Here is a 72,089-nt window from a genome sequence, read left to right on the forward strand (position 1 = left end):
TTGATTTTTCTCCACTTTATTCAGGGAATGAGGTATAGCTACAAGTAGAAGAATATATGTAGTCTCATGTTGCAAGCTAATTCCACTTTTTCATTATTTTCAGGTAAATCTTTGTATTCGTAGTGTCATCCTGACATCTGTCTCCCCTGACCAGTCCTGCATCCTGACTGTGTGACTCCTGACCACATAATCTGTTTTAGAAGTATGCTCAAAATTATCCAGTTCCTGAGTTGCTCTGATATTCTGTATGTGCTTTCTGGCAGTATTTCATGATCTAGAAAATCCTTTGTTTTATTCAGTCTTTTATCTTTTCTAAGGTGTCATCCAACCAAGTTAATTTAGATGTCAGTACTTTGACAAATGACCTCTGAATAATCCAGCAGCAGCTTCAAATACAGTCTCTGGCCCCCTGTGGATGGCTAAGACTTCCATAGAAGATCTTACATGAGGAGCAGAGCAAGTGGCAGAAGACAGTAGCTTCTTAAAATATTGCAGCTTCATGGATTAAATTATATTTTTAGAACCTCCAGGAACACTCAAGAAGATCAAGAAGATAACTTGGGGTCTATGAATTCTTATTATCTATGTGCATAATTCTGTTTTTGTCTACTGTAAATAGGGAATACTCATCGACATATCTGAACAATCTATCATGTATTGTGCTAATGGAGTTGTTCATATTTTGCAGTACATTGTAACATTCCTGCCAAAAAACTTGATTTTTTTTTTAACAGTTTTGGGGAGCCTGGTGCTAATGCCTCAGCTTGCTCAGGCACCATTTTAAAGTTTTTTTTGGTGCTAATAATACATAAGTCTGCCAAATCGTGGTGACCCACTTCATCCTGAAACCTCTTAGTAGGACAATAAACAGAGGAAATGTAGTCTAATACCTGAGGGTCATTCAGCCTGCTACAAGTAGTTACCCAATTGTACAGTATTTATTAGAGGGTGGTTCTGACCTCATGCTTCACAAAAAACTATTCTATTATTCTTGTGACATACAGCATTGGGGAAATAGCTATTATATTGATTTATATTATGGGTGAAATGTTGCTTGTGGGTCCAAGGTCACACTCGCGCTCCCTTGACTGACTTTGGGAAGAAAACATTTTCAGTCATCGTCCTTTTTCTCTATCCAGCCATTGTGTAGTGAGAGGCTGACCTTTCTACTTGAAAATATTTTACAAAATAGTAAATACACATAGGAAACAATCTCTGAAATGGAAGGAGAAATTAGAAGGCCTGTATTTGGGCAAGTCATCAAATCACACTGTAGAGGCACAAAATAACAATGCTTCAATACCTGGAGGACACCAATGGAAAGAAATATTAAATCTGTAAGACAGTATTTCTGCAAGAAAATTTCAGCAAAAAATAGTAATTTCTCCCAGTAGCTAAAGAAAACCTGGCTACATGAATATAGGTCTTCGCTCTTTAACAGGATTCTTATTTTTAAACATAAAAATACATCACAATGAGAGTTCCAAAAGATAAACTGTGCCTGGATACAGCAGAAGATTTAGTATTCCAGTATCCCAGACTAAATCAATAACAGGCATCTTATCTGGTCCATTTATTGAGAGAACATGATTTGCTTTTTCTTTGTGTCATGTTAATGGATTTCTCTTCGTATTGAATAATACCTCTGTATGAATACTGTTTTAAAGCTTATTTGGGTGAAAATTTCCTTTGTACAGATTATATACTTATCTAGGATCATATACAATGGCGTGCTGCTTACAGAAGTGCTGTTACTTGAGTCTGTTATTTTCTAGTAACCAAAGTAATAAAAAATAATATATTTCACTGTTAGCTTCAAAAAGTTCGGGTAACTATGCAGCCTCCAACTTACTTGGAAAAATGGAAATTCTGAATCTACCCATCTTTATTCAGAGTAGTAGAAAAAACTTAATACAACAGAAGGTAAAACAATACCCTTCATTAATGTGATTTTTAAAATAATTATATTCCTTAAAGTACTAGTGGCTACATTGATAAGGAATTGTCATAGAAGTTATGGCTCACAGAACCAGAATTACAGCAGATTGGTTTGCACACATGTTACTAATTTGCTCCTTTTCTTGCCGTATCTAACTTGCTGTTTCTTGTACTGGAACAGTAGTTGTCTGCCGCTGTCTTTAATCCCAGTAGGCATAATGCCTTTGCCTGGAAGCAAAACCTCTTAAGGAAACCAGAGAGTACTTTTCTCTAATCTTGGGCCTGTATCTAGACAATATTAAGTATAAGTTGCTGCTCTACTGACTAGGAGGCCGACTACTTTCTTTCTCACTCTTTTTCTTTGTATGGCTAACAAAACTTCAGCTATGTATTTCTATTTACTGCAAAATTTTTATTATTATACTTATTGCAAAATTTTATTTAGAACCTTGTCAATTGTCACATTATACCTGTTGATACCTCTTTTGCTAATCAGTGCACTTCATTCTGAGCAATGGAACCTAAATAGTGTCTGTTTACTTTTAAAATCCCTCAGAAGTTTGTGTTATGTGTCTGCGTGTCTGTGATGACTAAGAGACATCAGACCACAAGAGAAAAGTCACACCATCCTTTACTGCCTTCATTCTGGCATATTCAGACCTACTCCTTGACCATTCTTATCTCTAATATTTCCTTTAATTTCCAGAAAAATGTGTGTAGTTTTACACATTAGAAACTTTCTGTTTATAAACCTGACTTTTCTTATTACTATCTTTTGCTCATTTCTCTGTTTTGATCATCAGTGCAGGAAACATGTCCCTGTTTTTCTTCTCTTTCAGTCAGGTCCTTCTTGCAACTTATGCCTGTGGTTATGTTGCTTAGTAGGCCATTCTTCTTATTCAGAGTTGTCCCTCCATGTTCTGGTTTTCAGTAGTATTGACAAATTCTTAGGTAAGCTAGCAGCTTCCTGTATTCCATCCTCCTCCAGTTCTAACCTATGCTGTAGACTACTGTAATCTCCATCTTCTCTGTTCTTCAGGCTGTCTTCCATAAAGTCTGTCAGTGTCTGCACAGCGTCACCTTTGTTTGTCAATCACTGTGTGGCCTTGACAATCATCTTACCACCTTTTGCCTGTTCTTTGGAAAAATTAAAATACTTTTTCATCCAGTGTACATCAATGGGTTTCTTCTGCTCAGTTGGATGAGCCATCACATCTCTCTGCAATTATACAGTCTCAGAATTTTTGTTCCTTTCTGATGTCTTGGAGTTAAAATAGAAGTTGGCTACTAATGAAGTGCAGTATTGTGGGAAGTACTGAAATTTTGTCCTTTCTTATCCAACCAGTTTCTTGCATCACAAAGTCCCTTTACCTGAGGCAATTACGTAGACAGCATAAATCATTTATTCGAGGCTTTAGAGGGCACATGCTGTCTGTGCAAAGGGTTTCATACACAGTATTTCTCATACATTTAATTTCATTAAATGACACTAAATACCACTATCCTAATATAGAGGAGACAAGACCTTCCCATCTGTGCTGGTTTTGGCTGGAGTAGAGTTCATTTTCTTCCCAATGGCTGATATAGGGCTGTGTTTTGAATTTGTGCTGAATACAAGAGTTGATAATAAAGATGTTTTTGTTATTGCTGAGCAGGGCTTACACACAGCCAAGGCTTTTTCTGCTTTTTGTGCTGCCATGCTGGGGAGAAAGTTGGGCATGCTTGGGAAGCTGGGAGGAGACAGAGGACAGGTGACCCCAACTGACCAAAGGGAAATTTCAGACCACATGGCATCATGCTTAGGATATAAAATGGGGGAAAGAAGAGTAGAGGGACTATGTTGAGAGCGATGGCCTTTGTCTTCCCAAGCCATCATTACTTGTGATGGGGCCCTGCTATCCTGGAAATCCTGAACACCTGCCTGCCCATGGGAAGCAGTGAATTAATTCATTGTGTTGCTTGACTTATCTGCACAGCTTTTGCTTTACCTATTAAACTGACTTTATCTCAATCCATGCATTTTCTAGCTTTTACCCTTCTGATTCTCTCCCAGATCCCACTGGTGGAGAAATGAGTGGGTGGCTGTGTGGGACTTGGTTGTCAGCTGGGGTTAAACCATTATGCCATCCAGGAGCACTCACTCAGACATACTCTGTAGTATATGCTGGCAGTAGGTCCTGCCTACTGCTTCTTGACCTATGCCTCTTCTTTTTCAGCAGTCACATGGGGATATGGTGCCTGCTTCCCTCCCAGCAGTCTTTCTGTGGGTTTCACTAAGACCTGGGCAGAACACACAGACCTAAGAATCTTCTGCTCAACACAACAGGAAGACGAGTGGTGTCTTCTAGGAAGAAGGGGAACACAGGAGAAGTAGCACCTGATTCAAACAAAATGCCCAGCAAGTACAGGTTACCAGAAAGACAGTGAAACTGTCTCCTTCACTACTACCATGTTGGCCAGTTTTTTGTCCATCGTATTGCAATGATAATGACCTGGCTGATAGATGACTGTGGTGCAGATACAGTTCTAAGAATTAAATTTTCCTTCACATCCAGATGGCAGAAAAGTGTAACCAACTTCATACTGGCTGGGAGCCCATGCTGAAGGCTACTGCGAAGTCCCAACAAAAAGCCTGTGCAGCAGTGCAGAACCTGAAAGCAGCTCTCCTCTGCTGCGGGGGGAGGGCTGCCCCAGAACCGGAACACGCAGGATGGTCATTCCATGGCCACGAGCTGTGGGGCTGGTCAGACGCGGTCCTTGTAGAAGCGTTGCAGGTTTAGAAAGGCAGCTGTTCGGTTCCTGGTCTTCATGGTGGTTTTATTGTGGAAAACAGGGGAGGAGTGGGGAGACTGAGGAGGGGGAAGGGAAGGCGAGGGAGGGTACAGGTTCCATACGAGTCCAGAACCAAAGAGGCCCGTTCCGGATGTGGCTGGGGTTTTTATCTCTAGGGATGGGAGGCGGTCCTGACTCACATCCAGTCAGAAGGGGTTAGGGGGGCGGGGTCAGGGACAGGAAGGACACACGTTACAACAAGCCTGGATGTTATATTAATGAGGTTAACAGGGCTTGTCTTAGCATATTCAGTAATGTTGGCTCAATAAGAATAAAATTAAAACTTCCATGCATTTCTCATATAAATTTAAAGACTTACAGAAAGGAACCAGAGACTGCCAGTGTGAGATAGTCAACCTGATCAAAAGAGAACAGGAAAGAGACCAAAGGAGATCAATTACAAATTTTTCTTTTGGTTTTTTTGGTTGTTGGTTTGGGACTTTGTTGGGGAATGGGAAGGGGGACAAAGCTTTATTTCATGATATTCAGATTGTATTCCAAAGTAGCTCTACTATTTGGATTCCCAATGTTTTGAAAGAAATTGTTAAGGAGTGTCCTTGACATTTTCACTTATTGGCAAGAAAAATTCTAACAGTTTTCAACAGAAAAAGCCTGTTGAAGAACATGGATCTGAATCAGATATTTTACTGTTTTGTGTGGCAATGCAGGCTCTTTATTATGTAAATCTATTTTTACACCTTTTGTTGTTTTACATCTTGTAATACAGGCAATTCTTTTTGATACTGCAGTTCTTCCACCATGATTTCACCACTGTCCAATTTTTAAAGAATGTACTGCCAGACTTTACTGAGGGACCTTGGTTTAGTACTTGTCCTTACAGTGCTGTATGTGCACAGTACATCCAGGTGGTCAAATACAAACCCACGCATACTACATTGCATTCCAAGTAGCACAAACCTTACACACACTGTAAAGTTGGTCTGAACATGATTGTATGACATGTATAAATGCTTATACCAATATTAAATCGACAGTAAATGTGAAGTATTAAGCATCAAGGCCACAGTGTAATTCTCAGGGTCTTCTTCAAACTGGTCCAAGGTCTCTAGACAGCATTAATAGGCAGCGTAGCACAACATAAACAAATAGGTTATTCTGCAGTCTCTCATGTAACAGGATTATCATTCCTATTCAAGGAAAAATATAGAAAATAACAGATCTTATTCAAGATCATTATCACTGCATCATCAGGATATCTACATTTTTCACAGAAACACTACTGTATTTTTTCTCTGAAGTAAGTACACTGACAATATAACTGAAAGACAGTGATCCAATAGTGTAAAACAAAGAGACACGTAGTAATGTAGTGGATGTAAGATGTCAATTTAGTTAATATAATTTTATAAGTTTTCCAAACACTACAAAAAGAATAAAGAGACAAAGGCAGTACTGGGCATTCCAAATAGAAATCTTGAACACAACGTGCTATTAAACGATTAATGCATCACTACCGACAGTAAAGCTAAGAATAATTTGAGCCCGTTACTAAAAGGAATAGGGACCTTGGTAACAGAGGACACAGAGAAAGCTGAGTCACTGAACACTCTCTTTGCATCGGACTTCACTGACAAGACCAGCCCTCAGGAATCTCTGAACCAGGAGAAATAAAGAAATGTTAGAAGGAAGATTTTCCCTTAGTTTGGGTTGGGTTGGAGAACACTAGGAAAATCTGACACCCACGAGTCCTGACAGGATGCATGCACAAGAGCTGAGAGAGCTGGTGGACACCATAGCTGGACCACAGCCGAAAGGTCATGTAGATCAGGAGAGGTGCCTAAGGAATGGAAAAAAGCAAGTGTCAACCTAGTCTTCAGAAAGGGCAAGAGGGAAGACCCAAGGAAATACCAGGCAGTCAGCCTCACCTCAATCCCTGGAAAGGTGACAGAGCACCTCATTCTGGAGGCCATCTCTATCCACATGGACGACAAGAAGGGGATCAGGAGTAGTCAGCATGGATTCAGCAAAGAGAAATCATGGGTGACCAATCTGACTGCTTTCCACAGTGAAACAGCTACTTGGATAGATGGATGAGGGGAGAGCAGTGGGTGTTGTTCTACCTGGGCTTCAGTGAGGCTTTCAACACTGTCTCCCTCAACAACCTCACAGGCAAACTCAGGAAGTGTGGCCTGGATGAGGGGAGAGTGAGGTGGATTGAGAACTGTCTGCATGGCAGATCCCAGAGGATTGCTGTCAGTGGCATTGGGCCTGGCTGGAGTTTGTCACGATGGTGTCCCGCAGGGTTCAGTACTGGGCCCAGTATTGTTTAAGTTCTCCCTCAGTGACTTGGATAAAGAGGCAGATGCCTCCTCAGCAAGGTCATTGATGGCACAGAGCTGGGAGCAGTGGCCAATAGCCCAGAGGGCTGTGCAGCCCTTCAGAAGGGCCTCAGCAGGACGGAGAGATGGGCAGAGAAGAACTGTCTGAAATTCAACAAGGGCAAAAGCAGGGTCATGCACTGGGGAGGAATAGCCCCAGGAACCAGCACAGGCTGGGGCTGATCTGCTGGGAAGCAGCTCTGTGGAGAAGGAGCTGGGGGTCCTGGTGGACCAAAAGCTGTCCATGAGCCAGCAGTGTGCCCTGGTGGCCAAGAAGGCCAGGGGTGTCCTGGGGTGCATTAGGAAGAGTGTTGCTGTATGTTGTGGGAGATGATCCTGCTCTTCTACTCAGCCCTGGTGAGGCACATCTGGAGTGCTGTGTCCAGTTCTGGACTCCTCAGTACAAGAGAGACATGGAGCTGCTGGAGTGGGTCCAGCAGAGGGTGACATAGGTGATTAAGGGAATGGAGCATCTCTCTTGGGAGGAAAGGCTAAGGAAGCTGGATCTGCTCAGCCTCAAAATAGATGACTGAGAGGGAACCTCATCAGTGTCTATAAACATCTGAAGGGACAGTGGCAAGAGGATGGATCCAGGCTCTACCCACAGAGGTTATGGAGTCTCCCTCACTGGAGATATTCAAGAACCATTTGGATCCAATTCTGTGCAATGTGCTCTGAGATGGCACTGCTGGAGCAGGCACGTTGGACCAGATGACCTTTTTGGTAGTACCTTTCAACCTGACCATTCTGTGATTGTTTGAACTAAAGGTTAATTAAAATTTAGATTGCTGTTGCATAAATATCTATAAAACTGTCACCACCAAAGCTGATCCACTGTTACCCAATGTGTTTAAAGGTAACAATGGGCTTTTGGCTATTAATAGATTCTTTTTGGTTTATTAGTGGATTCCAAAAATACTCTGATTTCCAAAAAGGATTAACACAGAAAAAGTAACTCTCTTAACACATGAGTTTGATAATAACATTAAGGCTCCTTGCACAGTTTCTTTATTATGCTGTCCCTAAAATAAGCTGTATTTATCAACAGAATTTAGTATCTATAGATAATTTAGTACAGATAATTAAGATAATGTGAAGGACAGAGCTACATGAATGATCTGTAAACTGACAAAGCATTCAGTTCAGTTGAGGGGGGTATAGCCTGGGATACACCACAAATGCTCAAAAATTACCATTTAAGGCCAAACATAATTAGCCAAATGCAGTTTTGACTTACAAATTTTAAAGTAGGTGTGTATAACATACCAATAATTTTACTACTGTACTTATCTCTATCAATAGTAGTAGAGTATCAATATTATTACCTCCTTGAAATTGGTGGGTGGGAATAAATACATGGTTTTGTGTTACTTTATATAACAAACACATTCAAGAGCATAGAAAACTATTAAAACCAAAAAAAGGTTTACACACTTCTAGTTTCAGCTGCTGTTTTGTTTGGTTTTTTTCAGGAACTTGTTCAGTATTGTTTCTTGGTTTTGCCTAGAGTAAATCATGAGTCACAACATAATTGGACTATGATTAATGTTCAAATGACAGACACTTTCCAGATGAGAATGATATCCCAACCAAAGATTGGATGCTTCCTTAGAGTTGTATTTTAGGTCAGTATTTAGACCTGACCACAACTATAAAGTGCTAAAACCTCAAAATCATAATGGGTTATAATAATTCTTTCTTGAATTATTACATATCTACATGCTATAGAACATTTGGAAAATCATGCTCGAATCCTGAAAATTCACAAACCTCTTGTGAGGATCAATTTCTTCTCAGAAATAAAACTAACACTGATAATATCACTCCTTCTTTTGTATCCAAATTACTTCATAATTTCTGTCTCAGTGTTTTCATAACCATTTTAATACTAAGGGTGAGGTCAGGAAGGAATTTTTCAGCTTTTATTTTTCTCTTGTTTTAATGTCTACTTTTATACATCCATATTTTTGTTTTGGTCATGTAGATGACAGCATTTATAATCATACAGGTTTTTGAGAACTCAGTTGTATAAATTATCCAAACAACTTAATACACTGATGTCTAAGAAGGAAAAATAAAAGCAATTTACAGCTTTTTCTTCTTTCTTCTATTATTAATTATTATGATAACAGAGGAACTAACTCACAAGTCCACTTTATTAGGCAGAAAGAAACTTTTACATAGAACTAAAACTACTTTAAAATTTAATTAATAATGTAGCTAAATATTCAAACACAATCTGTATTCATACAATATCTCAGATACTCATGTTAAAACAGCACAGAGATTTATTGTGATAACAGCTGCAAGTTCCCCACACCCCTTTCTTAACGACTGTACTTGTCACCTATTGTCCTGCCTTCCCTACTCCACACAGTCCTAGCCACGCCCCCAGTTTTCCCTATTGGTTCCTGTACCCTAACCCCACGTGGCCCTGGCCACTCCCTCGGGTTTCCCCTATTGGTTCCTGTACTCCTAACTCCGCCCCTGTACCTCCCCTGTACCCAGAGGTCACTGGGCCTGTGTGCTGTCCCTGCCCTCTCTGTTTCCCTATAAAACCCCTTACCCTCCGCCATCTTGCTGTCTATGCTCCACGTGTGTCTATGCTCCACGTGTGTCTATGCTCCACATGTGGCTGTGCATGTGAGGCCTTCGCCCTCGAGGCATCTCTGCCTCGGGGAGGTCGTTGGCCTCTGCTGCACCATGCGAATAAACATCTTCCATGGACACAACGCATAGACCCTCCTCGCCTCCTTTATCATCGCCGGTTGTGGAAGCAGACGAACCAGAGTTAGTGTCCAGCCCTGGGACAGAGGGTTTGGAGCACTGAGGCGCTGAACCGGGCTGGGTAGAGAAGCTCTAGCGTAAAGTCTGCTGCAACATCCTTTAAACCGCAACAGAGATTATTCTCAGAGTAGACTTGGTTTTGTATTTCTCTATACATACTATTGCTACAACAGTTTGGAATGGTTGTACTCAATCAGGTATCAGGTAAGTATCAGAAGTGCAAGTCACTTGTGCCATTTTCTACAGCCTATGAAGGTAACAGAAAGATTCCTTTGTCTCTTTTGCTGTTCCCTTGTACAAGTTGGACAACTACAGATTCACAGGTTGTCCCCCCACCCCCCCAAGAAAACAACAGGTGATGGGGATGTCCCAACTGCTGTTTTAAAGATACTGTTAGCACATCAGTTGCTCCAGTTAAGTTTTAAGTTAACAATAGTAGTTGAATATAGCAAAGGGAAGTTGTTGGTTTGTTTTTGGGTTTTTTGCATCCAGATCATTAGACAAATCTTATTAAGTGGACTGTTTCTGACTGCATTTCTGTTTACAGTGAATTAGCAGGGTCTGTATTCCTCATGAGAATTTTAACACAAGGATTGCTTGAGAGAGCATCTCAGTGTAATATAGGAAGTTCTTATTCTGGTAAATTCTGCTTTACTGTTTGTTGTTGTTGTTTAATTAGTTGGATGCTATTTTCAGTTCCTACTGTGCATTGGCTTAGTCATGGGAATTGAATCTGTGTCTCTTCTCTATTTTTATGTGTCAAACAAGTAAAAGGAGCTGGAATAAGATGAACATACCTTAGTAAAAGCCACAAAGCTATAACAGCTAAGCTAAAGTAGCACTTGATTGAAAGGAGATTGAAGTGTCCAAGGAGAGATTAGGAAAAAAAAAGAACTATCTGCTTACTGCATTGGAGAGAGTAACCGGCAAACCTTCTGCCTTTCCCAGACATCAGTAACATATTTGGTTCACTTTTCTGTTTCATATCTGGGCTTAAGAACATGCAGTACCAACTGCACCTACTTGTAATTCCTTCAGAAATGAAACCAAGAGTTTTTCTTGTCCAGTTCACTGCGCGACAGTGTGGTAGTTAACCCTTCTTTCAGTTAACTCCATCAGCCACACAATCCTACCTGGACTACAAGAAGAATCTTTTACATATCCATACCTACTATTTTCTACACCACACAAGGCCTCAGCTGGTGAAACAATCATTTCCAAATGTCTATGAATAAGAGTTTCCTCTTCTGAAAGCTGAATATAGACATTTGTTCTTTTTCCATGTTTGATTATCTCAAGACTGAAAAGATAGATACAGGTAAAGGATTCCTAGCCAAATAGTGGGGACCATGAAAATGGTCAGAAGTGTATTTCCTAATGATATCCACCAGGAATACCATATTCTAAAAAATTAAAATGAAAAAACAAGCTCTTCAATATTACAGATCTTTTTTGGTAATCAAGCCATGCTATAATTCTGTCAGTTCAACTCAAACTTCATGTTTTCCTCTGGACTGTGGAGAATGGAATTTTTCCTTCATTTTGAGAGGCCAGTGGGAAGTTTCTCTTTTCATAATCTTTCTCTCAACCAGCAAAAAGACCTGAATGGGAGAAACTAATCCTGTTAACAGAACTGGGAGGTATTAGAGATGAGAAGTAAGAGCCTAGAGTAAAAAAGGAGGCTGGATGAAGCTTGAGAAGGGATAGGGCATATAACCAAAATAAGAATAGGCCAATAAGTGCAGTGGCAGCTAGCCCCTGTCAGTTACAAGTACTCAGCTAGAATCCCTTACAGCATGATTTTTCTATGTTTTAAGATTTCTATGCTTCTAGCCATAAGCTATGTTGATACATTTTTTGCACTTTCCTAAATCTGGGTAGACTCTCAGTTCACCAGCACATTTTGTACACACAGTACCTCATTGTGAAGACTTTCTAGATTTGAGAATCCACATGTCAGCTGTGGATTCGACAGCAGTGCTCCATACCTCATAAAGCATCTCAGCAGCTTAAACAGTGTTCTTCTTAGAACTCCTCTCTCTGATTTATACTTCACAGCTTCAGGGTCATCTGATCAATAGAACAAGAAGATAAAGGTTTTTAAAATATTTGATAAGAACAAGCCCTCTTTACTTTAGAAACCAAAGAGAATCAGATCTAAGAAAAAACCCAAATACTCATATTACTAGCCTTCACTTTATGCATGTAAAATAAGGTGAGCTGTGTTTCAGGAATGTTGAGTAATCATAGCTCTACATAGAATTTTTCAGAGCAAAAGCTGCTCACTGGAGGCTTTATAAAGATGTGACTTCCAAACCTTACTTGTTTAAATGTAGGCATGCATAGGCAGTGTTTTTAAGATTAGAAGATATTTCCTTCCTTCAGTTGTTTAACTTGTCAAGTTGTGGTTCTATTGATGTAGTAATTTCTTTATTCTTTTAACTGAAACTCATGGGTTTCAAAGACCCAAAAGAATTAGAATGTCTTTGGAAACAAGCTGAAAACAAAACAAGATCTGAAATATTTTTCTTTCTGTATCATAAAACAGAGAACAAATACTCATTGTTCTTTTTTTGCCTCTGTTACTGATCACTGTTTACCAAAACATAAATTTCCATTGACAATCAGCTGCAGCAGTAAAAGAACTTATCTTATCCTATCCCATTCTGAAGAGTGTTGTGGCATTCAAAACCAAATACAGAACATCTTCCTTTTCATGTTTCTTTAAAGATTAAAAATGAAATTAACAAATTCTTGATACTAAATTACTCTAATTAATTTAAATCACAATAACGACCATCATTTACTTGCTCTATATTACACTTCCTTTTTCTATGAGACTGTGAAGGTTGTTTTTTTTGTTCAGATACCTTCTGCATTCAGTATCTGTCCACTTCTGTATTAGGTATTCTTCCTTTCTTGCCTGACTTAGAGAGATGAACATGTAGGCATATACACATACATTGTTCTAAACTGTATAGAATCATGTATGCATATGTACCTATGTCTTATAACCAACTAAACAAAGCTGCTAAACCTTAACCTATTGTCTTTTTCTCTGTGGGCACATGCTTATGCATGATTTCTAAGCATACAGTAGTAGTACATAATTATGAAATTATGTCAGCCATGTAGAGACATTGGTATACCCTCACCCTCCAAGTGGAAAAGGCCACTAGCAGGTGGGCTTCCACTTAAAATATTTTATAATGTAGTCTTTTTAAAGTGAAACATTAGCACTATGGACCTGCACTCAAAAACACAGTTAATCAATGATCTAAATAATTAGTCTTTTCATGAAAAGCATCTGATATAGCAACAAATACCACAGTGTAAATGTAATAGGAATTAGATTGTCAATTTATCATGATGACCCTCTGAACTAAATCTGAAATAGAATTTGTACACTGAATCCATGTAAGTCAAAATGTCTGCAGAGCAAGAGACAGAGGCTTGTCCAAGGCTTTTCCAATTCCTGTACAAAATATATTTTGTAGTTTTCATATAAAGAATATTGTTCTGTTTAGTTTATTCATTTTGTTTGGTATTTCCTATGACATCAAGTCTGTGATGTGATCTCCAACTCTTAATTTCCTCGGACAGGTGTGCCACATGTGGCCATTACAGAAGAGCCTTGAATCATAGAGCTCTTAAGGGTTAGCATTCATGAACCAGATCTAGATAAGCATGCACCTTTATACTTCTTCATGATATGTAAAACACGTTTAAAAATGTAAATTCATATAGTTACACTTATTTCAAATGTGAAGACTTCAGAACAACAGAATAAAATTTATTTTAATTAACAATATGAAAACATGCTTTAAGACATTTCCACATTTACTAGTGCTTTTGTATTCTCTCATCTTAAGGTGAAGAAGAAAAATGTCCACACTGAAAATCATATTTAATGTATAACTACACTAAAGAAAAATATTAAGGGCCTTTTTCTGAATACGTATTAGAAAGAGGTTGACTACCAGAATAATTTTAGGGGGTTTCTTTAATTAAGAGATTTGGACTCTAGCACAGTAATGGTTAATTCAAATTAACTCAATAAATGCACACAGAGTACTCATTAGGGATTCAGCTAGCTGGAGAACACTGGGAAAGTTAGGTGTGAGAAGCTGGACATAATAAAAACCTAAAAAACCCCTCTTCACATACATACAAAAAGATAAGTAATCTGTATATGGTAGTGATATTTTGCATACATATAATATTTTTCTGTGCTATAGCAGCAATAACAAAACTTTGAGACTCCTCTAATGGAGTAAGTGTTCCCATATTGCAGATGAGAATTTTTAGAGGGAAAACTATTTAGTGACTTTCCCAAAATACTGGTATATAATTTCGAAACCTACAACTTAAATTCCAAGTCCGATATTTTTTTCGTACTGTCCGACTGAATTTTCTCTTGTTTAATAAATAGATACATTCTGTGCGGCCAACCTAACTATAATTCACACTCCTCTCTGGAGGAGCTTACAACTAAGATGGCATTTTAAGTCTCTGTAGCATGTGCCTATATGTCGAGATTTGCATTTGTTTGCAGTACTGAGACACCAAACTGTTGAATGCCATCTTAATTCTCAAACTCTTACCAAGGGCTTAGAGATGCTTCATGGTTAACAGCATTGCCATAGATATAAAAATCACATTTTACTGTGATTTCTAACTGTTTGGGTTTTTTTCCTTAAATATCCTAACATATTTAGGTGGATCCCATTTGAGTAGAATTTATTTTGGGCTCATAAATTCCTATTCACTGTTACGTGATCACATATACAAAAACAGAAACAGCAAAGCAGCTAAACCCCAACCCAGTATTTGAAACAAACATTGCAGATATTCACTTTGCTATTTTCTGTATTGCTAAGACTCTACAAATTTGATAACAATTATTATCTAATGACCATACCAAATACCTGGCCAGGTCTATGGTAAATCAAGAGATAGAAAAACTCTGCAGGATCCAATACAATCTCTTTGGCAAATAATACAAAGTTAACAGTAATTAATAAGTATTTTAAGCATTCTGATTGTTTATTAGAGAAACTAAAACAGTTCCAAAGGAACCATTCCATCCTTATACAAAAAAAATATTCCTTTTAAAATTTTCCAAAAGGCATATTTTTGCCTTAAAAAATAGGAACAAAATGAATAAATTACATTTTAGAACTTTATTTAAAGACACTTATGGAGAGACTTAGACTAACAGAACTCGGAAAATTCAAATATGGAAGTAGAAACATAAATGTAAGAGGGGTGTAATTCATGCCATTATACCTGTTTGAAACAATTTGTATGAGTTAAGGATAGAGTGCCAGCATAAACTTTGAATTTATTGGCTTTTGTTGCTTTAAATCAGACCCTTCACATTATTTAAACATAGTTTTTGTATTTAATATTCAGAGTGATAGAACACATACATTTGGCTGCAGATAGATACATAATTCATGTTGGTAGAAAGCATACCTTATAACACTTAAGTGGTTTATTAAACTTGTTTCATCTGATACAGGATAAATTCTGTAATTGACAGCAAGTCATACGCAGATCATACATTTATCATATTTAAGATTACCTTATGTCCTTATGTTATAGAAACTATTCTGCTTTGGCCTCTCAAGGGTTTGGGTTTTATTCTTCTCCTGAAGAGAAAATACATGAAATATGTTAATGTTGTTTAAAAATGACTTAAACCTGAGCTCCAACATGAAATTAGTTTAGTGGCCTCAGATCAGTCCCTGGCAGACAGTTGAGTCTATCAGGGAAACCATCACATATACTTTGGCACCAGTCAGTAGGACCAGCAGCCTCTGATCGGAAGACACCTAAGCAATGAGCCTGGGGAGGTTGAATGACATCTTATTTTAGGAAACATGAAATCTTGATGTTAGAAGGGGACTCATCTTGTGTAGGGAGATTATTTCTGAACTCCTTGCTCCCTTCTCAAGCTTATAGCTCATAGGGGAATTATTTGAAATTTCTCCACCTATTTGATGAGGAGGGATAGGAAAAAAATAGAGAGATTGCTCTCTCAGACAGTGGATTCCACTCAAATATGCTGACACTGGAATTTTCTTTCAAGGCATTTCTGTTATCTGTATAGTTTTAACAATATGGACTGAGAAGAGCCTTAGTATGAGTAGGCTAGATCATAGTTTTACAAGCATTATGACATTTAACATTTCATTTGTCTGCATCAAAATGGACTGAAATGTTAATAGCCAGGAATAATTTGTTTGACTCTTTGATCCTGCTCTTGGCTGTTGATAACTACAGAGTGATGTTTTGGTGTGGAAGTTCTAATGCTAGCAAGGCATGTCTAAATTACGTAGATGGGTCAGGGTGACTAAGATACTGTAATGATTATGACACAATAGGGACTAACTCCTATGTTTTTTTTTAAAAATTAATGAAGGTAGACTACTAAGTAAGTTAATTCCAACTAGCATGTTTTGCTTCCACCACTATTGTTTGTTTGTTTGTTTGGGAGTTATGTTGCACCAGCCTGGAATAATGTACATTTAAAAGATGTTTTTCATCAAACAAAGATACAAGCTGCATAAAATGGTGAAAGAACATCACAGTTGGGCTATACAAGTAATATTTCTCTTGATTGTAGTGTTTACATCATGTGCCTTTTTCATAATTTTTCCTAGAAAAAAATGAAATATTTAGGAAAAGGTCCCAAAAGGTTTTTAAAAAGGTTGTTAGAAGCTACAAATAAAGAAGGCTTTGGGGATCATTAAATGAGCAAACCATCATAACTAATCCTGTCTGGATATGAATTATCATATAGATGTCTGGCTACCTGAATGTTTTCCTTTGAGTTTATGCTAAATTTCCGTGCTATGAGTTCTTTATTTGACTATTCATCATGGCATCTCTGCAAAATCAGGTTGCTCTGGTTATAAATATGATGAATTTAGTGACTTTCTTGACTCCATGCTTTTTAAGGTACAGCAATTTTCAGAGATAGGGGTTCAGATTGCAGGAGAGTAATTGAGTTTCTGTTTGGTTTTGCCTTTCTGTTCATGTATCAGACTCTGAATGGATACAGGGGCAGAAGGACCTGTTATACAGCATCAAACCGGATGACACTGTAACCTTATCTTGTAAGGAAATAACAATATTAATGGTAAAGTTGTTAGTGGAGCTCGTTACAGCAGGAATCTTTTTTTCATGTTAATAACTTTACAGACAAAATAGATGACTCAGGAATCAAAATTTTGTAAAAGTAGGCTCAGACTTCAGGTGAACATCCATCTTCTCTGTTAAATATTTTTTTAATTGCAAGAGAATAATATTTTCATATTTTTGAGACATTTTATAATGATCTGAAGTTTTCTCTCATAGATACTGAATTTATCAGAGCAACAGAATAAGATTTTAGCCACTTTTCTCTTGATCCGTGAAAACGTTATCCAAAGGGAGCTTGACACTCAAAGAAATCAAGTTTCTTAGGAAAAAGTCAGGCTGAAAGCCTACGGAAACACTTGTTTCTTTTCACCCTGTATCAAATATAGATGATGTTCATAATCTGGGATGTGAGGGAGAAGGGGATTGACCATCAAATAAGAAATGGCACATTTGCATTAGGCTGTTTCAGTAGGGCCATTCAGGATTTGAGTAAGGACATTACTTGAGACAAAGCTCGTGAATAAGGAACCTGGCTGGCCTTGAGATGTGACTGGCTGAGTGACAAGTGGAAAGAAGCTTGTAACTGACAGTAGAAGGGAATATTCCAGTTGAAGTAAAGAAATGACTGTTACTGCCCTAGAATCCTCAGTAAAGAATTTACAGCCCTCAGAAAATGTGTCCAGCTGTGATGGTGCTTCAGAGTACTAAAAAGGGAAAATTTACTTCTATTAGACAGATGAAAATTGTCAAATTTGTTATCCTCCTAAAGCAGACAATCTTTTTTGGCTTTAAAATAAGAACTGATGTAAAGATTAAGATAATAGTAATTTCTTTTGCAGAGATTGCATAAATATTTTGTTAATAAAGTACTTTTAGAATTTTTTTACCATTGTAACAGCAGTTCACATAGTTGATTCTTTTTGATTCTTTTCCAGTGGGATGCAGAAAACAAGCTTCTTTCATACACTGTCTTGTTGTTTATCCAAGAGAGCTCCAAAGTTAATGTTAAAGAAACAGACACAAATCATCTCATGCAGAGCAAATTTCACTGGCACCATGTTTCATATTGATGTGTCTTGGACTTAATTTAATGATGGTAGGATCAGTTTGATGTTATTGGCTGTTGGCCCTGGTCTTGAGAGTGAGGAAAGATCTACTTTTCTCCTCTTATTTTGATTACAAAATGCTCAGCAAACTCTAGACTTCCACTGACCTCACCAGAAAAGCAGAAATTCAGGACTTTACAAGATTGGGCACAGAGGAGTATGGCTATCAGTTAAATTTGCTGCAGCTGTGAAATAGAAACCATGATACACCTTTTTTAACTGGCTGGCCAATTATATTGTAACTTAAGTTCCAGCACTCAACTTTCCACAGAATGCATTTTACTTTGGGACCTGAGAGGTAGTCTGAATAATTGTTTGATACACCATCACCATAGTCATAAATGCTAAAGTATTGGGAAGGGGGGGATGTTGCTTTAGGACAAATTAATTTTTTAGTAACATTCATTTTACTTTGTATTTAACATAGGATTTTTATTGCCTCGCGTGTACGAAAACAAAATCAGAAATTATAAGAATTTTAACATCCTTTTTGTAGTGTAATCATGCATTTTGTGCATTCTTACTTTTCTCAGTCAGACTATAAATCCTGAAGGTTTTTCCCTTGTGAGCCAAATTCTTCTATCTCTACTAATCTTGATGTGTTGCTACATCGGCTTACAAAGTAATCTCAGTGGAACAAATTCCTGTCTCCAACACTCCCATATAAATTGAAAACAATCCTATAATTATGATTACACCAAAACCAGAATTTGACCTAGTGGTATGAAAGAGCCAGGCAGGCATTATTTACCTTCGAACACTTAGCTTTCTTCTTGCATTCAGAACCACAGTTCGCTGTGTCTTAATGTGGCCTGTCGAATTGTATGAACAGAAAAAACTGTGATGAGTAAAGGTTTCAACTTCCATTCTTAGCAAAGTTGTTGCCCTTCATTTTCCCCTGAAGTCAATGGAAGTTGAATGTGTTGGAAGGAAAGGTGGTGCTGGGTCTCCACTAAATTATGTTCCAAAGCATTACAAAGCACAGATGGAAAGGGATTATTGCAGTTAAGGCTAGTCAGCTAGTTAGAGCTGAAGAAGATCATGTCTAATTTATGTTTAGTAACAATGATCTAGGAACTGCTTTTGAAGACCTCCAGCTCTGTCAGATATGAGGAATTGCAGCCCCTTTTTAAAGATCAATATACCATAACACCTATCCAAATTGCTTGTAATACTGGAATTATTTCTTACACTAATGAAATAATCTGCCACTAATGAAATAATCTGTGCAACCTGCTTCCACAACATGGTGTTGCAGTGTAGAATGGTACTTACAAGCAACAAGACCAAGTGTAGACTACTCTAATAAGTGATTTTCAGCTTTTTCTTTTCAATGCCTCTGGTTTTGCTATCTCACTTTGTGGGTGCATAGGATCTAAAAATGCAACCTCAAGCAGTTAGAAAACATCAGGTATGGCCAGTTAGGAATTTTGCATTAAACACAGTTACTTAGCAAAATTCAAATTAATTCACTGATCTCCTTCTGATCTTATAAAGGACTGACTTGATTGAAGATAATAAAAGTTTTGAATGAAGAAGAGATTAGCTACTGCCTTAAGTGTGCAGTAGGCAATTTTTGAAATAAGGGAATTAACATTTACCTACTTTTAACATTTTTATATTATAACATATATCACTTCTGTGTAGGTTGTTTTCATTTTCATGAAAATTAAAAGATTGAGTACATTACAGGCTGTCTTCTACATAGCCACAAAACTACTATGGGATAAGAGGCAGGGAGTGAATGCTCCTTGTAGCAACAGAAACATCCAGAAGACACTGACATAGCAATACAAGCACAATACTCTCGTAACACTTATTTAACATCAAGTTCCTTGGTAAACTCATTCATATGTTGAATTTTTCATGCATGAACAGTAACTTTGAAGACAATGACCTATCCATATTCACTAATACAGCAAACAGATAAGCATTGAAGGATGATTTAATCTTTGTCAAAGCATAAACATTTTTCCTTATTTTATCAGAAAAATGGACAGTTTCATTACAAGACTTTCTACATAAAATACACTATTAAGGATAAATTACTGCATTTATGTGTTGTAACCAATGTTGTGCATAAGCATATAAGGAGTACAGTGGCTTATCACCTAAATATTAAAATATTGGGGAAATTCTGAAGTTTTTTTCCAAAGATCCAATTTTTGCTGCATAAATCTGAGCAAGAACTTCAAACTCTGACTTCATTATTAACTGTGTTTATTTATTTCTAACATGTGTGTTACTGACATTTTCAGATTTACCTGAAAAAACCTGTCTGAAGAAAACTGTTTACAGGCACAGAATCTCACTGGTATGGAGAGATCATTGTGAAAGAAGCCTTAACAGTTTTGTGGCTCTTAAAATGTCAGGTTTCTTTTTCTGTCTTTTTCATAAAAGAAGAACTCTGCAAAGATCCCTGGCAGAGATTTCCTCTAGCCATTGTATGACAAGGAGCAAGACACAAGACCACTGCTAGCCCACAAAGGAGGAATTTTGAGGTTCTGACTCCTCTGAGATTAGCAAAAGGTGAAGCATATTAAAAATCAGTTTGCAGTACTTGCACCACAAAGTCTTTAGTGTATTTTAAAACTGCTCTGACTGTTTTCATAAGACCATTGGAGCTGTGCTGCCACCAGCATGTAAAAGCCCTCTGGATTTTGAAAAGCACCAGCACAAAGCCTTTGCTTCTGTGTTTCACTGGAAATGGGTTTTTTACCTTTCTCCTAATTTATATCAATTCCCAAAGGCAGCAAGCTGATTTTCTACGAAATTTATTTTTAAATGTTTCATTTATTGTGTATACACCAAAATGTCTCCTAATTCCATTGTATCAAAGCAAAACTTTGGGTGAAATATTTCATTATAATTATCAGTACGTCATCTCGTGAACATGGAAAATTTTACATAGCCACAGATTGTACCAGGATAATTATATAAGCATTGTACCAAGAAGTATCCAATGCTTTTGCCTCCATAGGTCCCAAAAGAACCAGCACACGTGTTCAGTGCAGCAGCTTGACTGCACTAGAAATAATAATAGAAAGCTCCTGACACACAGAACTGCAAGATCTGCCAAGATGTAACTATTTTAATTTGAAGAACCAGGCTTCAAACTGCAAATTTGGGTGCTAGTTTCTCTGTTGGGCACAGACAATTGTCAAAGGAGGCTTGTGGTAGCAGCTGCAGCCAGCGTTAAAGGAAGAAGGAGGAGTCTTTTCTCAGGTGATTGGGGTATCAATCCCTTTCTGCCTTCAGAGAGCAGCAGTTCCCTTAAGGGACTGAATAATGAATCCATAATTGCTAAATCAAGGCAAAGGAACTCGTTAGACAGAACAAACAAATTGAGGTTTTCTGCTGTTAACGTTACCTCTCCATAGTGAAAAGGAGTGCTTAGTCTGCAACACAACCTGAGTGGAGCTCCCCATTCCTACTTCCTTGGTCAGGGCTTTTGAGAGTTTTATTTTCAGTGGCCACTTGCTTCAAAAGGCAGCCACAATGCCGCATGGAATTAAAGATTTCTAAATGGAAGCAAAGAGCTCAGCAGAGCCTGAGGGAAACAGTACAGCTATTACCAGTGGATCAGAGGGTCACGGTGTGTGACTCAGGTAGGAATTCCAACTGCTTGCCTTGCTCTTTCAAATCACTGGGTCAAATTCTGTTTTATGTAATCGTAATTATAGGATTGCTTTGTTCAGCTGCTGTTGGCCAGCACCCCCAGGTCCTTTTCTGACAAGTAGTTTTCCAGTCACTCTGCTCCCAGCTTGTAGTGCTGCTTGAGGTTATTGTGACTCAAGGGCAGGAGCTGGCATTTGGCCTTTTTGAACCTCATATCATTGTCCTTGGCCCACAGATCCAGCCTGTCCAGATCCCTGTGCAGAGCCTTCCTATCTTCCTTTTCTGCCAAACTTGGTGTGATCTGCAAACTGACTGAGTGTGCACTCAATCTCCTTATCAATGAATGTATTAAACAGGACTGGCCCCAGTTCTGAGCCCTGGGGTGTCCAATGGTGACCAACTCACAGGTGGATGTAACTCCATTCACCACCACTCTCTGGGCCTAGCCATGCAGACAGTTTTTAACCCAGAGAAAGATGCACCTGTCCAAGCCATGGGCTGCCAGCTTTTTCAGGAGAGTGCTGTGAGAGATGGTGTTAAAGGCTCTGCTGAAGTCCATGTATACAGCATCCAGCCTTTCCCTCATCCATTAGATGGGTCACACTGTTATAGAAGGAGATGAGGTTGGTCAAACAGGACCTGCCTTTGACAAACCCAGGCTGCCGGGGCAGTGGCTTCCATCTTCTCTGGCTGTCCTGCACATGCCATGTGAGACACTCAGGGTCATCTGCCCCATAACCATCCCTGGCACCGAGGTCAGACTGACAGGCCTGTCCTTTTCAGGATCCTCATTACAGCAGTTTTTGTAGATGAGAGTGTTACATTTCCAAACTTCCAGTCACCTGGTACCTGTCCACTTAGTCATGACTGCTGGTTAATGATGGAAACTGGCTTGTGAGGATGTCCATCCCTTAGTACCCCTGAGTAGATCCCATCCAGCTTCAGAATGTTCTGTGTGTCTAAGTGGTGTAGCAGGTCACCTTTGATTATGGGGGCTTCATTCTACTCCCCAACCCTGTCTTCAAGCCCAGGGGCCTGGGTACCTGGAGGACAACTGGTCTTGCTCTTAAAGACTCAGACCCCCGAAACCTTCCAACCAATGGCAGGTGAAGATCCTTCTGGGCCCCATTTTGTAGTGAATATATTTGTAGAAAAAAATTTTGGTTGTCTTTTATGGCAGCTCTAGTTGGGCTTTGACCCTTCTAATTTTCTCCCTGCATAACCTCATGACATACTTCTAGTCCTCCTGAGTAGCCTGTCCCTTCTTCCAAAGGTTATAAACTCTCATTTTTCTCCTGCGTTCAGCCAAAGCTGTCCAGCCAGGCCAGTCTTCTTCCCAGACAGCCCTTCTTTCAGCACATGGGGACAGCCTGCTCCTGCACCTTTAAGATTTCTTTCCTGAAGAACAGTCAGCCTTCCTGCACTCCCTTGTGCCCATGGCACCACCTCCCAAGGAACTCTGTCAACCAGTCCTGTAAACAGGCCAAAGTCTGCCCTCTGGAAGTCCAAGGCAGCAGTTCTGGCAGTTCTGCTGGCCGCCCTCCTTACGGCTCTGAGAATAGAAAGCTCTCATTTCATGGTCTCTGTGCCCAAGACGGCCTCTGACCACTACATCTCCCACTAATCCTTCTCTGTTCACAAGCAGCAGGTCCAGCTGGGCACCTTCCCTGGCTGGCTCCCTCACCCATTGTGTCAGGAGTATCGGCATATTCCACACAACTCAGAAACCTTCTGGACTGGTTTTTTTCTGCTGTGTTTTATTTCCAGCAGACATCTGGTATGTTGGAGTCCCCTAAGAGAACAAGGGTCAGTGACTGTAAGGCTTTTCCCAGCTGCTTATAGAATATTTCATCTGCCTCTCCATCCTAGTTGGGTGGTCTATAACATACTCCCACCAGCATATCTGTCTTGTTGGCCTTCCCTCCGATCCTTACCCATGAGCACTTGACCCTATCATCACCCTATCACCGAGCTCTAGACATTTGAAACACTCCCTACCATACAGGGCTACCTCACCTCTTTTTCCTTGTCTGTCCTTTCTGAAGAGTTTAAAGTAATCCACTGCAGAACTCCAGCTGGGCAAGTCATCCCACCATGTTTCCGTGATGGCAGCTATGTCATAACTTTCTTGCTTCACAGTGGCTTCCATCTTCTCTTTATTGCCCATGCTGCATGTATTGGTAAAGATTCACTAGGACTATTGATCTCACCCCCCATCTTTTTGGGGACAAAAGCCATAATTTCTATGTGATTCTTCTCATGAATCTCATGAGTCACAAGAATCTGTGGTTTCTAACACATTGAAAGCACTTGTGTCTTTGCTTCTATATGGATCTCAATCCTCTACCTCCACTGAGACAACAGACTGAAGGACCTCACTACCACACCATCCCTCAAACACTGGCTTGCCATCCCCAGGTCTCTAGTGTGCTGGGGTTTATTCATTTTCTCTTTCAAACATAGCTTAAAGTTCTTTCAATGAGCCCAGCTAACTCCTGTGAAAATGTCTTTATCCTCACTTTGAGAGAGGTGTACCCTCAGCTGTCACCAACTAGCCTGCTGTCATGTAAACCAAACCATGATCAAAACCACCAAAATTCTGCCAGTGACACCAGTCTTGAAGCCAGGTGTCAGTCTGGTGGCCCTTCCTTCTTCTTCCATTGTTTTCTGCAACTGGAAGGATAGAGGAGAACATACTGGTGCTTCTGGTCTCTTAATCTAACATCTCAAGGCCCTGAAATCTCTTTTGATTGCTGTGGGGCTTCTTGTTCCCAAATTCATCACTGCTTACTGAAAAATTAATAATGGAGTGCCATACCATGGTAGGAAGCTTTCTCTTTAGATCTGTAACCTCTTCCCCAGAGGAGGAAGGAAGTCATGAAGTGGGCCCACTCTACACTTTGGGTCCTCTGTTGCTATTGGAGTCTTCTCCAATAGGAGAAGATGTGCCAATGATCCATCTGTTTGTCTTCATGGAAGCAGTTTTAATGCCGGGTGTAGGCTGACTAAACTTCAACAGCACTTCCATGCCAGACAAACCATCATAATTATTATTCTTCAGATCCACCTGCAGAGCCTCATACCTCATGCCAGGGCACCTGGGAAGGTGGCATAGGCAATTTTAGTTATTAGACTAAGTTAATGATCACTTCAGCTTCCAAAAGGGGATATTGTGCACCTTCAAAGCCATTCTCTTGTGCTTTTGGAGAAGGGGTTGCTGAGCCCTTCTTCCTGGTTTTCAGTGAAAGGACACATGGAAATGACTCAAAGCTGTCAGGGGAGGTTCAGACCAGATATGAGAAAAATTTCTTAACTGAGAGGGTAATCAAACAGTGTAATAGGCTTCCTGGAGAGGTGGCTGATACCCCAAGCCTGTCAATGTTTAAGAGGCATTTGGACAATGCCCTTAATAACAATGCCCTTATGCTCAGCTGTTAAATCATCACAGAATTGGACTAGGTAATTGTACATCCCTTCCAACGGAGCTATTCTATCCCTCATAACCCTATGACTTTATAATGCTTTGAAGTAAGAAAAATGGATTTTAAGTTTTTCTACATTCAGAGATGTTTATAGTCCAGACAAAAAAACATGACTGAAGTCAAGTTCTGCTTAGATGACACCTGTCATTGGATTGTGGTTATATTCTACACTGAGAGTGGCTTGATAATGGAAATGGAAGTTCAATCTGAAGGCAAAAAAGAATTTGGGATAAGGAGCTGAAAGTGTGGGATGACTGAAGACTGAATAAATTAATCAGAATATGCTATGATACAACAATTAAAAAGAATATAGTTTCTCAGATTATCAAAGCAGAAGTTGATTATCTACAGTATTCATGGAAGTATTTTGCTAGAACCAGCTAGAACCAGCATTTTCCACAGAACGTCTGTTGTTCTGGTGGGGGGAGTGTTTGTTTGTGGATTTTTGCATGATGATCTATTTATATATTTGCTGAATTATTTAATAAATTATATTTTTCTTGCAGAATTAAAAACTCAGCATGGACATCTGCTGAGAAGAAAAGATCAATGATCTATGCCAAAAATCTTTTAAAACTGTAAGCTGTAAATACTGGGCTATGTTTTTTGGGACCAGGAAATGAAAACAGATTGGTCAAATATTAACTGCATTTGCAGCTGCTAGAGGTAACAGGAGCAGAGGTGGTTTGAACCCTAATAATTCTTAAGTTCAAGTGTATGAAAGACACTATAATCTTTATGACACAAATATTGGAGTTTTTCTTTTTAATCATGATGGCTGGTGTACAGTTTAACATTTTCTTCTCTGAATTTGGATGCCATAAGTTTCACTGTTTTTTCTCTTAGTTCAAAGTATTAAAGATCTTGAGATTATTCTAAAGATTTTTTTTGCCTCCATCATATTTGACCATAAAATGATAGGAATACAGCAGACTTCAGTAATAACACCTCACAACAGAATCATGTTTTAATAGTAAGAAATTGCTGAAGTTTAAAATGTAACTTATTGTCATGGAAGTAAATTAACTCTATTGAAGGCATCCCACAGGAATCTGTGCATGCCATATGCAATATAGCTCCCAGAACGATTTTCTATGTATCTGTCTGACATGCTTTCTACTTGTAAAACATGTATCACAGAAGTAATAAAAATGTATTAGTCTAAGTGATTTCTAAGCAATAATTTCTAATATTGTATGTACAATGCTACCAATACAGCAAATTCTCCTGGTTTTGACATCTGTCTTTGGAATTTATTTGAGAACAAAGAATTTTAAGAACTCTATCTACCTAATCTGTTGCTTATTTTCTATATAAAAAACCCTGTTAAATAATTTTCTTTTCCCAATAGATGACTCTCTGTAGCAAGACCCTAGACTGGCAATCAAGACCCCCATTTACAATTTCTAGTTACATTGCCAAGCATTGATACACATAATTTTACAACAGCAGATTTCAGCCCTGATGTCTGTATTTTATTCATGTGCATATAGATAAGTTCTACACCCAATATTATTTTTATTGGCATGTAGCTGGCAAATAGCTTATTTCTTCCACGTTGCTTTGAGTGTATTATGTTTGTCCATTGCTGTAATGAGTGAGCCAGAACTTGAGCATAGACATGTATCTATTTGAGAACATTAAATCTGCTCCACAGGCTCTCAGCACTTGGTGACAGACACAAGTTAATCTGCATTTCTTATTCCCTGACCTAATTCAGCAAAGCACTTAACTAAAGTGCTTGATCTTAAACAAACACTTAAGTATTTTCCTTTCTGATATTTTTCTTTTTTAAATTAGCATTCCATTTCATCAAAATAATGATAATTTCTAAACCCCAACAAATAAGCTAGAAGTCTTTCAGTCTAGATTTTCTGCTGGAACTCAGCAAGTGACTCTGTATATAAAATGAATGTCTTCTGTGAAGCTTTAGGGAAACAGTGCAAAGCAGCCATCAACAAGCCATACCAGCTACGACTTCACCACTACCACTAAAAAGAAAATAATCACCTACCTCAGTTTAAAATGAAAGACAGTGTGGCCCAAATAATAAAAGAAATAAATGTCTCATTTTGCTGGGTGGGGCTATAATAATCTTGGGCTAATGTAAAGATGTGCAGGGCATAATTTAGTAATCAGTTTCTGAGTGTTTATAACCCCTTCTCGATTAAGGACATTTTTTACTATCAAATATTTTTTCTCTTGTATGCAGCAAGTAAAAACTGTTTCACCATGACAAATAGAGAAGAAATTCTGTCTTGGAATTTAACAGCACAGAATTTAGTTTTATTGTAGATATGCTTGTGTATCAAGCTAATAATCACTAAGCATGACTGTCCATTTTTCTGTGATTATACTCCCTATGACACAGAATGGTGATGAATTTTGTATGCTTTGGTGATTGTCACTTAAAAGACAGCTACAAAGAGGGCAGAGGCTCTCACTTCTCATGAGCCACATGGAGAAAACAAGGGTCAGTTGATACAAGTTGCACTGAGGGAGGCTTCATCTTGACAAAAGAAAGGTTCTTTTTTGGTAGTGATTATATTTTTCACTGGAACAGCCTCCTCAGGGACATGGAGAATTCTCCACCACTGGAGGGTTTTTTCAATATATGATTGGATAGGATGCTGTATAATCCAGGCTCTCTTTACCATGAAGACCAGGAAATCTTTAGAGGGCACCCCCAGCCTGGGCTGTTCTGTGATTGTATAGTTAGAAAGAATTAAGACAAACTTGTCAATTTCTAGAGAGTAGGTATCTCATTCTTTGTATAAAGACTAAGGATTTGTAAATGTAGAACTTGCACAAGTCCTTATTTCAAGGCTCTCTTTGAAAGAATACACTGAAGGTTTCTAGACACCATTGTATAATTTGATGTATGCCTGCCACTTGCATAGAAATTTTCCACAACTGCAGTATACCACTGATTGTGAACTGTGACCCATAGTAGAGAAAGACTAATCTATAATTTAAAAACTTGGTACATAATTGAATTTGACATAGTGCTTATTGTAGTATTGTCTGATCTCTTCATATATGTTCCTATTTATGCACTCCTAATTTAAGGTTAAGATGACTCTCTAAATGAGTAAAATAATTCTGTGAATACTGATTCTATATGGCTTTTGAAATGCTTAGTTTCATTGCTGAAATGCAGTAGTTACAAGAAAGGTAGTTTAAAAATATTGTCTCTTTGGACTTTTTTCCCCCTCCTAAAAACTTTATTATTCATTTATTTTTATTTAGAATACTAAAGAAAGCCCATTCTATATTCTCTAAGGGGCCTCACAGCACTGGCAGACCTTACCAGCACTGCCCAGCCTCCCCCTGTACCTCTCCCCAGCCTGCACAATGTCCAGGATCTTGTGTCAGCCCTCAGGGCCACCAGCTCCTGTCCCAGTGATGCTGCAGCAGGGCTAGTCACCAGCCTCCCTCAGCCCTCCCTTGCTCAGCCTCTGAGCTGATGTCCCAGCCTTGCCCTGCCCATCCTGGTCCACTGCCTCTGTTTGCTTCCACATGGCTGCCTCTGCGTGCCCAGGGACCATCTCTCCCTGGCTGCACCCTGATATATTCTCCCTGTTTGGTATACTTTCCAGTTTGTCCCTGTTAAATAAATACAAAATGTCTACCATCATTCAGCTTATACAAATTAATTTTCCATGAAAAAGAGAGAGAATTTGAGTCAGAGTAATTTAAATGTTCCAAGAGAAGTCTTAGCACAGACTGCCCACAGGTGCTCTGTGCATGGAGTGCCTTTCTGCTGGGGTTACAGCTGCCTGCGGTCACTACAGTTAAGCTGTTATGTTGTTTTGGTTTGAGTTTATTTTTTGTTCCTGCATAGACTCCCATCACAAACAATATTACAGCCTCAAGAAGACAAAGTTCAGTTGCAAAGTTGAGAATGTAACAGCTCTCAGAACAATTTTTAAGAGTGTTTGTTTACACAGTACTCAACAAACTCAAGCAAAGGGAAATGAACACTCCAGACCACACAGCAAAAAAAAGGGCAAGAGTTCATTATAAGGCCACAAGCACACACGTGCACATACTACAACCTTGTTTTTTAAAAGGCTATTTGTAAGCCAAAAGATAAATTATTATAACAAAAATACATTCTTTATTCCTGTCTTTAAATACCATTTTATCTTGTGCATAAATTTGCACTCTAATCCCTGCCACCCATCCAGGATGATATTCACTATCAGATTTACTTTTTAGGAAGACATAGTTTCTGTCTGCCATTAGCTTTAGTCATATAGGTTTTAGAGAAGGAATCTATCATTTTCTTTTCAACCAGTGGCAATTTATAAGCTTTCAGAAGCAGCCATGATTGGCATATGCTTGGTGGACACTGAAAGAAAACTGTTAGGCCTGGCTAACTAACTAGCTAATTACCTTTTCAGACCTAGTAAGTATCTCAATAAAGAGTATATTCAAATCTTGGGCCAAGCAACGCATCTCCATTTGCTTTTCTAGAGCCAGTGTCTGAAGCTGAATGCTGGAGATCTGTCCAGCATTGTCAGACGGTTCTATCTGCATAAGCCAGGAAAAGGTAAGTGGTCCAAACAGAACCCCCTGCAAGGATGATAAAACATCACAGAAGCCAAACAGAAAGCAAGTTGAAGAGAAAGAGATTTGGAAGGAATATGCAGACTTTGGAAGAAGGCATTGCTCAGAGATGCAGAAGAGTTTTTTCTCAGTTTGTAATTTAGGCATCAGCAGCGGAGGGAAAGTCTACAGATGAAGAGATAGACAGCTGATTAGAGGCATGCATAATAGAGGAATGAATAAAACTCCAACCAGAAATAGTAGGATTAAATGAAGGCAAAAGTATGTGTCTGGACAAAAAAGGAACTTGATATTTTTCTGCCCTTTGTATTTGTATTTTTCTAGCCCCTGTAAATAACATGAAACCTGTCAACAAAAAGTATATTATAGGCCTTTAAAATGCTGTTCCTTGTGCAGAATAACATGATAATTCCAGGATAATTTAACCTGATAATTATAGTTTCAGATATGTGGCCTGCACCTACTGAGCCAAAGATTGCTGATGGTGCAACTCATGTTTCACCTGATAGATTTTTGTTTTGCATGGGGTTTTGATTCATTCACTAAACAGGTGGTCAGGTTGTTAAATAGAGTTGTGCTCTTAAGCAGATTATTGTTGATGCCTTTTCTCTTTCCCATAACACGTAAATGGAAACAGGGTAAAAAAGCAATATGGAGGAGTCCTTCTCCAGTCTTGGCCTCAAGACCAGTTATCCAATCCCAGTCACTGTTCTAACTTCTTCTTTCTTTCCTCTTTCCAGTTCTGCTCTCCATCAGCATCCAATTCCTTCTTCATAAATTTCATTAAGTAATGACAGAGCCCTTCTTGAGTCTCTCAAGGGCTTCCCCCCAAGATGATAAAGGATAATTCCAAAACAAAGGCCAGTTTTCTATTGATTACTAATATTTTTCTATTGGTTACTAATATGCAGTGTTGATGACAAAAAGAATTATCAGAATTTTTTTAGTGTCCAGTGCAACATTTTTTGGTCTTATTCACAAAACCAAGACAATTTTGTCAATAATAATAATAATAATAATAATAGTAATAAAGAAAATACTGCATCTGAGGTAACAGAAAATGTCTTAATGGAGTAGTAGGTAATAGAAAAGTTATCAAGATACTCTCAAGTTAACTCTCTGACATACCTAGTTTTATGTATTCCTGAAAATAATGGAATTTTTCTTTTTTGTTTTACTTACTATATTAATGTGATGATACTGTCATGTTCCCTATTCTGCATGCGATTTAGTGACACTAAATTCTCAGTACTCATAAGCATGATTCTTAGTATCAAAAAAAGATATATTCCTTATTCATATGTTTATTAAAGAATTTAATACTATTACAAGAAATTTAAGTCTCAAATTTTCTATTCTACAGAATTAATCAGTTCATACTTCCTGAAATCATGGCATAGTAAGACTAAAAATCATAGAATAGACAAGACCAGCCCTCAGGAATCTCTGAACCAGGAGACCAGCGTAAAGGAATGCTGGAAGGAAGACTTTCCCTAGATCAAAGGGTATTAATTTGGAGAACCCCTAGGCAAACCTGATATCAACCAGTCCATGAGTCCTGACAGGATGCATCCATGAATGCTGAGAGAGCTGGCAGACACCATAGCTGGGCTGCTCACAGTCATCTTTGAAAGGTCATGTAGATCAGGAGAGGTGCCTAAGGAATGGAAAAAAGCAAGTGTCAACCCAGTCTTCAGAAAGGGCAAGAGGGAAGACCCAAGGAAATACCAGGCAGTCAGCCTCACCTCAATCCCTGGAAATCCCAGAGCACCTCATTCTGGAGGCCATCTCTATCCACATGGACGACAAGAAGGGGATCAGGAGTAGTCAGCATGGATTCAGCAAAGAGAAATCATGGGTGACCAATCTGACTGCTTTCCACAGTGAAACAGCTACTTGGACAGGTAGATGAGGGGAGAGCAGTGGGTGTTGTTCTACCTGGGCTTCAGTGAGGCTTTCAACACTGTCTCCCTCAACAACCTCACAGGCAAACTCAGGAAGTGTGGCCTGGATGAGGGGAGAGTGAGGTGGATTGAGAACTGTCTGCATGGCAGATCCCAGAGGATTGCTGTCAGTGGCACTGGGCCTGGCTGGAGTTTGTCACTATGGTGTCCCACAGGGTTCAGTACTGGGCCCAGTATTGTTTAAGTTCTCCCTCAGTGACTTGGATAAAGAGGCAGATGCCTCCTCAGCAAGGTCATTGATGGCACAGAGCTGGGAGCAGTGGCCAATAGCCCAGAGGGCTGTGCAGCCCTTCAGAAGGGCCTCAGCAGGGTGGAGAGATGGGCAAAGAAGAACTGTCTGAGATTGAACAAAGGCAAATCCAGGGTCCTGCACTGGGGAGGAATAGCCGCAGGAACCAGCACAGGCTGGGGCTGATCTGCTGGGAAGCAGCTCTGTGGAGAAGGAGCTGGGGGTCCTGGTGGACCAAAAGCTGTCCATGAACCAGCAGTGTGCCCTGGTGGCCAAGAAGGCCAGGGGTGTCCTGGGGTGCATTAGGAAGAGTGTTGCTATATGTTGTGGGAGATGATCCTGCTCTTCTACTCAGCCCTGGTGAGGCACATCTGGAGTGCTGTGTCCAGTTCTGGACTCCTCAGTACAAGAGAGACATGGAGCTGCTGGAGTGGGTCCAGTGGAGAGTGACAAAGATGATGAGGGGCAGGGGCATCTCTCATACAAGGAAATGCTATAAAAATCCAAAGAGAGAGTGTCAGAGGATGGATCCAAGCTCTTCTTGGTGGTGCCAAGAAATAGGACCAGAGGCAATGGGCACAAACTGATGCACAGGATGTTCCACATTAACGTGAGGAGCAACTTTACTATGCAGTGACTGAGAACTGGAACAGAGAGGTTGTGGAGTCTCCCTCACTGGAGATATTCAAGAACCATCAGGACATGATCCTGTGCTGTGTTCTCTGAAATTACCCTGCTTGAGCAGGGAGGTTGGACCACTCTGGTCCCTTCTAACCTGATGAACTCTGTGATTCTGTGATTCTGAGGCTTTCCTTCTCCTAGATGACAAGATCAAGTCTTCTGTCTTCCCTTGTAAGAGAGTTGCTCTAGTTCCCTCATGATCTTAGTGGCCTTTCACTGGACCCTCTCCTGTATTTGTATGAGTGTCTTTTACTGTGGAGCCCAGAACTGGACACAACACTCGAGGTGTGATCTCACCAGTAGTAGAGGGGAAGTAGAGGGGAAGGATCACCTCCCTCAAACTGCTGACAACAGTCCTCCTAAGGCAGCTGAGGACACTATTTGTCCTCTTTCACACAGGGGCAAACTGTGTGAATACCAATGAATTAATTGTCTTGAATAAGAACATTCAAAGTATTTAAAGTCCTAAAGAAAATGACTGTCATTATTTTGAGAGAACGTCAGTCTGTTTAATCACTACAAATCTCCTTTTTGGTAAACCTGAACATCATATGGGCTAATGTCCATATTAATATTGTAAGGTACTAGTACATTCATATAACATATAATGTCTTGACACACCTATTAGGGCAGGATGTTTATAGAATGTAAGCTAAAGACATCACACAGTAAGGACTAACGTTTTGAAGCATTTTGGTCCTGGACAGTTTTTGAAATCCTTGGAAAACATACGCCAGAAGACCTTTAGAAACTAAGCTGTAAATCAGCTGCTTTAAAGTCACTTAAAGTCACCAGTAAAATGGAATATAGATTTCAAACCTTTTAAAACTCTGTTTGGCAACAGAACAACAGGCTTACCCTCATTCTCATAGGAGATAAAACACCTCTTCTTCTGTTACCCATCTCCTGACAATTGCTCACAATAATCTTCCAACATGTCATACCATTGGGAAACCAGAAACTGACCTAAAATCATTAGATAAGCAAGTAGAAATTCCTAATGGTTTTAAAAAGGTTTGAGAAACAGTTAAGGAAATATTGCAGGTAGAAGTGCAAGGTGTTCTTCATAAAAACACTCAAGAAGATGAATAAACTGCAAATACAATAAATTGCTAATCTGCTGTCTCTAATAATTAGTTTTAAGACATTTGCTGACCAAGGTTCTTTTTTTCACACTTCCAGTTTTATGATGGAATCATAATTAATGCAGTATTATCATCTTTGTTATACTCTATACTGTATGTCAGTCCTTCATAGGCTTCCCCAGGGCAAAAATTCTTCTTAACTAAAGCATGCTTTGAAATAATTAAAAATACACAGCTGGTTTCTTTTTTGGCTTGCTGTTCTACTCCAAGAAAACTTTTACCCCTGCAAAATTGCAACTGCCTTAATTCTACTGTAGTTCAACAGCAGCTGTTAAACATTTGTAATTGAAAACTTCAGAGAGACATTGGTTGATATTGCAGCCATTTATTCTCCAGATTAAATCTAATCTTACTTTCAAAACCAGAGTTTATTTGGGACAAGATGGATAAATTCAGTAAAATGCAAAAGTATTCAGAAAAAAAGAAGTTAACTTCTTACCCATTAGTATAGCAACTCCAATGCAAATTCCTTTTTTGTAGTGGTTGAAAACTGCACCAATTAAACAGTAGATTTAAAAAGCAAAACTGCTCTGCATAATCTGAGAAGTCATGACAAAAATCTAGAGAAGGGTCACAAAGATGATGTTTATGATATTTTTCTGTCCTTTGTTAAGATTTCACACAGGAAAATCAAACAAGGATTAGTTAATATTTGGATAGAGATAATAGAAATGAAAATAATAAAAACATTGAGAACACAAAAATGGAAACTAGTGATTTAATATTATTTAGATTTGACATAGTAATATAGAATTAAAAAGTATAAAATATATTGAAATTATCTGAATTTTCAGATATACAGAGGAGAAATGCTGAAAATCAATAAGTTTTTCTATTCCAAGATACATTTCTATGTCACTTCAGCATCTATCATAATGGCTGCCATTCTATTTCCAACACTCACCTGAGTAATTATGCTTGAGTTTTATACCTTAACTGTGTGCTGGAAAGAAATATATTATTTTGTGTATTACTGCATAGAAATAAGGCAACTGTACACCACTGGTCTTTAAAACTCCATGCATTTTTCAGGCAGGGAATATTCTACCTTATATATGAATTATATTAAACAGCATTACATTTTTCTCCATCTATGACTTCAATTTTTAAAACTAAACCAAAGTAGCTGCTCATCCAGCAAAACAGGAGGAATATGAATGTCTCGCAGTGCTTTGTTTTTTTTCCTAACCATTAGGGTGTAGAGAAAGCCAGCCTATCTTGAATTTACAAAGAGTGAAATATATGGTCTAATAGGGAAGAGTTCCATCTACGTACCATTAACTCATGAATTGTAAAGGCTGGTAAGAAATAAAAGATAATACAAAATTTAAAAATAAACAAAGGAAACATAAATGTTGCTTCTTTTCTCCTGGCAGGAAAAGAGATACTGATAAATACACAAACATTTATCAGTTTTGAAATGTGGTTGGGACAGAATTCTCACTGTCACATTTATCATAGAGAAAACCTTGCTTTTCCAGGAACAAGTGAAATGCTGGATACTGAAGAATTTCTGAACATCTTTAGCAGAAGTGTTTTCCCACTAGCTGGAATTGTTGGTTACCTTCAGGGAAGAATAAAGCAAATAATATTGCCTGAACAAAGACAATTTGTCTGTCAAAAGGCTTTTCCTTCTACAGTCATCAAGACTGCAGGGCATATTTTTAATGTCAGTGCTCAGTTCACTCTGTGCTTGGAATAGAGAGCTCTTCAGATGTTTTGTCCTGTACCAGAAAACAATTATGCAAAAATAATCTCTCCATGACACACTGCATATTTAATGTCTGGCAAAGAAGCTAGAACACTTTTGATATACAGGCAGTGAGTTGGTGTGGAGGACTTCATTTGTGTATGTGTGAAATGAGAACACTTCAGAGAACATGATGGAGGAAGAGATAATTTTTATACCGATATTAATATTAGGTGTATTACTATTTCTGGTCAAAACATGAGTTTGAACATATTTTATCATCTTCTGGTGAGAGCTACTCCAGTTCATGCCAGAAGAGGGGGGTCTTCTCTTTCACCACAACTACCTGGGCATAGTAAGTGTTTGTCTTGGATTGGACTACCCTTGTTTTCACAGTTTGTCCAGACTGAATATTTTTTTTTAAAAAAAAAGGATGTATCATTCCAGATGTGACTTACAAATAAAAGCACCTTCACAAAGTCCATGTGTTTTTACATGTGCACAGTATGTTTTTCATAACAACTTTGAAAAGGCAGTACCAGCCTGAAATTCCTTAAAAATTACCCTGCATGAGACCTGATGTTCTGATCATGACACAGAGGTAAGAGGAACTCAGAACACAAGAAGTAAAGGACATGTTTTGATAGTGAGATAACAGGGTAATTCATAGGTTTTAAGCCTATCTTATATGATTCTATATTTAATTCTGAATTTTTTTTAATGCTGTACAACTAACACCACCTTTGCTATAATCCTCTTACAAATATGCTGTGTGGCAGTCTGAGGAATGTCTGACTTTCTCTGTCTGGACTTCAAGGGGAAATAGGCTTTTGGGAAGCATTTTTGAGCGAAAAGGAAGATGCATAACTTGTACTTTTTTTTCTCAGCATGTAGCATGGAAAGATACCTAGAGATGTGATAAAAAGGAGTGATAGAATTAATGGCAAGCAGGAAGATAAAATGTAGTTAATGCAGCATTCTTTATAATAAACCTCAAGAGGAGGAAAAGAGATATCCAAAATATCTAATTTTAAGAGCTATTCAAATTCTATAGCAGAGGTTGAAAAAAGAGGGACCTGATCAGATCACCTCACAAAGACAATGCCATTAGCAGGTTTGTTGAGAAACAATTGGACTGAATTACCATATTCAGCTCAGATTCATGACCTGAACAGACCATGTTAACACAATCATAAGTGAGTCAATTTCTTCTTTAGGCAGATAAAAGAATGGTTTGACCATTTCAGCTACTACATTATTCAAATAAAGCTCCAAACTCTATCACAGTTTAAAAATATACAACAATCATCTTTATAAAACTTGCTATTGCCTCGGTAGAATCTAGCTGGGTAGAATGGTAAATGGCCACCACCACTGCTAATGTAGAAGGTCCTTGGAGACATAATTAAAAGTCTAAAGAGGAAACTGTCACTGTTGAAAAGAAAGAAAAAAAGAAAGCTCACTAGGGGACAGAGATCAAATAGAACAATATTTTACTCTGTTCCATTAAATATAACAATTAAAACCCAATATTTTTTGTTCCTACAGAAAAACAATTCTGAAGTTTTGCATGTACAGTGCATGTTATACTTAAATAAGACCTTTCAGATGGGTCTGCCATGACAGTTCGCAGGTATTAATCACAGAGATCAGTTAATCAGCTAGAGCCAAAGGGATCCACTGAGGTTTGAGCTCTTATCTAAAACCTGAAATATGTGGTACATCTTATCCCTTCATAGACAACACTCAGTTCTCTCTTCAAGGAGTGTAGCAGCTCAAAGAGAGAGAGACATACAAAAGCTTCAAATAAATTTGAGTTGTCAGGCCACAGGTCAGCAGTCTAAGACCTCAGGAGGTGAACTGCAGGCACACAGTCAACAGACCTAGAGAGTGGATGTTTCGTATGGCAATTTTGTTTTTCAAGGCAAAACATATTCCTGCAAGAACAGTAGAACAAAATGTTGCCTATACCACTGTTTACGCAATGTTGTGTGAGAGGCCAAAGCACTAGTAAGAGTGCTGCTTTTAGCATTTTGCACTGGCTGGAATTTATACAGGGTATATCTCAAAGGAGTACCTATGCAGCCCCTAAAGCATACAACACCCTCTCTGCTTAACAGCAGACAGTTCAGGCTATAGAATGTGAATACTCCTAAGCTAACAGCAAGAATATTACTGTCAAAGAGTCCCTAATGGAAGCAAAAATCCTAGAGATAACTAAAATATTTCTAAAGTAACAAGTCAAAAGAAACCCATAAGGTCTTGACATGAGGTCAGAAACTCACATTTATATTTATTCTATTTTCAGTACAGAAGGGGTAAAAGCTAATACATAATATCCATCAAGTGAGGAATGAATACTAAAGTAGCTTAAAAAAGACATCTAGTTAAGTGTTTTAAAAAACAGAACTAGAAATAAATGCCAGGGATGTGTCAAATAGGAAGAAATTGAAAAAAATGTGGCATCTTTGACAACTTGTGTGGCAGCACAGAAATATGAACATAATGACATGGGGAGACCTCAAGAAAGTCTGTACACAAATCCTTTGGCAGCAAACTATCAAAATAAGATTTAAAAAATTGGATGAAAATGAACATTTTAAGATAGAAAGGTTACCCAGATAATAAATTTCATTTGCTTTGGTTAGCGAATTAATGCACTTAAAATTCCCACAGGAACCTCACTGAGAAGAACCTTGCCTAACATTTCATGCTCAGGAAAATAAAGATAAGACTGACGGTAAGGCAGAGAGAATTCCACAGAATTGTCAAATGTTGTTAAACTCTCTGAAAAGAAATAAGCCTTGAAATGTTTGTTATTTATAAAATAATGTTTCACTAAGTAAATTACCATAATTCACTACAAAAAATGTGTTATTATAGAACACATAAAGCATAAAAAAAAAAATCTGCTGGGAATATTCTGACCCTAGCAGCTTCTTCAGGATGAGAATTTTGCTCACTGAGAAAATTAAATGAGGGGGTGGCACCATAGAGAAAACATCCAATACCAGCTAAGTGAACTGAAACAAATGAATTACAAAAACATCAAATAAACACATATAACTAGTATGGGAAATAAACATTCCTCCTGCAAACCTGCCATGTATGTTGGCAAAAACTGAGAAGACAAAATGACTCATGATAGAGATTGAATTACATTTGAGAAAGCAATGCAAGTATCATTATTCATTAGAATCTACTGTTAATCAAATATTCTTTAACAGAACGTAACATTTCCCTTTTGGTTTTTAAGGTATGGTAAAGAAAAAAAATCCCACATCCAGAATTTTCTTTCAGAACAAGCTAGAATATTTATCTGAAACTTCAATCAAGCTATTGAGACGAAAGAACAGAAAATAACACCCCTTTTCAGAGTGTAGTTATCAACATGCAATGAATTCTGGAAACTTATTCTCTCTAAAGCACATGCGCCAGCATTCGAGGAGATTATCAGTTTTGGCAGGCAAACTGAAAGGAATAGGAATTTTCTTTGAAAAGGAAGAAATTCCCTGGTTCATTTTCTAGTGAGAAAAAAGGAGAGTGATGTTAAGAACAGGAACTTCCAGAACTTTGTAGTGCTTGATAAAGAAAGAGTTATGGGGAATCCATAGTGAGAAAAAAAGGAAAGGGACTTTAAGAACAGGAACATCCAGAACTATGTAGTACTTGTTAAAGAATGAAGTGTGAGGAACCCAATGTTCAGTATAAAATTTTATGCATCTGTTTTGAAATTAATTTATCATAAATGACCTGGGTTCAGAAAAAGTGATATTTCAAAAATTACAGTGTTGGTATTGCTTTAGAACATTTTCCATAGCAATTCCATAACTAGAAATATGTTGTGGGTTTTTTAATTCTTTGATCTAAAAAAAATCTAAGTTTTTAAAACCTCAGCCTTCTACAACATACATACTATCTGGACTTTTTTAAGCTTAATACAGCTATGGTCATAAAGATGTATTAAAATACATTTTCCACATTTAGATTGTACATTCTCAGCACTTTCTTCTTGGCATTTAGTCAAGCAATCTGACAATAACAGTCATTTGGTTCCACTTGGCCCTGCAGTTGGACTGTATGATTTATAAAGCATTATAGAGAAACATACAGTTTTAAATGTACATGAATGACATGAACATCAGATTGACATCTTGAGTTTGACAAACACCATGGACCACCTTTGCTGTTTTCTTTTAAACACCTAAACCTGGGAGCCAAACTACCTGGAATAATCCAGAATAGTAGAGACTGAAATACACTGGAAGGTGGAAACCTGATGAAAAGTTATTCTGAACTTTAAGCTAGACCAGCAGCCTTCAAACTTTTTTGATCATGCACCCCTATATAATTTATAGATTATATAAATGCATTACTATATTAATATATTATGTGTAAAATATTTTAAAATCAGAATTTTTATGGGACGATATAAAGACAAATTAAATACTTTATTTTTATTTATTAGTAGTACAAAATGTACTTTCTTCCCTCACCCCGGTGGATTATCTTGTGCTCACACCACTTTGGAGGCCACTAGACCAGACTGCTGAGGAGTGGCAGAAGTTCTTTATAGGACTGGCTGCTTTTACCTCATCTGAATAGGGCCTACTGTAAGTTCACCTTCATCTCAGCAACATCTTCTCCTTTTTTTTCTCCAATGCTAACTATCTAGCAGTTTACAGAGCTGTTGCAAAACAGACTGTATCTATTGCCTCTGCAGCTCATATTGTCCCCAGTGTTGGCAATTAGCAATCATAGTCTTAATTAGCTTGACCCGCCTGGCCATTTTGCTTCTAATAAATCAATTAATTCAATTCACATGGAGGAACTTCTGTGTAGTACCACAGCCTAATCACTACTGGTCATCCTTGTCTATGACTGTTTTATGTGCTAGAAAAACTTAGTATCCAGGCTGAATTTGTATTCTCCACTGATAGGCAGCCTGTCAAGCAAGTACGGAGTGTGGTTAGTATTTTTAATGTATGTAGGGATTTGGCAAAAGCCTCAGCAGAGTGCAAAGAAGAAGCCTGGGATGTAAGCTATAAACACTTTGGCACACTGAATTGGATGATCTTTACCTCTCTCTGAATGGTCTGGATACTGCTCATTGGGGGTCTCAGTTTACCCAGGAGCCTCCGTCACTACTCCATTTGCTAGGTTTTTATGTGAGAAACAGAAGCTGCTAAAACCAGGTTATCTTTGTCATTGGGATCTCTGAAGAATTTCTTTCTTTTTTGTTTTTTTTTTCCTAGAAATATCTGCTCCCTAGGGGGCTATTAAGCTATGTGATCTTGCACTTATATCCCAAAATGTCCCCTTTCTGTTTTCCTTCTGGAAAGCAATTCCCTGACTCTTTCTTTATTCACCCTTCTTAGACTGTACCAAGAGGAAACAAAGAGAAAAAATCCACTGTAACTGAAGAAATTTTACTGTCTGGCCTTTTCTTCTTAAGCACAACTAGATGTTTTTGGCAGTTGGCCTCATGTCAGTCATGCTGAGTTTTGATAAACATGCTTTTTCAGTCATTATCATTGTTTTCCTTGTCTTTTGCTCCCACATATGGAGCCTGAATGTCACTTTGCCCATGAGGTCAGTGAGACTTTCACTAAAGTCACCTTTCCTCACCAAAAATGAAGACCCTCCTATACTGACATACCTGCACTTCTGGAATCAAAAATGATTGCAGTATTGCTGGGAAGTGTGGAAAGACATGCAGGATACAGCAACTATGGAATACCTAAGCTGTTGGTAACAACTACGGATGTTCACAGTGAGAACCTTTCACCACTTCCTGAAAATCTTGAGCAAATACCCAAAAAAAATCCTTGTTTCCATTTCCTTACCACCTATTCTGACTAGAGACTAACCAGCTTGAAGGTATATAGGAAAGCAGTATGTTCAGTGAGGGGGAAGAATGGGGACACAAAGATTAACCAGGAGGTCAGAAGCTGATCGAAACTAGGTCTTTTAGCCAAGGACATAGTAGGACATAGTAGGCCACAGGAATCTGACTTCCTGAGGACTACAATCAGCCCTAAACTGAGTAGCAAAAGTCTGATAGTCCTTGCAGCTTTGTTTCTTGTAACACTGCATTGACATTTGACGGGTTTCTAACAAGTGAATAAGCCCCTCAATTAGCCTAATACTTTCCAACTTCAGAAGAGATGGAATGACCTTTTATAAAATAAGGAATACTTTAAACTCATGCCTACATGAGCAGCATGAACGAATACAGAACAAATTCCATGGGATTCCATACCTATCTTCTAGGGCTCCCTCTCAGATTGACTGACTCTATTTCTGCAGGCCTGAGCTTTTTCTTCTCTGGTGCCCTCCACATTACTTTGTGTTTATGGTAGCTCTTTGGTCTCCTTATGCTATTTTTCACTCTGATACTTAGTGAGTACATAATTCTGGGAAAAAAGCAAACAATTTGCCTTTTTTCAAAGGGGAGGGGAGGGGGGAGGGGAGGAGGGAGGGAGGGAGGGAGGGAGGGAGGGAGGGGAGGGAGGAGGGAGGGAGGGAGGGGAGGGGAGGGGAGGGGAGGATGCAACTCGGTGCCTGAACCATGTAGCTGCCCAATTTGAAAGGGGTGTTTTTGAGCATTCTTTTCAGGGAAGGAAGAAAAGCATCCACACAGAAAATTGAAAGAACTATCTTAGACATCATGACCATTACCATAGCATTTTATTTTACTACATGATGCAACTCATAGCATTGTGCATGCTAATTCATCAATGCAAAATAATTTCATTGCTTTCACTTAGTATCTATGTTGTATTTAGTACGCTTTTTGATAGTGTTAAAGTCTTAGGGGAAATACTTCTTCAACATACAGAACTATGTGCAAATGAAATTTAAAAGCACCAAAGATTGGCTTGGAAGCAAATGGAAAAAAGATGTTTGAGGGCAAGCAAATGAGATTACAGCGAAAAACAAGACATAACGTAAAAAAGCCTCTGTAAAAATTTTGAATGACAGCTGAAAAAATGCCTCAAATCAAGAAAGAAAATGTGTAAATTGAATTGTGGAAAAGTATTAAGTTACTATACTAGAAACAGTGATCAGATACTACCTTTTACTTGGAAAAATTACATGAAAAGTAAAGGCAGGAATAAATGACATGGACTGAGCATCCTCCTCTGTTGTCTATGCCTGTTTACTTCACCTGCAAACTTTTCTATTTGGTATGTTTTACATGTTAAACTTTCTTCCTTTCATTTATCACAAGCATGATCAGTTTGCCTTGCATCCTAATCTCCATTTGCCTGCCTTTGCTACAAGACATTCAATGGATTCTGTACGCTACTCTTCCTTCTTACTTTCTTACTGTTCTCACTACTGCATCTCAGCAGTGTCTTTGCTACGTAATTTGTATCTTTACTGTGCTCTTGGTAACAGCAGAAGCATGCACACTGGAGTGTTTTGGAATATTCCTATGACTTGACAAAAATTTGTCCTCCTCTGTGTTTGCAGGAGACATAACAAAGACAGGAAATACACCTTGTATTTCAAGCAGAAATCTGTAAGATTTGCACACAATTGCACAATCCCAAAAAAGCTTGATATCCTGCACAGATGAAAAACTTTTCTTTTTGTCAAAGGCTGCTGTAGTCGAGTGGAGTATATGTAACGATTGCTGTCTTAATCTCATAGGTTTAGCTGAGTGTACATATCTCTCTACTCCTGTAAGTTGGAAACTTCTTGTAATACCCATGTGACGCAGGAGGAACTGAACTACAAAGAGCTATATTGGCTTAGGTCACCCAAAACCAGTAGGAAAACAAAACTGAACCAAATTCTCTCAAGAATCCCTGGGGGTGCCCCAATAGGCAGTCCTCCCCCAGAGTAACTGCTTCTAGTATTTACAGATTTGGCATATACCTCTAGTTGTAAATAAAGTATTTTGCAATAGGTAAAAACAAGTGCCATCTTGAGAAGTATTTTTGTTGACACAAAGAATTTATAATATATGTTAACTTGATGGTAGCTTTGATCCAGAAAACATGCTTGCCAGTAATAAAAGGCATTCCAAAGTGAGAAGTGTATTTAATAATGTCACATATGTTATATAAATTATTTTATATGGAAAATTAATATAGTAATTTGTATATTTCCATGTTTATTTTCTTTCATCTAAATACTTCATCTTCCTTGTTTTTAATTCAGGATAGAAGGGAGGAGAGTGAAAGCTATGTGGCTTGAGGACTAGAGGAGAAGTAGCACTCAATGTTATTAGTCTTTGGAGATTCTACCATTTAACATAGGAAAAGAAGTGGAGGGAGTTTGAGAATACATCTGTCTACGGTGACTGGAAAAGCAGAAGCCAAGGAAAACATGAGAAAATGACCCAGCTAGAACAACGGGTAGAAGTACATAGTTAAAGAAGTCACTTGGAAGCACTAGATCTATATTGAAGGCAAAATACTTTGGGACAAACAATTCTGAGCAATTCCACATACTCACCAAAGCAACTCTGCAGTAGGATGCAACTAAGTGCCTGAACCATGTAAGCTGTCCAGAAGGACAGCTGTCAGTACCACTAAGTACTGGGAGTTGAATGACTGGAGTGCACAGGATTTCTTTAAACTGTCTGCTTAAACATCAGTGTACTTTTTGTATACTTTTGGTTGTTGATCAACCACTTTTTGCAGTTGCAGTACTAATAACGTAAACTGCATTTTAAAAAATATCAACATCAACTTTCCTGAAGTGCTTTAAAAGTAAACTACTTCCTGAGATGGACTACTAGTTCATTCTAAGATAACTGAAAGCAGGTGCTTTTGTTTGCTTCATGCATTCAACAAAGTTTTGAATATTATCAATTTCCACTTTTTTTACCTTCTATCAATGTTATTTAGGGAAACCAAAGACAGAATAAATTTTAATATACCACAAAACCTAAGATATTCAAAATATATAGCAAATGTCTGCAATTTATTTTAAAATACAGACATTACTTGGTCTGAATTTCATTGTGGTGCCTGACACTAAAGAGCCCTGTGTTTGTGGAAATCAAAGAAAATACACCTATTTGTCTTAAGTAACAATAGCAACAACAATACAATTGTTCTCAATCTGGCTGTTTATCTCAAGTATATTACATTGCCTAAACAGCAGACAGAATAGATAACAAATGGGCATTCCCTACACTCATTTGACATTGTTTTCAAGCACACACCCAAGCTTTTACCCAAAAGCATGAAAAAAAGAATGTCATAATCTAGGGTGTCCAAAATAAACTATTCAGGATCAGTAAGAGCAGCTGTATGTCTCTCTAATCATTAATATTTTTCTTCCTAGCTCTCAGCATGGAAACCTGACTGCCAGTAGAACTGATTTTAAAGACAAATGACTGAGGGAAGTTCTCAAGATACATGAACACCACAACAAATACCAAGCAGGAATGAAGTATGCCCATTCCTTGTGTGCCCTGGTGCCTGAATTCTGCATTAAAACACAAGGTGAATTTATTTAATACTCTTGACCTACCTAACAGATTTGTTTTACATATTCAAGCTTCCCTTTGTCCAGAGTTTGTGTCTCCTGCATGACTTTGAAAGCATTTATTCTTGAGTCTCTCTACTAACAAAAATATTACAACCAATTTTATATAATAATGAATTTTTAAAAGTCAAATTCAGATACTTAGTACTGTTTGCGTGAGACAAATTAATTTCATCTAATATTTACAGGTTTGAGCAGCCTTTACCTGAAAGGTGTCTGATTCTGCTGTTTGAATTTAATTCTTGTACATAAACACATTTCTGCAAATAAATACTTTTCTATTCTGAACAGACAGTCATGTAAGTTTCAAAAATTTCTAATTTTGTCTGTGATATGAAATGCACTTATTGAATATCACACTGGATAGATCTCTAATTTCATACTGTAATCACAATTAGCATCTTGAATGATTTACAAGAAAACCAAACAATCATCCTGCCCTCAGTGCTAAAATTACTGCTTCCTGAGGATACCATGATTTAAAAAATCCCCAGTCTGGATATGACTTAAGTATCACATGTTATTTCTGAGACAGCCAAATATCTTTACTGTGGTTAGTGGTCTGCAAGACAGTGCAAAAGACTTCAATTTGATGCCCTGCTTTTACTTACTTGACCAAACAGATGATGTTTATGCCTGTATAATAGCTTTCATCCAAGACTCTCTGCAGATGCACAGCAGGAAAATGTTGAGGTATTGCTGTTATTAGGGTGATTTTACAAAGAAGGAGGCCATGCATGATATACTAAGAAATTTGAAATAAATTTTTCAGCCTTGAGAATATGTCATTACAGGAGATCCAGTTTTTACTAATGCTAAGTGTTTCTACTGATGTTAAGTGAATCTACCGCTCTGTGTCAAGCCAAAGAGACTGTAGCATCCTCAAAAATTGTTTTCTTAGATAGGTCTTACAAAGTAGTTTTCAGAGAAATCTTCAACAAGTCTTCACTTGTTTATCAATGTATCTCTAGGGTGCTCTATTGGCAAGGTTGTAGTCAAACCTGAATTATTAAGATTAATATGATACAAGCTAATTCTGCACAGAAGCACCACACTATCTACAATGTGTTTTAAGAGTCAAAAAGCATTTATTAGTTTGGTTTCTGTCCTATTTGATAACATCTGTACTGTTTTTGTAATTGAGCTGACAATCTTTGGATCAGCAGAGTCACAACTACTTGGCTCATCTGTCTTGAAACATGGCATGGAACAGAGGAATTTTGACAATTACAAGGTTAATCATAATTTCAATAATTACTTTGGTGACAGAGCATATTTTTATACAGTCTTGATAGACTGGAAGATGATAAGAAAAGTTTGTTTCAAAGTTGCTGACAAAGAACAGCAGAGTAAGGTAAAAATAACTAAAAAGAAAGACTAGCATATAGGACATTGTTATCACAGTAATACAGATGGAGATATCAAGTTAGAGTGGAACATAAACTGAATAGATCAGTATGGTATTAAAAGGCAAATGCCATTTTGAGCTGCATTTCCAAGAATACTGTATATCAAATATACTAGGTAATTACTCTGTTGTCTATGGATCACATGAAGCTTCAGCTAGAGCACTATTTGCAAATCAGACTAGTGAACTTGCTGGCATTTATGGTAAGTTGAGTAGTACTCAGGGAAAAGTAACAAGAGTGCTAATAATTTTCAGAAATACAACCTGTGAGAAATACTTGAAGGAAAAGGCATTGTTGGGTCTATGGGGAAGGTGGTAGACTAAAAAAAAACATGAGAAAGATCTTCCAGAGTTCAAAAGCCTGCTATGAAGTCTGCCCAGGACAGGAAAAGAAGGAATCAGCTTATTTATAGGGAAAGAAAAAAAAATTAGCTATTAAGAAAATCTAAAAGTCAGTGAAGTACTGGAGTAGGCCGCTTATAGAGGGTATTGTGGTATTTTTCAGAAAATTTTGAAACAACATGTCACAGAGATGTTCTACACATAATAATCTTGTCTCAAAACAGATTACAAGTCCTGAGATTTATTCCAGATCCAAAACTGTGCAATTACATGAATTCAAGGTGACGTACAGACTGCACAAATCCAGTTTAAAATGAAGTAACATATCTTTGTTTGTCATACACAGTAGTGATGATGGGTAGTTTGTGTCTCCTGCTCACCATCACAATATCTGTTTTCATCTACAAGGCATGATACCAGTAACCTATAACTATTTTATATTGAGGAATTTACTTTTCCTGGTGTAAGTAAATAGATTTAGAGCCTAAATTATTGGCCTATCTTTTATAGTAATACAATTAAGTACTCTAAAGGCTGGAGGTAAGATTGTTTTGAGAACTACAAATAGTGAGTGAAGTATTTTAAGAGCCAGAAGTAGCTCGGTAGGTTTTGGTGCCCCTTTGCTGCAAAATGAGGCTCTGAGCTAGTTGCACTCCTGATGAATAGTATTTTCCTCTGGAGTCTGGAAAAATGTATCTAGTGGTATGCTTCTACACAGATTTCCTGATTAAATGCCTCCTAAAACTATACATGGAGGACCAGATGTCTGTATCTTTCCTCTGCATAAATGTGGTACTCCAATTAAAGATCATACATCCTTTCAAATACAGCATTTTATTTTAGCTCTAATGTTAAAGCAATTATTTCAATTCTATCAACATCTCTAACAAAGCACTAAACAATGCTTTCATGTATGTGTATGTGTTTGTGGTTGATTTGTAAAAGGAATAAAGTCACAAAAGAAGATGAAGAAGTTACAAGGACGTATTTTTTGTCTTTTAAGAGAAATATGTGCATTGAGTTAGAATACTGTAGACTGTGCAGCTGCCTTTCAAAAAAGAAGTGTGACTTGGACTGTATTTCAACTACTCTTAAAACTTTTAGAGAGAAGGAAAAAAAGAGAGAAGAAAATATATTAAAACCCTAAGCTATCCTACATTATTAAGGCTGAAACAGGAAATCAACAATGTAGCAACAATGTTATGGCAAGCAATGACAATAAAGCTTGGATTCGTGTACTTTACACAGCATCAAAACCCACAAGCCTGTATCTGCTATGCTAGCTGAAGACTCAGCTAATTAATTATGTGATTAAGAGCAGCAAGCCGGATATTTTAACTATTTTATTTACTAGACATGTCACTGAACTGAAGATATGACAGAACTTCTAACTTTGTAGGAGTTGTCACAATTCTTATCTCACAGCTTCTTTTGGAAGTTCTTTAGTAGCGATGTATTTGCTACCAATGCAATTCCCATTAATTAACAGGTCAGGCAGAAGAAACTTCATCAAAGTGATCTGTGAAACGATGTTGCCATCTTGGATTGGGATAGGTTGTAGAACCGCTAAAAATGTAAAATTTATGCCGTCTTTATCACAAAGGCAAACACAGTACTGACACCCTTTTTTATTTATGTGTATCCAATATAAAACGGCTTTTGCTTGCACACAGTGTAGCCATTTACAGAAGTCATAGAGGATATGTGCACACGAAGGCTTCTCAGATACACCAAGAAATCACAAAGAGTGTAGAGAGCATAACTACAATTCACCCTACCAGTACTGTTAAGAAGTACCGCTTATATATATATTTTTATATACACATATATATATATATACACACAGAGAATAACATTATTGCAAAGAAAATCTCAGCTGCTACAGACTCAAATGTCATAATCTAAGAATACCAACTCTTTATGTGAGAGTATTTCACAACGAGTAGTTTCTTGCAGTCCTTCAAAAGATAACTTCATTTGTTTAATTTCTTCCTTAGAGCCAATGCCCTGTCCTCATCACCTCTAGCTCTGCTCTGAGCAGAGGTATTCCTTAACAGTACTGGTAGGGTGAATTACACAAGTGCAAAGTAACTTTCATAGTAGAAAGTCACATTTTTATATCCTTGAAATCAAATATACTGAAAGACTCTCTTGCCCTGCATAATTAATTAAATTCACAAACTACAAGTTACCAATGTTAGCAGACCCACATTTGAATTTTCTACTGACTCCAAAATATTTGAGGGTTCAAAAAGAACTATTCAGCCAACTGTTCATTATTTCCCACATTCTCTTTTTCTCCATGTCCATACACACATGGAATAAATTTCTCTTATTAATTTCATATATATATGTGTACATACACACACTGGTAGGGCCATAATTTTGGAAAAATTGGTATAACATCGCAGACCAACTCTTCGGATGGGACATCAAACTCACTGAAAGTGCACAGCCAAAAAACAGAAAGGAAATTTGGAGTTCTACCTGGATAGCATTGTCAATTGCAAACAGTAGTTGGCTTATGACACAGTGGACGAAGTGCATGGATGAAAAAGTACTTTAAAAAGGAAACAAGTTTTTGGACACAATAATTTAATTTCCTATTTTTTCAAAGTTTCTAAGATTTGAAGTAATGCCAATAGCAAAGTCTACACCTTTTTGTAATTTTACCTCACCAAAATGAACAAGTACAGGAAGGCTATTAGACATCCCCAGCAAAGTGTTTATAATAAAAGCAGTGAGAGTACTTGGCATTCTAACTAGATCTCTGGATGTGAGGCTTACAATCAAGCTCAGGTTCAAACATGACCTAGTAAGTATCTGCTATTAGAGAAGTTGAATCCACTTCTAGGAGAGGTCAAAACCTAAAAGTTGGTCTTTTGTAAGAAGGCTAGGATCAAGTTGTCAATTCTTCTGCCCTCTCTTCTTTCTCTTTATGTGAAGATCAAATAGTATTGTAATGTTGGAAGCAATCACTAAAAATAAAAATATAAAGGAATAGTGAAGTTATGATGGATGATGAAACTTCATGCCACATTATTTAAAGCCTGCTTTAATGCTCAGTACTATATTCAGCTTAGGTTGCCATATCCATATTAAGCCACCATTTAAGCAAGGTGTGAATAGCAGAAAAATAGTTTTTCTAAAAGTAGGGAAATCTTAGCAATAATCTTTCAAGACTTGAAATGAAAGATTCTGTCACTTGCCCTGCCATATTACGTTTGACATTTTTATTGTTTTTAAGATACTGAGCCACAGATCGCCATTAGCTCTGACTGGGACATTTTATTCATTAAAACTAATTTATCAGATCAAGCTAAGTGCATAAATACTCATTGTAAGATACCAGGATGAAAGAAGTAAAATCCCTTCAACAATTATAGTTCAAGACTAAAGCAGTTAAACTGAATAAGAAAAAAGAGACTTTCCCATCATGCTCACAACTAACTCTCCAAGGCAATCATTTTTGACTGGTGTAATATAAGGAAAACAAATGGTAAAACACTAAGAGAACTGAAAAACATTGAGATTCACTTGGGAAAAATACCCTCAAGTGTTACATGAGATAAGCTGAAACATATTCCAGAATGCATACAGAACACTACGTGTGGTCTCTGACTAGCAATTACTAAGTTACAGAAAACAATTTTGATGGACAAAGATTGGAAGTGACAATAAAGAAAGAGGAAAACTTCAATCTGGAGAAGTCTTAAATGTAAACATATGTATTCTTATTGGAGAAAGGATAATAATAGAACTAGCAAATAGATCCAAAACATATATTTTTACTTTTTTTACTACTTTAAGCAAGCTTCTGAAACTTAGTGCACCATATTCCATCCATCTCTAAGGTGGTTGAACAGTTTTGTTTCTTTGCGTATGTTTAAAACCTTCAAGTGTCCCTTACAAAAGCTGTTGTAGAACTATGAAGTAACATCTATTTCTATTGCTTTTAATATATATTCTTTCAGCTGAGCGCACACAGTACTGGAACAATATTTGTCTTTAAGAACATCTGCTAATGCTTTTGGGAAAGTTTAGGATAAATCAAACTGTGTGGTAGCAACCTCTAAGAGAGTGTTAGAAAAGATTTGGTACAGAGGCTATTGTACAAAAAGAAAAGGAGATGGTTATGTTGCAGACAACCTTTCTTTCATCCCCCAAAACCACCATTATGACAGAGTGGACTTAGCAACATTTAAGTGCTGGAAAGGCTTTGAATCACCTTCAATATTTTAGCACAAGAAGCAAAGGAAACATAATTAGCTACTCTTACTTCACTTCTTCCATGACAAAAATACTTTCTGACTTGGAACACCACAGTATATCAGTATTTTTATTTGACATAGTTTCATGTATTAATACTGAATTTTGACTACTAGCTAGCAGGGGTGAGAAAGTTTTATGTTCAGAAGTTCAGAAATGTTATCATTACAAGTGTCTATGCAACATTATTTCAGCCCTTCGATGTGATAAGTACATGGTGTCTGAAATTGTATAATCATATACTCTTTTCTTCCTGCAAGATGTGTCTGCATTGAGTACACAGAAAGGATGATATTCTCTAAACAAAGTACCTGTATCATGAATGGACCTTCTCTCCCAAGACTCCTGCTTAATTTTCCACATCTTGCCTCAGACCCCTGGGGTTCAGAGCTATATTTAGGTGAACCTCTTCAGAAGTAGCATCCTTTATACTACGCCAACATCAGGTCAAACTTCCAATTCTATCAGGAAATGATACTTTGCCCAAGAAACCTTTAGATTCTTTTTTATAGTAAGTGCTCACAAGATTCTCTTCTAATCAAATTATTGACAATGGTTGAAGTTCTCCCAAATATCGCAATCTAATAGACTGACTAGCATAAAACTCAAATAAAAGCACCTAAAAAAAAAAAAAAAAAAAGAAGAATCTCTAATAGAAAGTAGGAGCCTGTCTTTTGTAAGTCATGCTAGAAGCCAGGCTAGCTGTTGTAACTAATATTTAGCATAGGATAGGAACCTAATACAAAATACAAATATTCAGTATATATATGGATGGTACAGCCATATTCCTAAATAAAATGAATAATGAGATTAGGACTTCATAATGGCATTGGTCTAGAATGTTGATAGGTATTTTTGGATTGGATTCTTTGCCCCAGTACAAGCTGTGGATTACAGAAAACAGGTTTCATATTCAGGACTGGAATAATTTCTCTATTGACAATTCTTCTTACAGTAAACTCCATTTTCATTTACATTTCAATTATACCATTCTCTAGAAGTGTTCTGTCTTACCCTGTCACTCACCAAAATATAGAAGATTTCAGTTTGGTAACCCTTTCAGGATTCTGGTGCCTTATTGTCTCACCTCTGCTCTGTTGGTTGGGCACATCCTCTGAAGTGCAGCTCCAGGTTCACAAAATGGGCAAAAGATTCAAACAAACCATAAATTCCTTCTGTGAGAAATAGGATCAAGACAGCAGAGAAACACCACACTTTGGAGACATCACAATTTAGATGAACTATGTTTCCATTCTTCCCAAGTTGCAGTTGCTACTATACTCTAATTTGCAGTTGCTCCAATCTGTGAAAAACAGAAACAACCAACCAAAAAAAAAAACAAACCCAAAAGCAAAAGAACAAACCAAACAACAACAACAACAACAAAAAAATCCTCCCCCAAATCCCAACAAACAAACACTAAAAAACCTGAAGAAAAATATTTTACTTTCTGAATTTGTTCAGGCTAATGAATCTCAGACAAGGACTACTACTAAATCCTTACGGTGGTCATGGCTGGTTTTGAAGGAAAACTACAATGAGAAAAACTTGTTCCTCTTTATATGCCTGTTGATGAGGCTGCAATTGTTAGAGACACTGACAAAAAATATCATTAGACTAAGAAGCAAGTAAAAGTTTAGGCTTTGCACTTACTTTCTGAAACCTTATGATATCCAAAATTTAAGATAGTTACCCATTTTGAGAAGTCCTAAGATAGTCCTGTGAAACACCACAAGTCTGTATGCTGTCTTTTGAGACACTGAACTACACGTAGAGCTGTGTTGTCATTTCCTGCAATAGTAATGTCATGCTGATTTCACAGTCATTGCAGCACTATGAAGAAACAAAAGTCACTGTGCATGTGGATGGTATAGCATTTTAATAAGGGCCCTATCTTCTTCGTTTTATCTCAGAATATACCACATAGTAGACAAACTTGAAAGCAGGAACTCAATGGAAATTTAAAACACTATTTTGTATGTGACTGAAAGCATGGCTTTGAAAGATGTAAGATTTCAGAAACACTTGGAGCTTGTTCAGTCTGAAGACTAATGATGTTATGTATTAAAATGCCACCAGTTAGTTATTTTGGTACTGATTCAATAAGCAGAAGTGTCTTACTCCACAATGTTTATCCTGTAATCCCATAATGTCAACCCAAGAATCAGAACTCCCAACAGCCATCTTGCCTCCAGCTATTTTACCTCCTCATCAGCTTTCAAGAGGCTGTAATATACTGCCAATACAAAAGACATGACTTATTGACAGGCAGAGGAAAAAAAAGGTTTAAAAATGCTGAAGCAAATATCAAGCAAGATAATAAAGGAGTAACTCCATGAAGCTTCATTAGTTTTCATATAAAATTACTTAGAGTCTTTAAAAATAAAGTAACTGGAAGCTATTAATGATTGTCTACACTTACATTTTCTTTGAAATGACAGATCAGAGCTTAGATCAAATTTTTATTGATATTATTACCATTGTAATCTATTAATTTAGTGCATATAGAAATATATCCTTCAAATGCCTTACCCCAGTCAAAAAAAAACCAAACAAACAACAGTTTTCCAATGTAGTATGGAAATCTGAGTTTAAATTTAGTTGAATGGCCATCTACCGACTCTAATACTTTCCCCTCACAATGCTGGAACCATTTCTAACTTTTGATTCACTTCTGTGAAACTGCACAGTAAAGATTAGCCGTGTAATGGGTATGGCATATCTTTTTTCTAGCAGGTGACCATGCCTTTTGCGAGCCAAGGTTTCAGCACTTTATTTCTAATTTGCATCAGGCTGCTTGGACCCTTCTCTCTCGCTCATGCGAGTAGAGGTGATTGTGAGGCTCTGAAGGCTTTGACCACGAGGGGGCTGTGTGAACACAATTTTTTGGCAACTTCTTGGCCCTTCCCTGGTTCAAAAGGGCAAATGTGTTTTCATGTGCGATAAAATGTGACTTTGAAATAATTAACAAGGTTTTTCTTATCTCTCCCCGTTGTCAGAAAATGCACCAAGTCATGGCTTAATTAGTCGTGTGATTTTTTTTTTTTTTTTTTTTTTTTTTTTAGAACGGCTATAAAGTACTCAAAATCTTCATTGGTTATGGTACTTCCATAAGAAAACAGCAAAATCCTGACGAATGAGAAATCCTTGTGAATCCTTGTCTAGAGCCTCAAACATGCTCTCAAAGATCAAAACTAATCCTGATGAAGTGTGGACACTGCAAATCCTGTTCATAAGCTGATGCACATTATGCCTAATGAAGGTACCTGACAAATACCCAGAAAACAGAATGAATTTTCAAGAGAATCAGAAAGATCTATTAAATCGGGTTTTATGAAAAACTGGTTCTGATACTGACACAGATAATTTACGCTTCTCTCTTCTGACAGGCATAGGAAATGCACAAGTAACAAAGATGCCAAAATATGGTAACAAGCTTGGGAAGTTGGCAATTCACGGGGACGTGCCGTTCATTACAGCAAGCTTACTGTGAGTTCAGTCCACGGCAGATGCAGGAAAAATCAGGAGTGCAGACGGCTACCTCCCATCTCCTCTCAATTTTTCTCAATTCGTGCTAGGTCATCTGAGTTTCCAGCTACACCAAAAGGGAGCAAAATGAGCTATCTGTGTTTCACATCGCCTGGAAAGTTCTCCTCGTGTTCACTTTTTAACGGTCCGGTCGCGTTTAAACCTCGTGTATAAGCCTCGTGTTTACACGGCGCCTGACGAGGGGAGCCGGGTTTGACCGCACCGGTGACCCTCAGCGCCTTCTCGGGCAGGACACGAGGGACAGCCGGGCCGGGCTGCCGGTCCCCGCAGGTGAAGCCCGACAGCCCCCGGCCACCTTCCCCCGGCCGAGCAGCCCGTGCGACGCGGGCGGGCCGTGCCACCCCCTCGGCGGGGCTCGCGTGGAGACCCGCGCTTCGAACCGGTAAGGGAAGGTTTCCGAGGGGACAGCGGGCACCGGCGGTCGGCGGCGCCGCGGTCCCGCTCCGTGCAGTGGCTCTGTGCGGAGAGGCGCGGGCCCGTCCGCCGGCGGCCGCGGGAGGGCGCGGAACGTCCCGCCCCACCCCGCGCCCCGCGGGAGCGCGCCCGGCCGGCCGCTGTGTGCCTGCGCGCCCAGCCGGGGCCGCCGCGGCGGCTGCGCTTCCACGGCGCCGCCGGGGCAGGGTTTCGCTCGGTTTGGCTCCGTGTCACACACAGATGTGACTCTTGTCTGTTCCCTGCGAACGTACAACCGTGACGGCTCACCTCCTCCCGCCTCCCTCACCCCCCCCCCCCCTTCCACTGAGGGGAGAAAAAAAAAAAATCCCACCCTTTTACAAAATATTTCCTCAGATCCCACACCGAGCAGCAGCCGCCGCCGCCGCCGCCGCCGCAGCAGAGCCCTGGGAGCTGATGGAGCAATGGGTGGGAAGCGGGAAACCGGCACCACGAGCAAAAACTTTGCCTAACTTTTCCCTTCCTTACTAACTCTCTCCCCCTCCGGCTCCTTACCCCCTCCTCTGGACTACGCTCCATTTTCCGGCGTCTCTCTGCCCCCTCTCAGCCCTCCCTCCAGCTTTATTTCGCCTTGCCGCCTTCCTTCTCGCTCTCTCCGGCCGCGCCTGGAGCCGATAAGGAAGAGAGAAGCAGCGGGAGGGACTGCAGGCGCTCGAGGAGCAGCGGGGCGGAGGACGGGAAGGCGAAAGGGGGCAGAGGAGGCAGAGGGGCAGCAGCCCCGCGCGGCGCCGCCGGCCACCCTCACCACAAAGTTGGCGGCGGCCGCTGGGTGTTTTTGACAGCTGGGCGCGGGCGGCCCCTGCCGCGGCCCCCGCCTGGCACTGAAAGTTTGCGGGGGAGGGAGAAGGCAGAGGGAAGGGGAAAGAGCAGTCGGGGGTGTGTGTGTGAAAAAGTAACCCCCTCTGCCTCCCTGCCTGCCGCCCTCGCTCGAGAGCGCGGGGTTACGAGGAAGCAGTGCTGCCCTCTCGGACCCTCTCGCAGCCTCCCTCCGCCCCCCCCCCGCCTCCCCTTCCCCAGCAAAGATCCCAACAACAACAAACCAACCTGTGGAGGCTTTGACCCGAACCTGGGTCCCTCCTCCCATCGTTTCCAGCTCTCCGCTGAAAGCTCTTTCTCTTTCTTTCTCCGTGCTGCTCGGGCTGAACTTTGGGGGCTGAAGTTTTGAAAGAGTCAGAGAGCGAGAGAGAGGGTGGGGGGGGAGGGGAGAGAGGAACTGTCGCTGCTGTTGCAGCTGCTTTTTCTTTTTTTTTTTTTTTTTTTGTTTTTTGGTCACTGGTGCGGGGTTTTTTTGTTTGGGGTTTTTTTTTTTTTTTTTGTTTGTTTTTTAAGGGGGAGAAGTATTTTTTAAAAAATCTCAATTTTTAGTTCAAATCACCCGGGGAGGGGGCGAAGTAGAAAGGGAGGGGGGAAAGAGAGTGTAGCGCTGAGAGCCCAGAGGCAAAAGGAAGGGTGCAGGCACTGCCGCTGAGAGGAGATCGAGAGACAGGGGGTGCACTTGACAACCAGCATGCAGAGATGGTAAGAAGTTTCCAGCAGCCTTTCGTTTTCATTCTAGCCTTTACTTTGGTTTGATTTGATTAATAAATTGTGCAGCAACACAAGCAGCCCTGCTCGCTATCTGTCTGTTTCAGCCTTCAAAGAAACAAGCAGCCGGGCAAGGAGAAGGAGGCGGATAATAAATAAATAAATCAGCTCTGTGCTGCGTGGATTGGGGGAAAAATGTCTTAAGAGGTTGTGCTAAACTTTAAGTGAGTTTGGGGGGTTGAAATGGGATGGCCACATGCTTTTTACCGCCTCCTTCCTTTCGCTAAAGATGAGAAGCTAGTGTAAAAAAAAAGTGTTTGCGGATGGAGGGAGGGAGAGTGAAGGTAGAGTGGGGTTGAATGGGACATACGGTGGTCTGATGTATTTTGGCCACCACCTTCTGCTCGGAAATGAGTACGGTTTGCACACAATGTAAAGGTAACCTTTGAGAGCGGGAAGGAGCTGTGTGTTCGCGTGTGAAACAACGCCTGCGGCAGGGAGACAGGAGTGTAAATCCACCTTCCCTCCGAAACTCTTTTCTTTTTGTTGTGCATGTGCTTGCAGTTTGCACCTCTCCAATCAGCGACTGCTAACAGAACTTGCAGAGTTATGCTGATGCCCTAAATGTAAAAGGGAAGGTGGAACCCCTCAAAAACCAACTTTGAACAAGTTTTTGCTGCTTATTTCATGTTCTGTGCAAATAAACACCTCATTTACAGTAGGGGTTTTGCAAAGCAGGATCTGGGCTTGGGTTTTTAATTTAAAAATTAAAAGGTGAAATGGCCAAGGATCTCATTTGACTGAAGTCCGTTTGTCTGGGTTGTTATGTGAATATAGGTTAAACAGCTGCGAAAGACAAGCTCATTTAAGCCCTGACTACACTTAACGTGTAGAATGATAACTGTTTGCAACGTGGATCGACCTCAGCTAGTGATGAACGGTGATCATCCCATAGTCAATGAAGTAGTGTATTTCCAGTTGCTGTTTGACTACTGCTCTGCTTTCAGTCAGCCTTTGTCACCTCACTCCAGGGATGTTACAGAGCTCTTTTATGTGCCTTGAATATACACATACATATGTACACACACACATGCAAGTGTGCATATATATCCATATTTCTATATACTTATACACGTGTATGTTTATGCCTGCATACATGCATGTATGTATATACAGCAAACTACAGATTGAGTATGTCTGGGTGAAGGAAGGCAGTTTACGATGGAGAGTTTGTGTTTTTCCCTATCTTCCTAACATGACATGTCTTGTTTCAGTGATCAAAGCCACAATTGGAGTGTAGGAGATGCAACTGTCAAATGTAGACAACAAGGAAAAAAAACCGAAAAAAAAAGGGAGGGGGAAAAAGCAGCATGTGCCCAGGACTGTGGTTACAGTAACACTGACAGAAATTAAAGTGGTTTTGAAAGCAGCATGCGATTTATGATAGTTCCCATTTACCCTAGAGTCAAGCTGTTGTAAAATTGATGCACAAAAGACATCATGTAGTAATCTGGTGTACCCAGGATTAAAGTGGCAACGAGTGTCTTTTGTGTGTGTGTGTGTCTGGTTGACGGTTAAAATGGTTTGAAGCTATTTTTTAAGTATGAAATAGAAGGATATTACTTACTTCTTTTCTTAACCTGTATGTTAGCTGTATATAGTAGTTTTTGATATATTTTTTAGTGGAAGTGGGCTTGTATTTCTCATTATGTTCCATTTCCCCCTCTGTATTACAACCCATCTCCATAGATGAATTATAAAATGGGTAGCATTTTTGTCATCGTTTCAGAGAACAAATGTTCACAGTTTAAGTACTGAGTTAATTTCAGACAGTAATATTTAATAAGCCTGATCATCAGATCTGCGCAAGAATATCAAGTTCCTGCAAAAGTATTTGGAACTTTCCTTGCCCTTAAAAATGGCAGGATTTTTTCATCTGAAATTTAATGGGGCATATGTGCTCTCTGATACACCGTAGTTTCATTTTAAACTGTCTAGTATTAATGAGCCAACTAGCTCTATGTATGTTCTGCCTTAAAATCCTAAAGCATGTGAATTTTAAAACTTAGTAAATATTTCAAATGATTCGTCTTTACCTGATCCACGTTTAGAAAAGTCTAACTGCATATTGTAAACATTTATTATGAGCAAATTTTGAAACTGCTTTTTTTTGAGATTATGAAAGTGTTCCTTGAGCACACGTCTTGCACATGTAATAGAAAAACCCTTCCTTGGTACATTGTTTTGTAAAAAATACAACAATGTGACATTTTAGCGGAAAAAAAAACTTTTAGGAGCAGATCTATGCCTTAAATCACATTACATTTTTATTATTGAGGCATTTGAGAAAGACGGGTATGTGATTGCAGTAAACAAAGTAAAGAAACAGAAAAAAGCAGAGACGGCTATTGCTGTATTAAAATGTAAATGTTACAGTTTGAATTTTCTAGTGAGTTTTTGAGTTCAGTGCTTTACATAACATTTTGTCCTAATCTTGCTTGCTGTCAGAGATGTTTCATGGTTGTGCAATTGCTGCAGTCAAGAATGCCAATTTGCATTCCAGGAGTGTCATTTGATTACTTTTATCTACACAGCTCGAAGACCAGCCCAGACCTCTCATTTCATCTTGCCATGTCACGAGTCAGTGCTGTGTCCTCTTTTCAAAAATCTGCCTGATTTAGACAAGAAAGAAAAGTACTTTCATGTTGCAGCCGCAGTCCCCTGCTAACTTGTCAGCAGCAGGATATGATTCACTTGGGCCCAGAAGAATGGTACAGAGATGAGGGTTAGGCGGTTCAATAAGCCTATGGACAGGTAGTGTGTGACATCCCAAGAGAGCTTAAGTTAATGAAGAACAGGTCTGCTTAGTTCTTCATACTATGACCTGGTGCTGTCCCCACAGTTTTCTCATTTGATCTTTCCCAGCAAATTGATCTTTTCTAGTACTTTTTTGCCTTCCAAGTTAGTCCTTGTGGGACTGAAATTAGCAGAGCAACTTAAGTTGGATAATACAGCTGTTCAGAAAAGAAGAAATTGGACACTAGCTCATAGAGGGGGGAGGGGAAAGTAAGCTATTCTTTCTGTTGTTACTGAGAATTCCTTTTATTTTTATTATTACAGTTTTATTTGCAAAAACTTCAAAATAATCATATTACTTTGGAACTTTGCTTTCTTATTTAATAAAGTTTGTACTGATGGTCCATTGCACGCTGCATTAAATGTGTTTTATTTAAATAAAACAACCATGCTTGCAGTATAGACTGCAGGTTTGCTTTGGTGTTTGTCGGTTGAACTTGCTTGGTAGAAATGATTTGCTAGTCTGTAATGAGGCTTTTACAGTTGTTGTAAGACATTTTAAATATCAATTGCACATGCCAACTACATTATTTATAGCCTGCTAAATAACTGTAATTCCACAGTATCCAATACTGAAATGCAGTGGAGATTAAACAATAAAAGCCATTACAAATGGTATGTGTAAATATTATGGTAGGTGAAAATAAAGTCAGCAAATTACCACTGGCATTACTGGTTTTCTGGAAAACCAGCGTTTACCAACAAATTGATTTTAACTAACATTTTTTAATTAAAATCTGGGTTTTACGTGGAGCTGTAGTATTATCTGTCAGGTTTTTGTACATTGTATTGCACTTGGAAAGTGGCATGGAGGGGGCTGTGTGTGTGTTTGTGTGTGTTTAAATACATACATGCCTGGGTTGTCAAACAATGTGAGATTTCAAACCAGAATTTGGTAAATAAAGTGTAAGTTGGAAATGATTAAGAGGGTCTTTAGTGTGCTACACAATAGTAAGGAGTATTTAACTTTCTGTATTTCATAGCAGATGTTCTCACATACAATCCACCTCCTTTCAAGTTGTAGAATTGAAAACATTGCTGAATGGAAACAAGAAAGCTTATTATGTAAGGGACATACTGCTCTCACTCTCTCTTAGTATTGGTTTTGAAAATGGAAAGGAACTGTAAAGGATCATTGGTCAGTTAAGCTCCTCTGCAGAGCTAGAGGGAGCTTCCGGATTTTAGTAGATATGCCATAGGTAAGAAGAAGGGGGAAAAATATTCTGGAAAAGGGAGGGCTCATTACTAATTTTTTTCAGAGCCCAGGATCTAGAAATTAGACTTTGAGGTGGCTTTATTCTATGTTATGTATCCATGTATGTCAGTAGGATATGTGGCTGACTACAGATCTTGTGAATTTCAAACAAAGCAGAAATGACCAACAGCAAAGCAATTACATTAAAACAAGTCCAAGTAAAACATTGGATTTTGTACAAAAACCAAATTTATTTTTCTTTCGTCTCAAAGATGGGCGTTTCTGGCAGTGTCCCTTTCCCTTTTGCACTTTGGACACTGTCACTAGAATGTGAAGTCTTTTCATCGCTGAATATTGTTTAATGAGAGTCCTGACTTTCAGTCTGCAGGTTTGCACAGAGCTTTTGATTTAATGATTTAATTTGATTTAATGTCTACTATTAGTATGTGTTAGGAAAAAATGTGCATGTCTGGAAATACAAAAGGTTCCTCATAAAATACAAAACAAATAGAGTGTATCTGTCATTTTGGAAATGTGTATCACTTCCTAATCTAGCCAGGAATTTGTACTTAATTTAGAAGAATAGCATTTAACATGGCTTAATAAAAAGCATCTGTCTAAACCTTGTATTCTGTGTCAGTTTCATCCCACCTAAATTCTGACATATTTTTCCTGAAAATATATTGATCATAATTGCTGCTTAATATTTATGTGGCAGCTTTTATAAGTGTTACTTTGGACAAACTTATTTACCATTTCAGTAAATTATATAATCCAGTGAGATAAAGCACCAGATTTGTCTCCTTTATCTCTCACACAGTAGCTCTCATTATGTGCTGTGCTAGTAAAACCCTTTATTTGTTGATTATTAGAATCTTAGTACACACAGGAGTTCTGCTGTAATTTAATGTGGTTGTTCAAAGAGGTTCTCTAATTTAGAATCTTCCCATAGTACTCTCACCACATATTATAAATATGTATATTTTATACTCTAGATAGATATGTAAATGCTTTTTTTTTCTTACTCCAGGTAAATCAAGGATTTTGAGACTGAGTTATTTTCATCTCTGGTGTCTATTTCAGTACTTTTGAAATATTTTAGGTGAAAAGAACTCGCACAAATTCACGAAACAAATCAGATTTGCTTCTGATTTGTTACTTCAGAGAGTTCTTTCTGTTCCTTTATTTTTTTTTAATGTCCTGCTGTATACTTATATCAAATTTTTGTAGAAAACTTTAAAAAGCTAGAGAAGCTTTAAAACCACGCTGGGCATTGCAATTTTTTTTTTTCATTATGAAAACCAGAATGTTCATAATGCTGATTTGTAAGTCACAAGCCAAGTGAAATCAAAATGCCATAAGCTAACCACTAAAAAGTTTTCAAGTCACCATGGTCTGGTGCACTGTCTGGAAGTTCAGCTATGTTTTTTCAGAGTATTGCAATTGGTTAGGTCTACCATTCCACTGCATATAAAACTGTAGAAGCTAGGCCTGTTAGAAAACCTTCAGCTATAGGAAGTTTTAGAGGGGTATGCAAGGCATATTGTTAACTGTTATCAGCTGTAAATGAGGCTGGGTGTATGTACAACGCCCGTTATGCTGTCAGCTGGAATCACACTGAATTAGTGTTGCAACTTTATTATATTTGTCAAAGATGTATTATTTTGAAACTTTTGATTTTGCTCTTAGTCAATGCTCTTTACTGTTGAATACAAAGATGTAACAGCAAACAAAAAACATTTTTCCCTTTTTGTGACCTGACATTTGCCAAAGTGCCCCATGCTGAAATTTCTTTTCAGTATCTTTTTTTTTCTTCCAAAGCCAGACATGTACCCAGACACAAAAGACTCTGTGTATAGCAAGCTGTTTTAAATATTGTGACTCGACGATGTGCTGTCCTTTCTCGGCTTGAGCCAAGGATCTCTGCTCAGTGTCTGTGGATTACCAAGTCCCTTCTTTATTGTACCTCTTGTCAGCTATTCCTATTCATTTAACCTTTCATTAGTGTCTGTGCAGCTTCACTGTCTGGAAAGGCAAGGAGAAACCTAAAGGCCTACTGTCACAGTTATTAGATTTCTCAGTTACATCCCAGCAACCATAAAGGACTAAGAGTCAACACTATTGTCATGCATGCTGCTATCCTGGGGTGCAACTCTTCTGTGCATGTCAAGGACATGTGCCACATGTTGATAATGCATCCCAGATATAAATGCACAACATGGGGGATAAACCAAGGCTGGCACTAATGAGCTTTGTAGGAGTTATTGCAAAGACAAACACTTGTGAAGGAATTTCTCTTAAAACAGAGAAGAGATGGACTTGCACTAAGTGTTGCCAAGGCTTGCTTGCGAGGTGCTTGTCAATCATATTAGTTTCATTTGAGTGCTGTTTACAAGGAAGAAATGTTTTCTATGACTTTGAAATGTGTTGCTTTTCACTTTTTAAGCTGTCAGGCTAAAGTGTACTTGAAGTTGTCCTCATTAATACACTTTTATGACTGTTGTTTCTATTTACTTGTTTTTGGATCAAAACCTGCAAATCTTTCAAATTACTTGAAAAAAAATTGTGAATATGAATTGCAATACATTTTTAAATGTTCCTCTTAGTAAAGCTCGAAAGTTCACTCTTGATGTTGTAAAACTATTGTTATGGTCTTTTCTGAGGCATAAATTTGGCTGAGAATATCTAAGTGCATCTCAGCAGTTTATTCTACATTTGCTACCCAAAGAGCCAAAATTACTAATTGTGACACAACTTCCTTATTCTACTGAGGCATATCCTCCATTCAATCCAGGGTAACATTCACATATATTTTGCTTCTGAAGTTTCTTGAAGCCCATACTGCTTATCCTGTTAACCAAATCTAACTGAACTATGAGCTCTTAGTTTATGTAATAGCAAAAAATACATGCTTATTCCTGACATCCATACAGTTGACCTTTTAGAATGCATTTTAGTTACATTTTTATTAGTAGCATTATAACAATATGATGTATAACTTCATATGACTTTCATAAGGAGATTTCAGCCAAAACAAAGCTAGACCTATAGATTTATAGTTAAATTACCATTTTAATAATTCTCCTTAGTTCTGTGTAAAACATTAGGGTCTCATATTGCTCCTATTCACAGGAAGGTTGAAAGTGGGAGTAAAGCCATTGAAATCAATGGAGTTAAAGATTTATGAAACTATTGAATAAACTCTAGTCACCTCCTTTGCACTTTTCAAAACATGCTAAGAGGATTTTGAAGATTATAAATCTAGTGGGCTACAGGGAAATTCTTACAATTTCCTTATTTCAGATTAACATTTTAGATTAACATCATCTGAAAGTATGAGTGGTCATCATTTCATAGGAATTCTGTGCTTTTTAGTTTTTTATATTTTTGGTATTAAAGAAGTGAAGCCTGGTTGCACCTTTTGCTTTAATTCAGAACATAGAATCCCAAGTGGCCAGCAAGCAGTGTAATAGTTACTTGTATGAACAAGTGCATCTAAAGAAAAACATGTTTAAGAGAAAATGCAGCAAAAGTAGTCTTTATATTTGTCTTGTGCAAATGCTGGAAACGTTTGTAATGCTGATACTTAATTCCACTTTCCTGAAATTAACAGAGAATCTGTTGTATTTTGTGCTTTGAATTACACAAATATTTAAATGGAACATAATCTTCAGACATGAGCTGGAACCAATATAGAATTGCCCTTACTTTAAAACATCCTTTCATTACTAGACTGATATTAGCTTTGATGAGTCTAAAACTTACTACATGGTTTCCAAATCAAAGATGAAAGGGCCAGTTAGGAATCAAATAAATTTTCCTGCTGAAATGTAGCATTTGACATTTAGAAAGATGTGCTCAGCATGGTGAACCACTTCTCTTTACTGTAACTAGCCTGGTGATTTTTTGTAATAAAACTACTTTGAAATTGAATTGAGGTATAATAAATTTAAGGTAAATTAATTTGGACCCTCTGATTAGTGCCATTTTTGAACTAAGGGGAATATTTTTCTGAAAGTACTTTTTCACCCTTTATTGTTAAGATGTCAAATTTCATTGCTAAGTAATTACTTTTGTAGTTGTTTTGATAGACTCTTACTGGTTTAACTCCATTGACTTTGTTGTGGCAGTGTGCCAATTTTATTAAAGAACTGTTTTGTTATTCATCTCACTGTGGAGTTGCAGGTATATTCCTAATACTAATCAAATGGGCATATACCCCATCTGTATGTTTGAAAAGTTGTTATTATTATGGTCAGTAATTTATAGTCTACAATACAGTTGAGCAATGCTTTTATATCATTCTGATGCCAATTATATGCTTCTAAAAGTCTACTGATAATACTTAACTCTTCAAATTGAGATTCTGAACAGAATCCTAGAAAGCTTTTTGGAAAATGTTCTGCTGTTCTGCTAGAGATGCTAAGAATTATAAAAAAATAGCACTTACTACATAAGTAAAAGTGAAAACTTTCAAATTTTTTGCTAGGCTGTGACTGTATTTCAGTTAGCAGCTGCATTTTGAGCCAGCTTTTGAAGATACCTTGTTTCTGATATCCCATAAAATATACCTGATCTAAATAAATGGCACTAGAAGCTCATTGGCTAAGTGATTATAAAAGCAACGTGAAGAGGCTGAGTAATTTATGTTTTTCAGTACACAAACTGGCGTTAAGGCTTTCCTCTCACTTTGGTGCAAATACTGAAAACCAATGTGTAAAATAGCATACGTTATGTAACTAAAAGCTTCTAAGTGAATTTAAGTCTAAGCTGATGTAATTCACATGGTAAGACAGCAAGAAAGTTAAGTAGGAACAGGAAGTAATAGCAGATAAGTGATGTGTGATTTAAAGGTTTCTATTCCTTTACTCAGTGTTTATTTTTTAACATTTGCCTTTGGAATGGGAGTTACAATCTTCTCTATTTCCTCTTATGTACATGTAACTTGTACTAGTTTGCCTATAAGTGGTGAATCTCATCATCTAGTATACTTAAAGGATTTGTGATATTAAATGATTCTTTATAAGTAAGAATTTCTTCAATTCTTGAGCAGACATTTTTGCAATGGTGGTGTCAGTATGACAGCATCAGGGATGGGAATAACTACTGGGTTCTTTGTGGTTTGGCTTGGGGTCAGAAAATGGGAAGAAACTGTTTACCATCCCTGAGGATTGATGGAGGGCCTTTGTGAATACTCTTGTAGTAGTCTTTTTAAAATAAGAGGTGAAAAAAGCTCTGTGATGCTGGTGATAGCAGGGAAGGAGGTGGGTGAGACTGACAGTATAATGCTGGCAGAACCTGAAAAGGCTTCTATCTCTTGTTACCCCAGCAGCAGGACCAGAGGCTTGCCTCTGTCCAACTTTGCACAACTTTCCTGTTGCCTCACGTTATTTGTATGTGGAATTTCATGGTCTTTTTCCTGCTAAATGATTCACAGGTGTGGGAAATATGGTGGGATGAGTTTTGTATAATTTTTGAGTTCCATGCAGTATTTGGAAGCCTCTGGGCTCTGCAGAGAATTTGTGAGTCTGTTAGATAAACCTGTGGAACATACAGGCAGTTACTGTCTTCCCATTGTGAAACACAGAGGGTTAAAAAAAAATCCCTCACAGAGAAACTAATTACAGTAGATCAAATGAGAGAAACTTGCTAAGTGGGGAAGTCAAGAGAAATACTCTTGTCCTCACCTTTACAGAGGATAGGATGTGAGGGATACAACTATTCAACTTCAGACTTCAGTTATAAATGCTATCCATTTTTAGGACTGTTTTTGCTCTTGTTGTGATAGGTTTATAACAAAGAAAGACAAATTTAGCTCATAACAAGCCAAATCATAAAATCATAGAATGGTTTTCTTCAGGGTTGGAAGGGACCCTGAAGATTGTCTAGTTCCAACCCCTCCCACCATGGGCAGGGACACTTTTCACTAGACCAGGTTGCTCAAAACCCCATCCAACCTGGTCTTGAACTCTTCAGGGGCAGGACATCCACAAATTGCCTGGAAAACCTGTTCCAGTGCCTCTCCACCCTCACAGTAAAGAATTTCTCCCTCGTACCTAATCTAAACCTACCCCCTTTCAGTGTGAAGCCATTCCCCTTACATTTCCATGTGAAAAGTCTCTCTCTGTCTTTCTTGTAGGCTCCCTTCAGATACTGGAAGGCCACAATTAGGTCACCCCAAAGCTTTCTCTTCCCCAGGCTGAACTATCCTAATTTTATTAGTCTTTGCTCATAGCTGACCTGCTCCATCCCTGTGATAACTTGGTGGCCTCCTCTGGACTTGTTCCAACAGGTCCATGTCCTTCCTGTGCTGGGACCCCAGAGCTGATGCAGTGTTCCAGGTGGGATCTCACCAGAGAGGAGCAGGGGGCAGAATCTCCTCCCTCGCACTGCTGCCCACACTACTGGATGCAGCCCAGGATACAGTTGTTTTTTTGGAATGCAAGCACACATTGCCAGCTCATGTCCAGCTTTTCATCCATGTTTAGTCCCCCAAGTCACTCTCCTCAGGGCTCTCTCCTTAATTCCCTAGCATGTGTTGATACTGCGGGTTGCCCAAGCCCAGATGCAGCACCGTGCACTTGGCCTTGTAGAACCTTATGAGATTCCCATGTGCCCACTGGAGCTTGTCCAGGACCCTCTGGATGGCATCTTGGCCTTCAGGTGTGTCAGTCTCACCACTCAGCTTGCTGCCATCTTCAAACTTGCTGATGGTGTGCTCGATTCCCCTGTTTGTGCCATTGATGATGTGCCATTAACACTGATGCCAATACTGTCTCTTGAGGGACACTACTTGTCACCAGTGTCTCTTGGGATACTGAGCCATTGACCCCTACCCTCTGAATGCAACCATCCACCTTACCCACCTTATCCACCGTATCTACCAAACAGACCATCCACCAAATTAATGTGTCTTCAATTTAGAGAAAAGAATATTGTGGGAAATAGTGTCAAAGGCCTTATGTGAAGTCCAGATAAATGACATCCATAGCCCTTGCCTCGTCCACTTGTGTAGAGCCTCCATCATAGAAGGCCACTGGGTTGGTCAGGCAAGATTTTCCTTTGGTGGAGCAGTGCAGGTTGTCTTGAATCACCTCCCTGATCTCCATGTGCCTAACCAGAGCTTCTAGAAGGATCTGTTCCATGATCTTCCTAGGCACAGAGGAGAGATGACAGGTCAGTCATTGCCAGGGTCCATCTTCCTACCCTTTTAATAATGGGTAAAATGTTTTCCCCTTTCCAGTCACTTGATACTTCATCTGACTGCCATGACCTTTCAAATATCATGAAAAATAGCCTAGCAACTACATCAGCCAATTTCCTCGTGAGTATGAGAGTCCTCTCATCAGGTTCTATATAATTGTGCATGGTTAGGTTCCTCAGATGGTCACAAATCTGATCTTCTCTTACAATGGGAAGCTCTTTACTCCCCCAGTCCCTGCTTGTGAGATCCATCCACTTGAGAGGTGCCAGAAGAGAGGCTGCCAGTGAAGGCTGAGGCAAAAAAAGATGTTGACTACCTCAGCCTTCTCCTCGTCATCCACTGATACCAGTTTTCCAGCTTGTTTGTCAGAGGGGTACACCTTCTCTGACCTTCCCTTTCTGGTTAACATACCTGTAGAAACCCTTGTGATTCTTTGTGTGCCTTACCAAGGTGATCTCCTCCTTTGCCTTGGTCTTCCTCACCCCATCTCTACATAACCAGGCAGCACCCCAGTGCTCTTCCCAGGAAGACGACCTGTCCCTGCTTCACTGCCTCTGCATTTCCTTCTTGCTCTTTAGTTGGACCATCAGTTCCCTCTTCCACCATACCATCTCTTGCTTTCTGTGCCTGAATTCTTGTTCCCGGGGATCACTAGGTCTTATGTTCCGTGGAAGACTTCATTAAAGATCTGCCACCTCTGTTCTGCTTCCTTGTCCCTGGGGGAAGTTTCCCAGAGGGTCCAGTCACAGAATTCATCCCACCAAGTTTCAGTAATGGCATCTCGGTCATACCTCTCTAGCAGCACAGTGGCTTCCAGCTCCTTCTGTTTGCTGCCCATGCTGAATGCAGTGGTGCAGTGGCACTTGAGCTGGGTTGTTGGCCAAGTCATGTTCTTAGAGAAGCAGCCCTAAATTTTTTGAGATATTTCCCTGGTGTCTCCCTGTTGGCTGTTACCACCTCAGAAGTGCCTGTCTCCTCTCTGTTAGACTCCAAGTGTGTTCCAGTGTGTGGCTAGCACATCTCTGACTCATTGACAGAGGGCCCTTACTAGCACTAAATACGTATGTGTTGCAAGAATTATTTTGATTTGATGTTTAAATTTAATGCAAATTTATTTCAAAAAGCAATTCAATGCTTTATGAAAAACTTTTCAGGGGCTGACATAAAAACATGAGCTGCAGATGGAGTGGAAGGAAAAACTTTCAGAAATTCTGCTGCAACATTCCTCTTTATGTGTGTATCTATACAACACAGTATGGTAAATGCATACACAGTATTTCCTTAAAAACTCATTAACATATAAATGTACACAAACATACATATCTATACTCATATACATTATATACACACAGTTCACTTATGCATACATATATGTATTCAAATATTCCCTGTGGACTCAGCCCTGGGGAGGCACGTCCGGAGTTCTGCATCCAGTTCTGTGATCCTCAGTGCAGGAGAGACATAGAGCTGCTGAAGCAGTTCCAGCAGAGGGTGACAAAGATGATTAAGGGTCTGGAGTATCTTTTTATCAGGAGAGGCTGAGGGAGCTAGGCCTGTTCAGCCTTAAGAAGAGACAACTGAGCAGGCATCTGCTTGATGCATAAAATTATCGGAAGGGAGGGTGTCAAAAGGATGGATTCAGGCTCTGCTTGATGCTGCCAAAGAATAGCATAAGAGGCAATGAGCAGAAACTGATGCACAGGAAGTTCCACCTGACCTTGAGGAAATAATTCTTTACTGTGCAGCTGACCAAGCACTGGCACAAATTGCCCAGAAAAGTTATGGAGTCTCTCTGTTGGAGGTATTCCAGAACCATATCACAATCCTGAGCCATGTGCTCTGAGATGACTGTGCTTGAGCAGGCAGGTTAGACTAGATGACCTGTTTGGTAGTCTCTTCCAATCTTACCCATTTTGTGATTCTGATTCACTGATAGACATACGTATTACTATATATATGTATGCATAATGGTTTTTATGGACTGGAAGTTTTGTTACCAGGAAAGCTTTTTGCATAGTTCTGGTTCTCAAATAAAAGCAAGATGTAGATAAATTCTAAAAGATGTCTGTGAAAACTACTGCACTGTTGAAACCAAATATTGTACCTCCCTTTAATCTTAGGAGTACATTTTAGCAAATACTGGTTTCTGTTTGGAGTTTTGCATTTCTTATTTTCTTTTCATTGTTCTCCAGCTTTCTTATCTGCTCTGTGTATTATAAGCCCTCTTTCTCAACATTCTCATATGATGCACTGAGTTTCCTTTGAGATACTAAGTTATCTTATTCTGTGATTTGAATATGTTTCCATGAACATTACTTAAACCAAAGCCAGTATTGTGAACCTGTGTCTTATAGATATGTTATAGTAATGATAATGAGACCTGCTAACAGCCAAACCTCTGGTATCTCTAATTCCGTGAAGAGCCAGCTCTTGTGAATATTTCGTCTTGAAAGCAGTGTTGAATGGGATTTGTAGAAGAATCCTTGTAAGATTTTTGCCTAATTTAAGGATCTCCTCTCCTTTAAGAAATCTGATGACTTCCACTTATGATGGCAATATTTCATAAAAAGCACACCATTATGCCTTTTGTAATACATTACAAAAGAGGAGTAACCAAAAATGGTCTGGCATTCATTGGCATGCAAAAGGGGATCTTCAATCCGTTTATCTTGCGTTCTACTGCTGTTATAAATTGCTGTTATAATTCTTCAAAACACATTGAAGGATACTGTGATTATATTTTCATGGGAATGTTTTTATATGGTGCATGTTTGGTTAGTTTTTGTTATATTATAGAAGGTATCTCTGTATTTTCTATGAAAAAGCTTCAGTACTATGAAAATTTTAGGAACTTGCTCTTCCTGGTAAGATAGTCTTGGGAAAAGAAGTATTTATAACTGAGGCTACACATAAAATAATGGGAAATATCAGGTGTAGACAAAATGCAGTGCCACAGTGGGGAAAAGCATAGAAATTCATAAGTTATGTGAAGGGTAATGGAAACTGAGCTGAAATTAAGCCATGCTATTTTAACAGATAACTTCTTTTACTACATTTCATGTAATTGCAGTATTCCAGCCACTGTGATAGGTATGCAGAATTGTTGAGTCCAGTGCAAATGGACACAGGTGTTGTTTAACTTGATTTCAGGCAAGGTAGATGTTGGTGCCTTTGAGGTATTAGATAATTTCAGTGGAAGTACTGGGTGTTTTGTTGGATGGTTTGTGCAATACTCATTGTTGACCTTAGGTACTTAGAAGTTTCTGTTATTTGTTATTGGAATTTCATCCCAAGATGTCAAGAAAATATGTTACAAACTTGAATTATAGACCTAAGCCAGGTATCATTCTAGGACCTTACTCATAAAGAATCATGGCATGTATGTGACAGTTCAGGAGTGAACAAACTTCGTCTGCAGTTTATTTAATAGAGTGAGCTGATGGAACAGATCCCCCCTCAACAAGGCAGTCAGAATCAGATCTCACATTGACTTGAAAAAGACTTGCCTTTCTAAGTTCCTGGTTTTTGTAAATATTGAAGACTGTTACTGCAAGGTAGCCTTCAGTAGGAAGTGAAAGCCTGTCAGCTGATTTGTACTGTCCTGATCATATGTAGTTTCCTTCACTTGCAGTGTTGGTAAATCTACCTGACGTATTGCAAGCTAACTCATACATGTGAGTCTGTATCCTGGTCACTGGCTGGTTTCATCTTTGTGTGATTGATTTCTAATAGTTCATGGGTGTTTTGCCTTTGGCTTTCATGAGTTTAGTGTCCAGTCATAATTATCAGAGCTGGAAAACAGTAGGGCCATGGAATTAGCGTGTTGTTCGGAAAGGACCATGGTAGCTTCAATCATGGTATGTTTTCAAGAGACTTTTTTAATGTCATGCTAAAGACAGGCAGGCACTCCATGAATAGTACCTGAGTCACCATGATAATTATCCAAAACCTTGTAGAACTGTGGAAAAAAAAAATTGTATGGAACAGAAGTCCAGTCATCCTTCTAATGTAGTGACTTGTAAGAACTGAAATAGGGGAGCAATTTTACTGTAAATGATAGTTGCAGAGTTAAAAACCCCTCAACTAAATACACATAATTAAATGTATGGTCTGCATAATATTATTGTCTGTAGCATGTATTCATATGTTGATTGTGAAGAAAGAAAATGTGTGTAATCATGTAATTCTGTAGTATACTGTAATGCTCAAAAAGCAAAAGTCTGAAATAGACCAAATCAGTGGATAAA

At 38.6% G+C, this 72,089-nt stretch overlaps 2 protein-coding genes and 3 long non-coding RNA genes across 8 annotated transcripts in view; 2 read left to right on the forward strand and 3 right to left on the reverse strand.

The window, feature by feature from the left end:
- Window positions 1–5,019: 5,019 nt before the first annotated feature.
- Window positions 5,020–21,309, reverse strand: LOC146424781 (uncharacterized). The gene is made up of 4 exons (XR_014846738.1): window positions 21,209–21,309; window positions 15,484–15,550; window positions 11,885–11,966; window positions 5,020–5,918 (listed from the first exon to the last, which is right to left on the reverse strand). It is a non-coding gene; the product is annotated as an uncharacterized LOC146424781 (long non-coding RNA).
- A 318-nt stretch (window positions 21,310–21,627) lies between these two features.
- LOC146424782 (uncharacterized) lies at window positions 21,628–32,236 on the forward strand. Of its 2 annotated transcripts, none has more exons than XR_014846736.1 (4): window positions 21,628–21,759; window positions 25,758–29,806; window positions 30,564–30,683; window positions 31,187–32,236. It is a non-coding gene; the product is annotated as an uncharacterized LOC146424782 (long non-coding RNA). The 2 variants fall into 2 exon arrangements; XR_014846737.1 differs by having other exon boundaries at window positions 25,758–25,917; window positions 29,731–30,683.
- Window positions 32,237–48,405: 16,169 nt separating this feature from the next.
- On the reverse strand, window positions 48,406–52,358 carry LOC146424783 (uncharacterized). 2 transcript variants are annotated; one of them, XR_014846724.1, is made up of 2 exons: window positions 52,088–52,358; window positions 48,406–49,770 (listed from the first exon to the last, which is right to left on the reverse strand). It is a non-coding gene; the product is annotated as an uncharacterized LOC146424783 (long non-coding RNA). The 2 variants fall into 2 exon arrangements; XR_014846725.1 differs by having other exon boundaries at window positions 52,076–52,358.
- Window positions 52,359–53,381: 1,023 nt separating this feature from the next.
- Window positions 53,382–56,241, reverse strand: LOC146424784 (uncharacterized). Its single transcript, XM_085042187.1, has 2 exons — window positions 56,108–56,241; window positions 53,382–55,284 (listed from the first exon to the last, which is right to left on the reverse strand). The coding sequence occupies exons 1-2, from the start codon at window positions 56,145–56,147 to the stop codon at window positions 54,773–54,775; spliced, it is 552 nt and encodes a 183-aa protein (XP_084898313.1). The 5' UTR covers window positions 56,148–56,241; the 3' UTR covers window positions 53,382–54,772.
- A 207-nt stretch (window positions 56,242–56,448) lies between these two features.
- Window positions 56,449–72,089, forward strand: part of BNC2 (basonuclin zinc finger protein 2) — a 336,793-nt gene continuing 321,152 nt past the window's right edge. For both annotated transcript variants that reach the window (XM_085041803.1, XM_085041801.1), the window contains exon 1: window positions 56,449–56,581. In XM_085041803.1, coding sequence (XP_084897929.1) covers window positions 56,579–56,581 — 3 coding nt within the window. In that variant the 5' untranslated portion in view covers window positions 56,449–56,578. The remainder of the gene's footprint in view (window positions 56,582–72,089) is intronic.

The sequence above is a fragment of the Lichenostomus cassidix genome, chromosome Z (genome assembly GCF_008360975.1).
Source record: "Lichenostomus cassidix isolate B80296 chromosome Z, HeHo_3.0, whole genome shotgun sequence".
NCBI lineage: Eukaryota > Metazoa > Chordata > Aves > Passeriformes > Meliphagidae > Lichenostomus > Lichenostomus cassidix.

Excerpts from the sequence above, each read along its gene's own strand:
- LOC146424784 (XM_085042187.1), bottom strand. The coding sequence starts at position 56,147 with ATGGGAGGAGGGACCCAGGTTCGGGTCAAAGCCTCCACAG. Across the intron at positions 55,285-56,107 it reads TCGGGTCAAAGCCTCCACAG|GGAACAGACAAGAGTCACAT; the intron begins GTTGGTTTGTTG and ends GTACGTTCGCAG.